A 59,618-nucleotide genomic window follows, 5' to 3' on the forward strand; every position below is an offset into this window, starting at 1 on the left:
TAACATCCCCAAAAAACACCCCCGAAGTTGTGCTGTAAACAGCCCCAAAACACCCCCAAAGTCATGCTGAAAACACCCCCAAAACATCACCAAAATTACCCCCATAAAAACCCCAAAGTCGTGCTGAAAACACCCCCAAAACACCCCAAAAGCAGCCTGAAAACACGCCCAAAATCACGGCCAGAACACCCCCAAAGTGATGCTGAAACCATCCCCAAAACAGCCTGAAAACATCCCCAAAACACCCCCAAAACATGCCCAGAAATACCCCAAAAACACCCCCAAAACCACACTGAAAACACCCCAGAAACAGCCCCAGAACAGCCTGAAAATAGCCCCAAAACCACCCCAAACTGCCCTGAAAATACCTCCAAAACAACCCCAAAATCATGCTAAAAACAGCCAAAAACCATCCGTAAAACACCCGGAAAAGAGCCCAAAAACCCACCCCAAACACACTGAAAATAACCCCCAAACCATCCCCAAAACACCCTGAAAACAGCCCAAAACAGCCCCAAAAACAGCCACAAAATACCCCCAAAGTCATGCTGAAAACACCTGCAAAAACATCCCCAAAAACACCCCCAAAGTGATGCTGAAAACACTCCCAAAACATCCCAAAAATACCCCCAAACACCCCAAAGTGATGCTGAAAACACCCCAAAAACACCCCCAAAGTCGTGCTGAAAACACCCCAAAAACATCCTGAAATCATCCCCAAAATTATCCCGCAAAATACCCCGAAGTGATGCTGAAAACACCCCCAAAACACCCCAAAAGCAGCCTGAAAACACCCCAAAACATCCCAAGTCATGCTGAAAACATCCATAAAAACACCCCCAAAGTGATGCTGAAAATACCCCCAAAACACCCCCAAAACACCCCCAAAACACCCTCAAAACATCCCCAAACACACCCCAAAATACCCCCAAAGTGATGCTGAAAACGCCCCCCAAAATCACTCCCAAAACATCCTGAAAACATCTCCGAAAACACCCTCAAAACACCCCCAAAGTCATGCTGAAAACACACCCAAAAGAGCCTGAAAGCATCCCCAAAAACATCCCCAAAACATCCCTAGTCATGCTGAAAACACCCCCAAAACACTCCAAACCAGACTGAAAACAGCCCCAAAATCACGCCTAAAACACCCCCAAAGTCATGCTGAAAACACCCCCAAAACATCCCCAAAATCACGCCCAAAACACCCCAAAAGTCATGCTGTAAACACCCCCAAAATCACCCCTAAAACATCCTGAAAACATCCCCAAACACACCCCAAAATACCCCCAAAGTCACACTGAAAACACCCCAAAAACACTCCCAAAACACCCCAAAAACATCCTGAAAACACCCCCAAAACAGCCTGAAAACATCCCCAAAAACACCCCTGAAAACAACAACAAAAAAACCAAAACCACCCCCAAAATCATGCTAAAAACACCCCCAAAACATCCCCAAAAACACCCCCAAAGTTGTGCTGTAAACAGCCCCAAAACACCCCCAAAGTCATGCTGAAACACCCCCAAAACATCACCAAAATCACCCCCATAAAAACCCAAAGTGATGCTGAAAACACCCCCAAAACACCCCAAAAGCAGCCTGAAAACACGCCCAAAATCACGGCCAGAACACCCCCAAAGTGATGCTGAAACCATCCCCAAAACAGCCTGAAAACATCCCCAAAAGCACCCCCAAAACACGCCCAGAAACACCCCAAAAACCCCCCCAAAACCACACTGAAAACACCCCAGAAACAGCCCCAAAACAGCCTGAAAATAGCCCCAAAACCACCCCAAACTGCCCTGAAAATACCTCCAAAACAACCCCAAAATCATGCTAAAAACACCCAAAAACCACCCCAAAACACCCGGAAAAGAGCCCAAAAACCCACCCCAAACACACTGAAAATAACCCCAAACCACCCCAAACCACCCTGAAAACAGCCCAAAACACCCCCAAAACCAGCCTGAAAACATCCCCAAAAACACCTCCCAAAAATCCCCAAATTCGTGCTAAAAACACCCAAAAAACGCCCTGAAAACAGCCCCAAAAATACCCCAAAACACCCCAAAAAAACCCCAAAACCACCCTGAGAATACCCTCAAACCACCCCCAAAATCAGGCTAAAAACACCCCAAATTCACCCCCAAAACAGCCCCAAAATCATCCTAACAGCACCCTAAAAACAGCTGTGAAAGCACCCCAAAATCATCCCCAAAACAGCTCCAAAATCATCCCCAAACACCCTGAAACCATCCCCAAAAATACCCCAAACACAGCCCCCAAACACCCTGAAACCATCCCCAAACCATCCCAAAATCGTGCTAAAAACACCCAAAACCCAGCCCCAAACCAGCCCCAAAATCATCCTAAAAACACCCAAGAACCATCCCCAAAACTCCCTGAAAACAGCCCAAAACCCCCCAAAACCAGCCTGAAAACATCCCCAAAAACACCTCCCAAAAATCCCCAAATTCGTGCTAAAAACACCAAAAAAACGCCCTGAAAACAGCCCCAAAAATACCCCAAAACACCCTAAAATAACCCCAAAACCACCCTGAGAATACCCTCAAAACCACCCCCAAAATCACAGTAAAAACACCCAAAAACCATCCCAAAACCAGCCCCAAAATCATGCTAAAAACACCCAAAAACCAGCCTGAAAACATCCCCAAAATCATCCCCAAAACAGCCCCAAAATCATGCTAGAAACACCCCAAAAACCAGCCAGAAGCCACCCCAAAATCACCCCCAAAACAGCCCCAAATCATGCTAAAAACATCTGAAACCAGCCTGAAAACATCCCCAAAATCATCCCCAAAACAGCCCAAAAACCACACTAAAAACACCCTGAAACCATCTCCAAAAATACCCCAAATACACCCCCCAAAACCATCCCCAAACCAGCCCCAAAATCATCCTAAAAACACCCCAAAACCAGCCAGAAGGCACCCCAAAATCACCCCCAAAACAGCCTCAAAATCACACTAAAAACACCCTGAGACCATCCCCAAAACAGCCCCAAAATCATCCCCAAAACACCCCTAAAACATGCCCAAAACCACCCCCAAAATCGTGCTAAAAACACCCAAAAACCATCCCCAAAACAGCCCCAAAATCATGCTAACAACACCCAAAAACCAGCCTGAAAACATCTTCATAATCATCCCCAAAATAGCCCAAAATCATCCTAAAAACACCCAAAAACCAGCCTGAAACCATCCCCAAAACCATCCCCAAAACCACCCCCAAAATCATGCTAAAAACACCCAAAACCCATCCCCAAAACAACCCCAAAATCATCCCCAAAACAGCCCCAAAATCATCCCCAAAACACCCAAAAAACCATCCCCAAAACAGCCCCAAAATCGTGCTAAAACACCCAAAACCCAGCCTGAAAGCACCCCCAAACATACCCAAAACCACCCAAAAACCATCCACAAAACAGCCCCAAAATCATCCTAAAAACAACCCTGAAACCATCCCAAACCAGCCCCAAAATTGTGCCAAAAACACCCTGAAACCATCCCCAAAACAGCCCCAAAATCATGCTAACAACACCCAAAAACCAGCCTGAAAACATCTCCATAATCATCCCCAAAACAGCCCAAAAATCATCCTAAAAACACCCAAAAACCAGCCTGAAACCATCCCCAACATACCCCAAAAACACCCAAAAACCATCCCCAAACCAGCCCCAAAATCGTGCTAAAAATACCCCAAAACCAGCCTGAAAACACCCCAAAATCACCCCCAAAACAGCCCCAAAATCGTGCTAAAAACACCCAAAAAACAGCCTGAAAACACCCCAAACATACCCCAAAACCACCCAAAAACCATCCCCAAAACAGCCCCAAAATCATCCTAAAAACACCCTGAAACCATCCCCAAAAATACCCTAAATACACCCCCCAAAACACCCCTAGAAGCATCCCCAAAACAGCCCCAAAAATCATCCTAAAACCACCCAAAAACCATCCCCAAAACAACCCCAAAATCACCGCCAAAACAGCCCCAAAATCACTGCCAAAACAGCCCCAAAATCATCCTAAAAACACCCAAAACCAGCCTGAAAACACCCCAAAACAAACCCAAAATCATGCCCCAAAATCATGCTAACAACACCCAAAACCCAGCTTGAAAGCACCCCAAAATCATCCTAAAAACCACCCTAAAACCATCCACAAAACAGCCCCAAAATCATCCTAAAAACACCCAAAAACCAGCCTGAAACCATCCCCAACATACCCCAAAAACACCCAAAAACCATCCCCAAAACCACCCTCAAAATCATGCTAAAAACACCCAAAACCCAGCCTGAAAGCACCTCAAAATCATCCCCAAAACAGCTCCAAAATCATCCCCAAAACATCCTGAAACCAGCCTGAAAGCACCCCAAAATCACCCCAGAACAGCCCCAAAATCATCCTAACAACACCCTGAGACCATCCCCAAAAATACCCTAAATACACCCCCCAAAACACCCCTAGAAGCATCCCCAAAACAGCCCCAAAATCATGCTAAAAACACCCAAAACCCAGCCTGAAAACACCCCAAAACAAACCCCAAAATCATGCCCCCAAAATCATGCTAACAACACCCAAAACCCAGCCTGAAAGCACCCCAAAATCATCCTAAAAACAGCCCCAAATCATCCTAACAACACCCTGAAACCATCCCCAAAAATACCCTAAATACATCCCCCAAAATACCCTGAACCATGCCCAAACCAGCCCCAAATCGTGCTAAAAACACCCAAAACCAGCCTGAAAGCACCCCCAAACATACCCCAAAACAGCCCCAAAATCATCCTAAAAACACCCTGAAACCATCCTAAAACCACCCTCCAAATACACCCTGAAAACAGCCCAAAAACAACTCAAAAAAACCCCCAAAAATACCCCAAAACCACCCCAAAACAGTCGTGAAAGCATCCCTGAAACACCATAAACACCCCCGGAATACCCCTGAAAATACCCCTAAAAACACTCCAAAACACCCCAAAATACCCCAAAAATGCCCCTAAACCACCCCAAAACACCATAAACACCCCCTAAATACCCCTGAAAATAACCCCCAAAACACCCCAAAAATGCCCCTAAACTGCCCCTAAACCACCCCAAAAACACCATAAACATCCCTTAGATACCCCTGAAAATACCCCCAAAACCACCCCCAAAACCCCCCAAAAATGCCCCAAAACCACCCCAAAAACAGCCCCAAAACACCATAAACAGCCCCTAAATACCCCTGAAAACACCCCCAAAAACACCCCAAAACACCCCAAAAATGCCCCAAAAACCACCCCAAAACCAGCCCCAAAACACCATAAACATCCCCTAAATACCCCTGAAAACACCACCAAAACACCCCAAAACACCCCAAAAATGCCCCAAAACCACCCCAAAAACAGCCCCAAAACACCATAAACATCCCCTAAATACCCTTGAAAATACCCCCCAAAACCCCCCAAAATGCCCCTAAACCACCCCAAAATCACCCCCAAAACCCCCCAAAAATGCCCCAAAAATGCCCCGAAACCACCCCAAAACACCAAAAACACCCCAAAACACCCCAAAAACACCCCAATATGCCCCAAAAACAGCCCCAAAACACCCCCAAAATGCCCCTAAACCACCCCAAAACCAGCCCCAAAACCCATAAACATCCCCTAAATACCCCTGAAAACACCCCCAAAAACTCCCCAAAAATACCCCAAAAATGCCCCTAAACCGCCCCAAAACCGGCCCCAAAACACCATAAACACCCCTGAAATACCCCTGAAAATACCCCCAAAACCACCCCCAAAATGCCCCTAAACTGCCCCGAAACTGCCCCAAAACACCATAAACATCCCCTAAATACCCCTGAAAATAACCCCAAAACCACCCCCGAAAACAATTCCAAAGTACCCCAAAACCACCCCCAAAACCCCCCCAAAAATGCCCCAAAAATGCCCCTAAACCACCCCAAAAACACCAAAAACACCCAAAACACCCCAAAAACACCCCAAAATGCCCCTAAACCACCCCAAAAACAGCCCCAAAACACCATAAACATCCCCTAAATACCCCTGAAAATAACCCCAAAAATACCCCAAAACACACCGAAAATGGCCCTAAACCACCCCAAAACCAGCCCAAAACACCATAAACACCCCCTAAATACCCCTGAAAATAACCCCCAAAACCACCCCAAAAATACCCCAAAAATGCCCCTAAACCACCCCAAAACCAGCCCCAAAACACCATAAACATCCCTAAATACCCCTGAAAATAACCCCAAAAACACCCCCAAAACACCCCAAAAACGCCCCTAAACCACCCCAAAACCGGCCCCAAAACACCATAAACATCCCCTAAATACCCCTGAAAATAACCCCAAAACCACCTCCAAAACCCCCCAAAAACCCCCCAAAAATGCCCCGAAACCACCCCAAAACCCCCCAAAAATGCCCCTAAACCACCCCAAAACCAGCCCCAAAACACCATAAACACCCCCGAAATACCCCTGAAAATACCCCAAAACCCCCCAAAATGCCCCAAAACCAGCCCCAAAACACCCCAAAAATGCCCCAAAAATGCCCCAAAACCACCCCCAAAACACCATAAACACCCCCTAAATACCCCTGAAAATACCCCCAAAACCACCCCAAAACACCAAAAACACCCCAAAACACCCCCAAAATGCCCCCTAAACCACCCCAAAACTCAGCCCCAAAACACCATAAACACCCCCGAAATACCCCTGAAACCCACTCCAAAACACCCCAAAAATGCCCCTAAACCACCCCAAAACCAGCCCCAAAAACAACCCGGAAAAAAACCCAAAATTTGGATTTTGGGGGGGATTTTGGGGTAATTTGGGGGGATTTTGGGGTATTTTTGGGGCAGATTTTGAGGGGGTTTTTTGGCATTTTTGAGGTGGATTTTGGGATATTTCAGGGGGGATTTTGGGGGGATTTTGGGGGATTTTTGTGAGGATTTTTGGGGTATTTTTGTGAGGATTTTGGGTGATTTTGGGGTATTTTTGGGGTATTTTGGTGACTCACTGCAGTAGCCCAGGTTCTCAGGGTAAGGTGACCTTGGGGGGGGGATTTTGGGGGGGATTTTGGGATATTTTTGTGAGGATTTTGGGACATTTCTGGGGGATAATTTTGGGTATTTTTAGGGGATATTTTGGGGAATTTTAAGGGGGATTTTGGGGCATTTCTGGGGGATATTTTGGGGTATTTTTGTGGGGATTTTGTGAGAATTTTGAGGTGATTTTAGGGTATTTTTGCAAGAATTCTGAGATTATTTTGGGGGATTTTTGTGAGGACTTTGGGGGATTTTTGTGAGAATTTTGGGGATTTTTGTGAGGATTTAGATATGATTTTGGGGTATTGTGGTGAGGATTTTGAGGTGATTTTGGGGTGATTTTGGGGTGATTTGGGGATTTTTTTGTGAGAATTCTGAGATGATTTGGGGGTATTTTTGTGAGGATTTTGAGGTGATTTTGGGGTGATTTTGGGGTGACGTTGGGGTATTTTTGGGTATTTTTTGTGAGGATTTTGGGGTATTTTTGGGGGTACTTTGGTGACTCACTGCAGTAGCTCAGGTTCTCAGGGTAGGTCACCTCAGGGGGATTTTGGGGGGATTTTGGGGTATTTTTGTGAGGATTTTGGGGTGATTTTGGGGTGATTTTTGGGGGGGATTTTAGGGTATTTTTGTGAGGACTTTTGGGTGATTTTGGGGTGATATTGGGGTATTTTTAGGGTACTTTTGTGACTCACTGTGGTAGCTCAGGTTCTCAGGGTAGGTCACCTCAGGGGGATTTTGGGGTGGATTTTGGGGTATTTTTGGGGTATTTTTGGGGTATTTTGGTGACTCACTGCGGTAGCTCAGGTTCTCGGGGTAGGTGACCTCAGGGGGATTTTGGGGTATTTTTGTGAGGATTTTGGGGTGATTTTAGGGTATTTTTGTGAGGATTTTGGGGTGATTTTTGGGGGTGATGTTGAGGTGATATTGGGGTGATTTTGGGGTATTTTTGGGGTGATTTTGGTGACTCACTGCGGTAGCTCAGGTTCTCAGGGTAGGTCACCTCAGGGGGATTTTGGGATGATTTTGGGGTGGATTTTGGGGTGATTTTGGGGTGGATTTGGGGGTGATTTTGGGGTGATTTTGGTGACTCACTGCGGTAGCTCAGGTTCTCAGGGTAGGTCACCTCAGGGGGATTTTGGGGTGATTTTGGGGTGGATTTTGGGGTGATTTTGGGGTGATTTTGGGGTGATTTTTGTGACTCACTGCGGTAGCTCAGGTTCTCAGGGTAGGTCACCTCAGGGGGATTTTGGGGGTGATTTTGGGGGTGATTTTGGGGTATTTTTGGGGTATTTTTGGGGTGATTTTGGTGACTCACTGCGGTAGCTCAGGTTCTCAGGGTAGGTCACCTCTCCATGTGCCACATCCCCATTGGCTCTGTGGGCTGCAGACACCCCCGTGAACCCCCCAAATCTGGGGGGGGGTGGGGCTGAAACCCCCCCAAACCCCCCCAAATTCCCCCCAAACCCCCCCTGACCCCCCCAGTACCTGCAAGCAGCCCCCTCGGGCTGTTTTGGGGGTGTTTTTGAGGCCGTTTTGGGGGCGCCCCCGCGGCGCTGCCGGCACCATTTGTTGACGTCGTGGAAGGAGAAGAGCTTGAGGAAGAGCACGGTGTGGATGGCCAGGGCGAAGGCAGCGCCCACTGCGGGATGGGGGCGGTCACGGGGGGTCCCCAGGGGCTGAACCCCGGTTTTGGGGTGCCCCGGGACCCCCCAAGGCTCACCCGGGGTGACCGAGGGCAGCAGCAGCACCACGGCGGCCGGGAAGCAGAGGATGCTGAGCAGGTTCAGGGCGTGCAGCGCCGAGCCCGCCCGCTCCGACAGAGAGCCCTGGGACGGGGGGATTGGGGTCACAGGGAGCCCCAAAATACCCCAGATACCCCGGAAAGCTGCGGCAGAGTGCCCCGGAAATACCTGCCCCAAATAACCCCAGATACCCCGGAAATTGGCGGCAGAGTGCCCCTGAAATACCTGCCCCAAATACCCCAGATACCCCGGAAAGCTGCGGCAGAGTGCCCCTGAAATACCTGCCAAAATCCACCCCAAAATCCACCCCAAAATACCCCAGATACCCCGGAAATCGGCAGCAGAGTGCCCCTGAAATACCTGCCCCAAATCCACCCCAAAATACCCCAGATACCCCGGAAAGCTGCGGCAGAATACCCCGGAAATACCTGCCAAAATCCTCCCAGATACCCCGAAAAGCTGCAGCAGAGTGCCCCTGAAATACCTGCCCCAAATCCACACAAAATCCACCCCAAATCCACACAAATACCCCTGAAATCTACTGCAAAGTACTCCTGAAATGCCTGGCCCAAATCCTCCCAAAATACCCCCAAATACCCCTAAAATCTGCTGCAGAGTACCCCTGAAATACCTGCACCAAATACCCCCAGATACCCCGAAAATCTGCAGCAGAGTGCCCCTGAAATACCTGCAAAATCCACCCCAAATACCCCTAAAATACCCCTAAAATCTACTGCAGAGTACCCCTGAAATACCTGCCCCAAATCCTCCCCAAATCCACCCCAAATCCTCCCAAATACCCCCAAAATCTACTGCAAAGTGCCCCTGAAACACCTGCCCCAAATCCTCCCAAATACCCGAAAATCTACTGCAGAGTACCCCTGAAATACCTGCCCCAAATACCCCCCAAAATACCCCAGATACCCCGAAAATCTGCTGCAAAATACCCCTGAAATACCTGCCCCAGATACCCCCAGATACCTCGAAAATGTGCGGCAGAGTGCCCCTGAAATGCCTGCCCAAATTCACCCCAAAATACCCCAGATACCCCGAAAAGCTGCTGCAGAGTACCCCTGAAATACCTGCCCCAAATACCCCCAGATACCCCAAAAATCTGCGGCAGAGTGCCCCGGAAATGCCTGCACCAAATACCCCCAAAAATACCCTGAAAATCTACAGCAAAGTACCCCTGAAATACCTGCCAAAATCCACCCCAAAATCCACCCCAAAATCCACCCCAAAATACCCCAGATACCCCGGAAATCTGCGGCAGAGTGCCCCTGAAATACCTGCCCCAAATCCACCCCAAAATACCCCCAGATACCCCGAAAATCTGCTGCACAGTGCCCCGGACATACCTGCCCCAAATACCCCAGATACCCCGAAAATCGGCGGCAGAGTGCCCCTGAAATACCTGCCAAAATCCACCCCAAAATACTCCGAAAATCTACAGCAAAGTACCCCTGAAATTCCTCCCAAAGGCCACCCCAAATCCTCCCAAATACCCCTGAAATCTACTGCAGAGTACCCCTGAAATGCCTGCCCCAAATCCTCCCAAATACCCCGAAAAGCTGCGGCAGAGTACCCCTGAAATACCTGCCCAAATCCACCCCAAAATACCCCCAAATACCCTGAAAATCTACTGCAGAGTGCCCCGGAAATACCTGCCAAAATCCACCCCAAATCCACCCCAAAATACCCCAAATACCCCAAAAATCTACTGCAAAGTACCCCTGAAATACCTGCCAAAATCCACTCCAAAATCCTCCCAAATACCCCGGAAATCTGCTGCAGAGTCCCCCTGAAATGCCTGCCCTAAATACCCCAGGTACCCCGAAAATCTATTGCAAAGTACCCCTGAAATACCTGCCCCAAATACCCCCAAATACCCCGAAAAGCTGCGGCAGAGTGCCCCTGAAATACCTGCCCCAAATCCACATAAATACCCCTAAAATCTGCTGCAGAGTACCCCTGAAATACCTGCCCCAAATCCACCCAAATCCACACAAATACCCCTAAAATCTACTGCAAAATACCCCTGAAATACCTGCCCCAAATACCCCCAGATACCCCAAAAATCTGCGGCAGAGTGCCCCTGAAATACCTGCCCAAATCAACCCCAAAATACCCCTAAAATCTACTGCAGAGTGCCCCTGAAATACCTGCCCCAAATACCCCCAGATACCCCTGAAATCTGCTGCAGAGTACCCCTGAAATACCTGCCCCCAAATCCACCCCAAAATACCCCAGATACCCCGGAAAGCTGCAGCAGAGTGCCCCTGAAATACCTGCCCCAAATACCCCAAATACCCCGAAAAGCTGCGGCAGAGTGCCCCTGAAATGCCTGCCCCAAATACCCCCAGATACCCCCAGATACCCCGGAAATCGGCGGCAGAGTGCCCCTGAAATACCTGCCCCAAATACCCCCCAAAATACCCCCAGATACCCCGGAAATCGGCGGCAGAGTAACCCTGAAATACCTGCACCAAATACCCCCAAAATACCCTGAAAATCTACAGCAAAGTACCCCTGAAATACCTGCCAAAATCCACCCCAAAATACCCCCAGATACCCCGAAAATCTATGGCAGAGTGCCCCTGAAATACCTGCCCCAAATCCACACAAAATCCACACAAATACCCCAAAAATCTACTGCAGAGTGCCCCTGAAATACCTGCCAAAATCCACCCCAAAATACCCCCAAATACCCCGAAAATCTACTGCCAAGTACCCCTGAAATACCTGCCCCAAATCCACACAAAATCCACCCCAAATCCACACAAATACCCCTAAAATCTACTGCAAAGTACTCCTGAAATACCTGCCCCAAATCCTCCCAGATACCCCTGAAATCTGCTGCAGAGTACCCCTGAAATACCTGCCCAAATCCACCCCAAAATACCCCTAAATCTACTGCAGAGTGCCCCTGAAATACCTGCCCCAAATACCCCCAGATACCCCCAGATACCCCGAAAATCTGCGGCAGAGTACCCCTGAAATACCTGTGAAAATCCACCCCAAAATACCCCCAGATACCCCGAAAATCTACGGCAGAGTACCCCTGAAATACCTGCCCCAAATAGCCCCCAAAATACCCTGAAAATCTACAGCAAAGTACCCCCTGAAATACCTGCCAAAATCCACCCCAAAATCCACACAAATGCCCCAAAAATCTGCTGCAGAGTACCCCTGAAATACCTGCCCCAAATCCACCCCAAATCCATCCCAAATCCTCCCAGATACCCCTAAAATCTACTGCAAAATACCCCTGAAATACCTGCCCCAAATCCTCCCCAAATCCACCCCAAATCCTCCAAATTCCCCTAAAATCTACTGCAACGTACCCCTGAAATACCTGCCCCAAATCCACCCAAATCCACACAAAATCCTTCCCAAAATCCACCCCAAATACCCCTGAAATACTCTCTGAAATACTCCTAAAATCCCTCCCAAAATCCACCCAAAAAACCCCTAAATAACCATAAAATCATCTCTGAAATAGCCCTAAAATATCTCACAAAGTACCCCTGAAATGCCTGCCAAAATCCACACAAAATCCACCCCAAATCCTCCCAGATACCCCTAAAATCTACTGCAAAGCACCCCTGAAATACCTGCCCCAAATCCACCTCAAATCCTCCCAGATACCCCTAAAATCTACTGCAGAGTGCCCCTGAAATACCTGCCCCAAATACCCCCCAAAATACCCCCAGATACCCCAAAAAGCTGCGGCAGAGTGCCCCTGAAATACCTGCCAAAATCCACCCCAAAATACCCCAAAATACCCCGAAAATCTACTGCAGAGTACCCCTGAAATGCCTGCCCCAGATACCCCCAGATACCCCGAAAAGCTGCTGCAGAATACCCCGGAAATACCTGCCCCAAATCCACCCCAAATCCTCCCAAATGCCCCTAAAATCTACTGCAAAGTACCCCTGAAATACCTGCCCCAAATACCCCCAGATACCCTGAAAAGCTGCTGCAGAGTACCCCGGAAATACCTGCCAAAATCCACCCCAAAATACCCCCAAATACCCTGAAAATCTACTGCAAAGTGCCCCGGAAATACCTGCCCCAAATACCCCCAGATAACCCCGAAAATCTACTGCAGAGTACCCCTGAAATACCTGCCAAAATCCACCCCAAATCCACATAAATACCCCTAAAATCTACTGCAGAGTCCCCCTGAAATGCCTGCCCTAAATACCCCCAGATACCCTGAAAATCTATTGCAAAGTACCCCTGAAATACCTGCCCCAAATCCACACAAATACCCCTAAAATCTGCTGCAGAGTACCCCAGAAATACCTGCCAAAATCCACCCCAAAATACCCCCAGATACCCCGGAAATCTGTGGCAGAGTGCCCCGGAAATACCTGCCCCAAAATACCCCAGATACCCCGGAAATCTACTGCAGAGTACCCCAGAAATACCTGCCCCAAAATACCCCAGATACCCCAGAAAGCTGGGGCAGAGTGCCCCTGAAATACCTGCCCCAAATACCCCCCAAAATACCCCAAAAATCTACTGCAGAGTACCCCTGAAATACCTGCACAAATCCACCCCAAAATACCCCAAAATACCCCGAAAAGCTGCGGCAGAGTAACCCTGAAATACCTGCCCAAAATACCCCCCAAATACCCCCAGATACCCCGGAAATATGCGGCAGAGTGCCCCTGAAATACCGGCCAAAATCCACCCCAAAATACCCCAAAAATCTACTGCAGAGTACCCCGGAAATACCTGCCCCAAAATACCCCAGATACCCCGGAAAGCTGCGGCAGAGTAACCCTGAAATACCTGCACCAAATCCACCCCAAAATACCCCAGATACCCCGGAAATCGGCGGCAGAGTGCCCCTGAAATACCTGCCCCAAATACCCCCCAAATCCACACAAATACCCCTAAAATCTACTGCAAAATACCCCTGAAATGCCTGCCCCAAATACCCCCAGATACCCCCAGATACCCCAAAAATCTGCAGCAGAGTGCCCCTGAAATACCTGCCTCAGATACCCCCAGATACCCCGAAAAGCTGCGGCAGAGTGCCCCTGAAATACCTGCCCCAAATACCCCCAGATACCCCCAAAATCTGCTGCAGTGCCCCTGAAATACTTGCCCCAAACCCTCCCAGATACCCCCAGATACCCCAAAAATCTACTGCAAAGTACCCCGGAAATGCCTGCCCCAAATACCCCCAGATACCCCAGATACCCCTAAAATCTACTGCAGAGTACCCCTGAAATACTTGCCCCAAATCCTCCCAAAATCCACACAAAATACCCCCAAATACCCCTGAAAGCTACTGCAAAGTACCCCTGAAATACCTGCCAAAATCCACTCCAAAATCCTCCCAAATACCCCGGAAATCTGCTGCAGAGTCCCCCTGAAATGCCTGCCCTAAATACCCCAGGTACCCCGAAAATCTATTGCAAAGTACCCCTGAAATACCTGCCCCAAATACCCCCAGATACCCCTAAAATCTGCGGCAGAGTGCCCCTGAAATACCTGCCCCAAATCCACCCCAAATCCACACAAAATCCTCCCAAATACCCCGAAAATCTACTGCAAAGCACCCCTGAAATACCTGCCCCAAATCCACCCCAAAATACCCCGAAAATCGACTGCAGAGTACCCCTGAAATACCTGCCCCAAATCCTCCCAAAATACCCCCAAATACCCCTAAAATCTACTGCAAAGTACCTCTGAAATACCTGCCCCAAATCCACCCTAAATCCTCCCAAATCCCCTCAAAAGCCCCCAAAACTGCCCCCAAAATGCTCCCTAAATCCCCCAAATCCCCCAAAATCCTACAACGCCTCCTAAAATCCCCCCAAAATCCCATAAACATCCCCAAATCCCCCCAAAATCCTACAACCCTTCCTAAAATCAGCCCCAAATCCCCCCTAAATCCCCCCTACAATGCCCCCAACCCCCCCCAAACCCCAAAAATGCCCCAAAACCCCAAAATCCCCCTCAAAATCCCCCAAAATCCTCCCAGAATGCCCCCTAAAATCACCCCCAAATCCTAAAACCCCTCCTAAAATCAACCCCCAAAATCCTCAAATCACCCCTAAATCCCCCCAAAATCCTAAAATCCCTCCTAAAATCACCCCCAAATCGCTCCCTAAATGCCCCCAAATCCCCCCAAAATCCTAAAATCCCCCCTAAAATCACCCCCCAAAATCCTAAAATCACCCCCAAAATCTTAAAATCCCTCCAAAAATTACCCCCAAAACTCCCCCAAAACGCCCCCTAAATGCTCCTAAATCCCCCCAATATCCTAAAACCCCTCCTAAAATCACCCCCCAAAATCAGCCCCAAATCCCCCCAAAATCCTAAAATCCCTCCTAAAATCACCCCCAAATCCCCTCAAACGCCCCCAAAATGCTCCCTAAATCCCCCCAAATCCTAAAATCCCTGCTAAAATCACCCCAAATCCCCGAAAATCCTAAAATGCCCCCTAAAATCACCCCCAAATCCCTCCTAAATCTCCCCAGAATCCCCCCTAAAATCAGCCCTAAATCCCCTCAAAACCCCCCAAAACTGCCCCCAAAACTCTCCCTAAATCCCTCCCAAATCCCCCAAAATCCTAAAATCCCCCCTAAAATCACCCCCCAAAATCCTAAAATCACCCCCAAAACTGCCCCCAAATCCTAAAACCCCTCCTAAAATCACCCCTGAACCCCCCAAAATTCCATAAACACCCCCAAATCCTCCCAGAATCCCCCCTAAAATCACCCCCAAATCCCCCCAAAATCCTAAAACCCCTCCTAAAATCAGCCCCAAATCCCCCCTAAATCCCCCCTACAATGCCCCCAAACCCCCCCAAACCCCAAAAATGCCCCAAAACCCCAAAATCCTCCCAGAATGCCCCCTAAAATCACCCCCAAATCCCCTCAAAACCCCCCAAAATCCTCCCTAAAACCCCTCAAATCCCCCCAAAATCCTAAAACCCCTCCTAAAATCAGCCCCAAATCCCCCCTAAATCCCCCCTACAATCCCTCCAAACCCCCCCAAACCCCAAAAATGCCCCAAAACTGCCCCCAAAATGCTCCCTAAATCCCCCAAACCCCACAAAATCCCCCCAAAATGCCATAAACACCCCCCAAATGCCCCCAAAATCCTAAAACCCCTCCAAAAATCACCCCCCAAAACGCTCCCTAAATCCCCCTACAATCCCCTAAAATCCTAAAACCCCTCCTAAAATCAGCCCCCAAACACCCCCTAAATCCCCCCTACAATCCCCTAAAATCCCCCCAAAATGCCCCAAACCCCCCCAAAACCCCAAAAATGCCCCCAAAATGCCCCAAAAATGCCCCAAAATGCCCCAAAATGCCCCAAATCCGGGCCTCACCTGTGCCAGGCGCCGCTCCAGCCCCAGCTCCAGCACAGCGAAGGCGTTGGCGGCTGCCAGGGGGAATTCACGGCTTTGGGGTTTTGGGGTTTTTTGGGGTTTTTTTGGGTGTTTTGGGGGTTTTTGGGGTTTGGAGTTATTTGGGGTTTGGGGTTGTTTGTTTGGAGTCTGGGGTTTTTGGGGGTCGTTTGGGGTTTTTGGAGTCGTTTGGGGTTTTTGGGGCCTTGGGGTTTTGGTTTGATTGGGGTTTGGGGACTTTGGTTTTTGGGGTTTTTTAGGGGTTTGAGGCTTTTGGGGTTTGGGGATTTTTGGGGTTTTTGGGGATTTTGGGGTTCAGGGCTGTTTGGGGTTTGATTGGGGTTTGGGGTTTTTTGGAGTTTTTGGGGTTGTTTGGGGTTGTTTGGGGTTTGGGGTTTTGGGCTTTTTTTGGGGTTTGGGGTTGTTTGGGGCTTGATTGGGGTTTGGGGTTTTTTGGGGATTTTGGGGTTTTTTGTTTGTTTGTTTTTGGGGTTTTTGGGGATTTTGGGGTTTGGGTTATTTGGGGTTTGGGGTTGTTTGTTTGGAGTCTGGGGTTTTCTGGGGTTTGAGGTTTTTTTGGGTTGTTTGGGGTTTTTTTGGGTTTTGGGGTTTTTGGGCTTTTTTTGGGGTTTGAGGCTTTTGGGGCTTTTGGGGTTTTGGGGTTTTTGGGGTTTGGGGTTTCGGTTTGATTGGGGTTTGGGGATTTTGGGGGTTTGAGGGTTTTTGGGGCCTTTGGGGTTTTTGGGGCCTTGGGGTTTTGGTTTGATTGGGGTTTGGGGATTTTGGTTTTTGGGGTTTTTTAGGGGTTGGAGGTTTTGGTTTTTGGGGTTTTCTGGGGTTTGAGGTGTTTTGGGGTTGTTTGGGGTTTTTTGGGTTTTGGGTTTTTGGGCTTGTTTTGGGGTTTAAGGATTTTTGGGGTTTGAGGCTTTTGGGGTTTGGGGTTATTTGAGGTTTGGGGTTGTTTGTTTGGAGTTTGGGGTTTTTGGGGTCATTTGGGGTTTTGGGGGGTTTGGGGTTTTTGGGGTTTGGGGTTTTGGTTTGATTGGGGTTTGGGATTTTGGGGTTTTTTGGGGTTTGGAGTTATTTGGGGTTTGGGGTTGTTTGTTTGGAGTCTGGGGTTTTTGGAGTTGTTTGGGGTTTTTGGGGTCGTATGGGGTTTTTTGGGGTTTGGGGTTTTTGGGGTCATTTGGGGTTTTTGGGGGGTTTGGGGATTTTGGGGTTTCCTGGGGTGTTTTGGGGTTTGGGGATTTTTGGGTTTGGGGTTTTCTGGGGTTTGGGGTTTCTTTGGGGTTGTTTGGGATTTTTTGGGTTTGGGGTTTTTGGGCCTTTTTTGGGTTTGTTTGGGGTTTGAGGCTTTCTGGAGTTTGAGACTTTTGGAGTTTGGGGTTGGGGATTTTTGGGGTTTTTGGGGTTTTTTGGGGTTTGGGGTTTCGGTTTGATTGGGGTTTGGGGACTTTGGTTTTTGGGGTTTTTAGGGGTTTGGGGATTTTTGGGTTTGGGGTTTCTGGGGTTTGGGGTTTCTTTGGGGTTGTTTGGGATTTTTTGGGTTTTGGGTTTTTGGGCTTGTTTTGGGTTTGTTTGGGGTTTGAGGCTTTTTGGGTTTTGGAGTCTGGGGTTGGGGATTTTTGGGGTTTTTGGGGATTTTGGGGATTTTGGGGTTCGGGGTTGTTTGGGGTTTGATTGGGGTTTGGGGTTTTTGGAGTTTTTTGGGGCATTTTGGGGTTTTTTGTTTGTTTGTTTTTGGGGTTTTTGGGGTTTGGGGTTGTTTGTTTGGAGTTTGGGGTCTTGGGTTTGTTTTTTTTTTGGAGTTTGGGGGTTTTGGGGTTTGGGGTTTGTTGAGGGTTTGGGTTTGTTTCTGGTTGGGGATTTTTGGGATTTTTGGGGTTTGGGGTTGTTTCTGGTTGGGGATTTTTGGGGTTTTTTTGGGGTTTGGGTTTCTTTGGGGTTTGATTGGGGTTTGGGGTTTTTTGGGATTTTCTGGGGGGTTTTGGGGGTCTTTTGTGTGGTTTTTTTGGGGTTTTTTTGGGTTTTTTGGGGGTTTGGGGTTGGGGATTTTGGGGTTGTTTGGGGTTTTTTGGAGTTTTTGGGGTTTTTGTGTGGTTTTTTTGGGGTTTTCGGTTGTTTCTGGTTGGGGATTTTTGGGTTTTTTAGGTTTTTTTGGGGTTGTTTCTGGTTGGGGATTTTTGGGTTTTTTAGGTTTTTTTGGGGTTGTTTCTGGTTGGGGATTTTTGGGGTTTTTTGGGGTTTGGGGTTGGGGATTTGTGGAGTTTTTGGGGTTCAGGGTTGTTTGGGGTTTTTCGGAGTTTTTGGGGTTTTTTATGTGTTTTTTTTTTTTGTTTTTTGGGGTTTGGGGTTGTTTCCGGTTGGGGATTTTTGGGGTTTTTGGGGTTTGGTTTCTTTGGGAGGGTTTTTTGGGTTCCTGGGTTTTTGGGGGGTTGGGGGTTTTTTTGTGTCGTTTTTGGGGTTTTTGGGGTTAGGGTTTCTTTGGGAGGGTTTTTTTGTGTAGTTTTGGGGTTTTTTTGGGGTTAGGGTTTCTTTGGGAGGATTTTTTGGTTTCCTGGGTTTTTTGGGGTTTTTTTGTGTCGTTTTTGGGGGTTTTTTTGGGGTTTGGTTTCTTTGGGAGGGTTTTTTTTGGGTTTCCTGGGTTTTGGGGTTCGGTTTCTTTGGGAGGGCTTTTGGTTTTGGGTTTTTGGGGTTTGGGTTCTTTGGGAGGGTTTTTGGTTTCCTGGGTTTTTGGGGTTAGGGTTTTTTTGGGAGGGTTTTTTGGTTTCCTGGGTTTTTTGGGGTTTTTTTGTGTCATTTTGGGGTTTTTTTGAGGTTTGGGTTTCTTTGGGAGGGTTTTTGGTTTCCTGGGTTTTTTTGGGGTTTGGTTTCTTTGGGAGGGTTTTTTTTGGGGTTCCTGGGTTTTGGGGTTTGGGTTTCTTTGGGAGGGTTTTTTTGTGTTGTTTTTGGGTTTTTGGGGTTTGGGTTTTTTTGGGAAGGTTTTTTGGGTTCCTGGTTTTTGGGGTTAGGGTTTCTTTGGGAGGGTTTTTTTTGGGGTTCCTGGTTTTTTTGGGGTTTTTTTTTATCGTTTTTGGGTTTTTTTGGGGTTTGGGTTTCTTTGGTAGGTTTTTTTGGGTTCCTGGGTTTTTTTGGGGTTTGGGTTTCTTTGGGAGGGTTTTTTTTGGGTTCCTGGGTTTTTTTGGGGTTAGGGTTTCTTTGGGAGGGTTTTTTGGGGTTCCTGGTTTTTGGGGTTAGGGTTTTTTTAGGAGGGTTTATTTGGGTTTTGGGGTTTTTTGGGGTTTGGTTTCTTTGGGAGGGTTTTTTTGGGGGTTTCCTGGTTTTTTGGGGTTTGGGTTTCTTTGGGAGGGTTTTTTTTGGGGTTCCTGGTTTTTGGGGTTTGGGTTTCTTTGGGAGGGTTTTTTGGTTTCCTGGGTTTTTTGGGGTTTTTTTGTGTCGTTTTTGGGGTTTTTTGGGGTTTGGGTTTTTTTGGGAGGGTTTTTTTTTGGGGTTCCTGGGTGTTTTTGGGGTTAGGGTTTCTTTGGGAGGGTTTTTTTGGTTTCCGGGTTTTTGGGGTTTGGGTTTGTTTCCGGTTGGGGATTTTGGGGTTTTTTGGGGTTTGGGTTTCTTTGGGAGGGTTTTTGGTTTCTGGTTTTTGGGGTTTGGGTTTCTTTGGGAGGGTTTTTTGGTTCCTGGGTTTTTTGGGGTTTTTTGTGACATTTTTGGGTTTTTTGGGGTTTGGGTTTCTTTGGGAGGGTTTTTTTTGTGTCGTTTTTGGGTTTTTTTGGGGTTTGGGTTTCTTTGGGAGGGTTTTTTGGTTTCCTGGGTTTTTTGGGGTTTTTTTGTGTCGTTTTTGGGGGTTTTTGGGGTTAGGGTTTCTTTGAAAGGGTTTTTTTTGGTGTCATTTTTGGGGTCAGGGTTTCTTTGGTAGGTTTTTTTTGGGGTTCTGGGTTTTTTTGGGGTTTGGGTTTCTTTGGGAGGGTTTTTTTTGGGGTTCCTGTTTTTTGGGGTTTGGGTTTCTTTGGTAGGTTTTTTTGGGGTTCCTGGGTTTTTTTGGGGTTTGGGTTTTTTTGGGAGGGTTTTTTTTGGGGTTCCTGGTTTTTGGGGTTAGGGTTTCTTTGGGAGGGTTTTTTGGGGTTCCTGGGTTTTTGGGGTTAGGGTTTTTTTAGGAGAGTTTTTTTTGGGGTTCCTGGGTGTTTTTGGGGTGCAGTACCGATGACCAGGCAGGGGGCAGGCCAGCTGTAGGGGTCCTTGAGGAACAGGGACACCACCTGAATGGGATCCACCAGGATGCCGTACCTGGGGGGGGACCGCGTGAAAACACCCCAAAACCACCCCAAAATAACCTCAAAAATCACCCCAAAAATACCCCAAAATAACCCCAAAATAAACCCAAAAATATCCCCAAAAATACCCCCGGGACACCCCAAAAATATCCCTAAAAATATCCCTAAGACACCCCAAAAATAACCCCAAAAACACCCCAAAAATAACCCCAAAAATAACCCCAAACCACCCCAAAAATAACCCCAAAATAACCCCAAAAATATCCCTAAAAATATCCCTGAGACACCCCAAAAACACCCCAAAAATAACTCAAAAATAACCCCCAAAACACCCCAAAATAACCCCAAAACACCCCAAAATAACCCCAAAAATAACCCCAAAAATAACCCCAGGACACCCTAAAAATAACCCCAAAATAACCCCAAAAATAACCCCATAAACACCCCAAAATAACCCCAAAATAACCCCAAAACACCCCAAAATAACCCCAAAAATAACCCCAGGACACCCTAAAAATAACCCCAAAATAACCCCAAAAATAACCCCATAAACACCCCAAAAATAACCCCAAAACAAGCCGAAAAATAACCCCAAAAATAACCCCAAAAACACCCCAAAATAACCCCAAAATAAACCCAAAAATAACCCCAAAAACACCCCAAAAATAACCCCAAAACCACCCCAAAATAACCCCAAAATAAACCCAAAAATAACCCCAAAAACACCCCAAAAATAACCCCAAAACACCCCGGGACACCCCCAAAAATAACCTCAAAATAACCCCAAAAATCACCCCAAAATAACCCTGGGACACCCCCAAAATACCCCCAAAAACACCCAAAAATCACCCCAAAATATCCCAGGGACACCCCAAAAATATCCCTAAAAATATCCCTGAGACACCCCAAAAATAACCCCAAAAATACCCCCAAAATAACCCCAAAAACACCCCAAAAATAACCCCAAAACAACCCCAAAAATAACCCCAAAAACACCCCAAAATAACCCCAAAATAACCCCAAAAATAACCCCAAAACCACCCCAAAATAAACCCAAAAATAACCCCCAAAACACCCCAAAATAACCCCAAATCACCCCGGGACACCCCCAAAAATAACCTCAAAATAACCCCAAAAATCACCCCAAAATAACCCTGGGTCACCCCCAAAAATAACCCCAAAAACACCCCAAAAATAACCCCAAAATATCCCAGGGACACCCCAAAAATATCCCTAAAAATATCCCTGAGACACCCCAAAAACAACCCCAAAAATACCCCCAAAATAACCCCAAAACCACCCCAAAATAACCCCAAAAATACCCCCGGGACACCCCAAAAAATAACCCCAAAACACCCCAAAAAATACCCCAAAAACACCCCCAAAACACCCCAAAAATATCCCCAAAACCACCCCTGGAACACCCCAAAAACATCCCTAAAAATATCCCTGAGACACCCCAAAAATAACCCAAAACATTCCAAAAATAACCCAAAAAACACCCCAAAAATAACCCCTAAAATACCCCCGGGACACACCAAAAACACCCCCAAAAACACCCCCAAAACACCCCAAAAATAACCCCAAAATAACCCCAAAATAACCCCAAAAATAACCCCAAAATAACCCCAAAATAACCCCAAAAATACCCCCGGGACACCCCAAAAACAACCCCAAAAACACCCCAAAAATAACCCCAAAATATCCCAGGGACAGCCCAAAAATATCCCTAAAAATATCCCTGAGACACCCCAAAAACACCCCAAAAATAACCCCAAAACACCCCAAAAATAACCCCAAAATAACCCCAAAATACCCCCGGGACACCCCAAAAACACCCCCAAAAACACCCCAAAATAACCCCAAAAATACCCCAAAAATAACCCCAAAAATCACCCCAAAATAACCCAGGGACACCCCAAAAATCACCCCAAAAATACCCCAAAATAACCCCAAAAACACCCCAAAAATAACTCCAAAACCACCCCAAAAATAACCCCAAAATAACCCCAAACCACCCCAACAATATTCCTGAGACACCCCCAAAAATAACCCCAAAAATACCCCTGAGACACCCCAAAAATAACCCCAAAAATACCATCGGGACACCCCAAAAACACCCCCGGGACACCCCAAAAACACCCCAAAAATAACCCCAAAAACACCCCAAAAATACCCCTTCGGACACCCCAAAAACAACCCTAAAAAAACCCCAAAAACAACCCCAAAATAACCCCGGGAAACCCCAAAACCACCCCAAAAACACCCCCGGGACACCCCAAAAACAACCCCAAAAATACCCTGGGACAACCCAAAAATAATCCCAAAAATACCATCGGGAAACCCCAAGAACACCCCAAAAATACCCCTGGGACACCCCAAAAACACCCCCAAAAACACCCCAAAAATACCCTGGGACACCCCAAAAATACCCCTTGGACACCCCAAAAACAACCCCAAAACACCCCAAAAACACCCCCAAAAACAACCCCAAAACCACCCCAAAAATACCCCAAAATAACCCCGGGACACCCCAAAAACAACCCCAAAAACACCCCCAGGACACCCCAAAGTCCCCGTGTTGGGGACAGCGCCACCCCCTTGGGGACAGTGCCACCCCCCCTTGGTGACAATGCTACCCCAACGCCCTTGGGGACAGTGCCACCCCCTTGGGGACAGTGCCACCCCAAAATCCTGAGCTGGGGACAGTGCCACCCCCAAACCCTCCCTTGGGGACAGTGCCACCCCATTGGGGACAGTGCCACCCCAAAATCCTGCCCTGGGGACAGTGCCACCCCCAAACACTCCTTGGGGACAGTGCCACCCCCCCTTGGGGACAGTGCCACCCCATTGGGGACAGTGCCACCCCCAAACACTCCTTGGGGACAGTGCCACCCCCCCTTGGGGACAGTGCCACCCCATTGGGGACAGTGCCACCCCCAAACACTCCTTGGGGACAGTGCCACCCCCCCTTGGTGACAATGCTACCCCAACGCCCTTGGGGACAGTGCCACCCCCCCTTGGGGACAGTGCCACCCCCAGATCCTCTGCTACTGGGGACAGTGCCACACCCCCAAAAGCCATGTTGGGGACAGTGCCACCCCCTAATCCTGCCCTGGGGACAGTGCCACCGCCTTGGGGACAGTGCCACCCCCTAATCCTGCCCTGGGGACAGTGCCACCCGGCCTTGGGGACAGTGCCACCCCCTAATCCTGCCCTGGGGACAGTGCCACCCGGCCTTGGGGACAGTGCCACCCCCTAATCCTGCCCTTGGGGACAGGGCCACCCGGCCTTGGGGACAGTGCCACCGCCTTGGGGACAGTGCCACCCCCCCTTGGGGACAGTGTCACCCCCTAATCCTGCCCTGGGGACAGTGACACCCCGCCTTGGGGACAGTGACACCGCCCTGGGGACAGTGCCACCACCCTGGGGACAGTGCCACTCTCAAAGCCCCCATTGGGGACAGTGCCACCCCCTAATCCTGCCCTGGGGACAGTGCCACCTCCAGCCCCATGTTGGGGACAGTGCCACCCTCAAACCCTTCGTGTTGGGGACAGTGCCACCCCCCCCCCCGTTGGTGACAGTGCCACCCCCATTGGTGACAGTGCCACCCCCCCATTGGTGACAGTGCCACCCCCCGTTGGGGACAGTGCCACCCCCCCCCTTGGGGACAATGCCACCCCCCCTTGGTGACAGTGCCACCCCGTCCCTGTCCCCCTCTCACTCTAATCATCTCCATCTTTTTCCACAATTTTACCAATTTCCCACTCTGCGGTTGCTAGCACCTGAGGGGACAATGGGGGGACATTGGGGACATTGGAGACACTGAGGGGACATGGGGGACATTGGGGACACTGAGGGGACATGGGGGACACTGGGGACACTGAGGGGACATTGGGGACACTGGGGACACTGAGGGGACACTGAGGGACACTGAGGGGACACTGAGGCCCACTGAGGGGACATTGGAGACATTGAAGGGGCACTGAGGGGACACTGGGGACATTGGGGACACTGACTGGGCATGAGGGGACATTGAGGGGCCACTGATGGGGCCACTGAGGGCATTGGGATTGGGACACTGGAGGGACATTGGGGGACATTGGGGACATTGGGGACACTGGGGTGACATTGGGGGACACTGAGGGGGGATTGGGGACATTGGGGACACTGAGGGGGACACTGAGGGGACATGGGGGACATTGGGACACTGAGGGGACGGAACTGGGGGACACTGAGGGGGGATTGGGGACATTGGGGACACTGAGGGGACACTGGGGGGACATTGGGGACACTGAGGGGACACTGAGGGGACATTGGAGACATAGGGGACACTGAGGGGATTGAGGACATTGGGGACACTGAGGGGACACTGGGGGGACATTGGGGACATTCAGGGGATTGGGGACACTGAGGGGACATTGGGGACATTGAGGGGGCACTGAGGGGACATTGGGGCCACTGAGGGGACACTGAGGGGACACTGAGGGGACACTGGGGCCACTGAGGGGACACTGGGGACACTGAGGGGACACTGAGGACACTGAGGGGACACTGGGGACACAGCTGTCACCAACCCCCCCAGTGCCACCCCAGGCCGGTGCCACCCTGGGGCTGTTGTGTCACCGGGTGTTGGCACTGGGTGGTGGCACCGGGTGAGTCACCGGTGACAAAGGCCACCCCTGGGGACAAGGAGCTTGGTGACACTGCAGGGACAGCGATGGGGACATCAGTGCCACCCCAGGGCCACCCCAATGTCCCTCAATGTCACCTCAGTGTCACCATGAGAGCTCTGTACCCCCTTGGGGACAGCAATGGGGACCTCAATGTCACCCCAATGTCCCTCAGTGTCACCCCAATGTCCCTCAATGTCCCTCAGTGTCACCATGAGGGCTCTGTACCTCCCTTGGGGACAGCAATGGGGACCTCAGTGTCACCTCAGTGTCACCATGGGGACTCTGGACACCCCCTGGGGACAGGGACAGGGACGCTGATGTCCCCCAGTGCCACCCCAGTGTCCCCAATGTCCCTTCAGTGTCACCCCAGTGTCACCCCAGTGTCACCCCAGTGTCACCCCAGTGTCCCCAATGTCCCTTCAGTGTCCCCGATGTCCCCCAGTGCCACCCCAACCCTGTCCCTGTCCCCTGTCCCCAAACCCCCCCCACCCCCGACTATCGCGACAAACAGGACAGGCTTAGCCCCGCCCACCCGCGTGACGTCACATCGACCACGCCCATTCATCCGGAAGGGGGCGCGATCTGGGCGGGGCTATCGCGACAGGAGGGAAATATCGGGCGACACGGGGGGGGGGGAATATCGCGATACGAGGGAAATATCGCGAGACGAGGGGAATATCGTGCGACAGGAGGGAAATATCGCGAGCCGGGGGGACTGTCGCGACTCACCAGCATCACGACGCACCAGTTGAGCACCCCCCGGTAGTTGCTGTAGCCGCTGGCCGAGCTCAGCAGCGACTCCTGCACCTTGTGACACCTGGGGACACATTGGGGACACGGTGGGGACACATTGGGGACACATTGGGGACACACGGGGACACCCCCAAACCGTGCCAGGGGCGGGGGGACATCCCCGGGGGGTGACAGAGGAGGGGACATGGAGGGGACACGGGGGGACACGGAGGGGACATGGAGGGGACACAGAGGGGACACAGGAGGGGACACCCCCAAACCATCCCAGGGCTGGGGAGGGGACACCCAGAGGGGACTCCAAGGGTTGGGGACATCCCTGGGGGTGACAGAGGGGACACAGGAGGGGACACAGGAAGGGACACAGGAGGGGACACAGGAAGGGACATGGAGGGGACACCCCCAAACCATCCCAGGGCTGGGGGGACACACAGGGTGGGGACTCCAAGGGTTGGGGACATCCCTGGGGGTGACAGGGGTGACAAAGGTGACAGAGGAGGGTACAAAGGTGGCAGAAGAATGGCAGAGAGGACACAGGAGGGGACAGGGGTGACACAAGAATGGCAGAGGTGACACAGGAGGGGACACAGGAGGGGACAGGCAGGGACAGGACCCCCCTGGGGAGGTTTTGGGGGGCTCTGGGTGGGGAGGGGACACCCAGAGGGGACCCCAAGGGTTGGGGACACCCCTGGGGAGGGTGACAGGGGTGACACAGGAGTGACAGAGGTGACACAGGAGGGGACACACAGGGACAGGGGTGACACAAGAATGGCAGAGGTGACACAGGAGGGTGACAGAGGTGACACAGGAGGGGACACAGGAGTGACAGGGGTGACACAGGAGGGGACAGGCAGGGACAGGACCCCCCTGGGGAGGTTTTGGGGGGCTCTGGGTGGGGAGGGGACACCCAGAGGGGACCCCAAGGGTTGGGGACATCCCTGGGGAGGGTGACAGGGGTGACACAGGAAGTGACAGGGCAGGGGCAGTGCCAGCACTGGGTCCAGAGTCCCCCTCCCCCCCTTGATAAGATATGGGGTGATCAAGGCTAATTAGCGCTAATTAGGGGCTGATTGGGGGGGACAGGGGTCAGGGACAACCCGGGGGGGCAGGGGTGGCACCAGGGTCACTCTGGGGGGGTTGGGGTGGCCCTGAGAGGGTTTGGGGTGGCCCTGGGGGGGTTTGGGATGGTCCTGATCAGGTTTGGGGTGGTCCTGATCGGGTTTGGGGTGGCCCTGAGCAGGTTTGGGGTGGCTCTGAGTGAGTTTGGGGTGGCCCTGGGGGATTCAGGGTCACCCTGGGGGGGTTCAGGGTGGCCCTGAGTGACTTTGGAGTGGCCCTGGGGAAGTTTGGGGTGGCCCTGAGCGGGTTTGGGGTGGCCATGAGCAGGTTTGGGGTCACCCTGGGGGAGTCTGGGGGGGCCCTGAGTGGGTTCAGGGTGGCCCTGGGGGATTTGGGGTGGCCCTGAGAGGGTTTGGGGTGGCTGTGAGCAGGTTTGGGATGGTCCTGATCAGGTTTGGGGTCACCCTGGGGGAGTTTGGGGTGACCCTGGGGGAGTTTGGGGTGGCCCTGGGGGAGTTTGGGGGGGCCCTGAGCAGGTTTGGGGTGGCCCTGAGGAGGTTTGGGATGGTCCTGAGCAGGTTTGGAGTCACCCTGAGAGGGTTTGGGGGGGGCCTTGATGGCTTTGAGGTGGCCCTGAGTGAGTTTGGGGCAGCCCTGGAGGGGTTTGGGGTCACCCTGGGGGGGTTCGGGGTGGCCCTGAGTGACTTTGGAGTGGCCCTGGGGAAGTTTGGGGGGGAGACCTGAGTGGGTTTGGGGTCACCCTGAGGGGGTTTGGGGTCACCCTGGGGGGGTCCAGGGTGGCCATGGGGGAGTTTGGGATGGTCCTGATCAGGTTTGGGGTGGCCCTGAGTGGGTTTGGGGTCACCCTCGGGGGGTTCAGAGTGGCCATGGGGGGGTTTGGGGTGGCCCTGAGAGGGTTTGGGGTCACCCTGAGGGGAGTTGGGGTGGCCCTGAGTGAGTTTGGGGGGACCCTGAGTGGGTCTGAGGCAGCTCTGGAGGGGTTTGGGGTCACCCTGGGGGGGTTCAGGGTGGCCCTGAGAAGGTTTAGGGTGGCCCTGAGGGGATTTGGGGGGACCCTGGGGAGGTTTGGGGTGGCCCTGGGAGAGTTTGGGGTGGCCTTGGAGGGGTTTGGGGTCACCCTGGGGGGGTTTGGGGTGGCCCTGAGTGGGTCTGGGGCGGCCCTGGAGGGGTTTGGGGGTCACCCTGGGGGAGTTTGGGGCGGCCCTGGGGGAGTTTGGGGTTCCTGGATTGAGCCACTCGGGGTGATCCCTTTGGGGACCCCAAACCAGGGACAGGGGACAAAGGGGACCCCAATTATGGGTAGGGGACAAGGGGGGGGCCCTTCTGGGGACCCCAGTTAGGGGCAGGGAACCCTAAAAAACAACAGGAGAAGATCCCAAAGCAGGGACAAGGGGACACCCCAAAAACAGGGACAGGGGACAGTGGGACCCCCCTCAAGTGACACAGGGACCCTAAAGAGGGACAGGGGACAGTGGGACCCCAAACAAGGGACACAGGGACCCTAAAGAGGGACAGGGGACAGTGGGACCCCAAACAAGGGACAGGGGACAGTGGGACCCCCCTCAAGTGACACAGGGACCCCAAACAGGGACAGGGGACAGTGGGACCCCCTTGGGCACCCCAAACCAGGGACAGGGGACAGTGGGACCCCCCCCAAGTGACACAGGGACCCCAAACCATGGATAGGGGACAGTGGAACCCCCTTGGGCACCCTAAATCAGGGACAGGGGACAGTGGGACCCCCTTGGGCACCCCAAACCAGGGACAGGGGACAGTGGGACCCCCCAAGTGACAGAGGGACCCCAAATCAGGGACAGGGGACAGTGGGACCCCCTTGGGCACCCCAAACCCACGGACAGGGGACAGTGGGGACCCCCTTGGGCACCCCAAACCCAGGGACAGGGGACAGTGGGACCCCCTTGGGCACCCCAAACAGGGACAGGGGACAGTGGGACCCCAAACCAGAGACAGGGGACAGTGGGACCCCCTTGGGCACCCCAAAGAAGGGAGAGGGGACAGTGGGACCCCAAACCAGAGACAGGGGACAGTGGGACCCCCCAAAGGGGCTCCCCCAAATCCCAAGGTGCACTCAGGACCCCGGTAGGGGGACACGGGGGGAGTGACAGGGACACGGAGGGGACACGGTGGTGACACGGAGGGGACACGGTGGTGACACGGTGGTGACACGGATGGGACACACGCGGGGGTGGCACAGCACGGCCGCGGCCGCCCCGCACCGGTGCCGGCGGCGGTGGCGGTGTCGCAACCGGGAGCGGCGGGGCAGGGTTGGGACATCGCCCTGGGGACACCGAGGGGGCACCGGGACAGGGGGCACCGGGGACAGGGACACGGGGACAGGGGGCACCGGCACCCCGGGGACAGCAGGGGGGCATGGAGACAGGGAAAGGGGGGGACAGGGGGCACCGGGACCCCTGGGGACACACCCAGGAAAAGGGGGGGACAGGGGGACACTGGGGGGACAGGGACACCCAGGAAAAGGAGGGGACACCAGGACCCTTGGGGACAGCGAGACCCCTGTGGGGCAGGAACGTGCAGGGACAAGGGGACACAGGGAGCCGGTGAGGACCCTCAGAGGAACAGGACCGGGGGTCCTGGGGGGTCCCCAGTGTCCCCAGAGGGGTCCTCACACATGGGGAGGGGTCCCCAGTGTCCCTGGCGGGGGGGTCCTGGGGGGTCCCGGTCCCAGCTGAGGGAGGGTCCCAAAAGGCCCAGGTCCAAAGTTGGGGGAGTCCCAAATGTCCCCAAAGCGAGGGGAGGGTCCCGAGTGTCCCCAAAGCAAAGGGGGGGGTCCCCAAATTACCGGTCCCACCCTGAGGGAGGGTCCCTGAGGGTCCCAAGCCCAGCTGAGGGGGGTCCCGAGTGTCCCCACAACGAGGGGGAGTCTCAAATTATCCGTCCCACCCCGAGGGGGGGTCCCCGAGGGTCCCTGAGGGTCTCTGGGCCACCTGAGGGGGTCCCTGAGGATCCCAGGGCCACCTGAGGGGGGTCCATGAGGGTTCCGAGTGTCCCCTCAAAACCTGAGGGGGATCCTGAGGATCCCAGGGCCACCTGAGAGGGGTCCAAGAGGGTCCCAGGGCCACCTGAGAGGGGTCCATGAGGGTCCCTGAGAGTCCCAAGCCCACCTGAGGGGGGGTTCCCGAAGGATCTCGGAGGGTCCCAGGGCCACCTGAAGGGGGAGCGGCATCCTCACGGCCCCCTCACGGCTCCCGCTGCCGCCCTGAGGGCAGGCTCCCGTTTCCCGCTCTGGGCCCCGTTACCTGAGGTCTCCGGCGAGGTCATCGGCGCCGTCTCCGTGTGCGGAAGGGGGTTCGGGTTTGGCGGGTCCCCCCCGGCGCCTGCGGGCCCCGCCATTGCCCCCGGCGGGGCTCGGGGCTCCGGCGCTGTCGCCGCCCGGGGCCGCGGCCCCCGCGCTGCCCCCGCGCTCGCCCATCTGGGCCCGGCCCGGCCGCGCCCGCCCTTTGTAACCTGGCAACGCCCCGCCCACGCGCAGCCGCCAATGGCAGGGCGGGCACCGCGGGGATTGGCGGGGGCGCGACCAATGGGAAGGGAGTGCGGGGAAAGGGGAACCAATGAGGAGGGGAGGCGGGAGGTAGGGGTGGCCAATGGGAAGGGGGAATGGGAAAGGGGCGGGGCAAGAAAAATGGGGGATTTGGGGGAGAATTTGGGGGGAAGTTGGAGGCGATTTGGAGCAGTTTGGGGAATTTGGGGGCATTTGTGGTAATTTGGGGGAATTTCGGTAAAATTTGGAAGGAATTGGGGAAATCTGGGTGGGTTTGGGGGATTTAGGGGGATTTGAGGGGAGTTTGAGGGGATTTGGAAAGGATTTGGGGGGAATTTGGCAAAATTTGAGGACATTTGGGTGAATTTGGGTGGGTTTGGGGGGATTTGATGGGAATTTGGGGGAGTTTATGGGGGAATTGGGGGAGAATTTGGGGGGATTTGGGGGAAATTAGGGGGGTTTGAGGGGGATTTTGGGGGAATTTGTGGGGAATTTTGGGGGGCTTGAGGGGGATTTGGCAAAATTTGGGACATTTTAGGGGAATTTGGGGGATTTCGGAGGAATTTGGGGGGGTTGTGGCGATTTAAGGGGAATTTGAGGGAATTTAGGCAATTTGGAGGGATTTAGAGGAATTTGGGGGATTTTGGGCGGATTTAGGGGAGATTTGAGGGGAGTTTGGGGGGATTTGGAAAGGATTTGGGGAAGTTTGGGGGATTTGAGTGGATTTGGGGGAATTCAGGGAGAATTTGCGGGAGGGTTTGGGGAGATTTGAGGGGGATTTGGGGAATTTTTGGGGGGTTTTGAGGGTCCTTGATGGGGGTTGGGGGGGTTTTGAAGGGTTTTGGGGGATCTTTGAGGGGTTTTGGGGAATCTTTGGGTGAGTTTTAGGGAATTTTGGGGGGCAGGGAGGGGTCAACAGGAGCCCCCCACCCCCCCAAGCTGAGCCAGCGCTGTGCCTGCAACTCGACTTTATTGGGTTGTTCCGGGCTGCTCATTTGCATGTGATTTGCATATGATTTACATGTGATTTGCATAACAGATGGTGCCTCTCGGAGTGGGGGATGTGGGGTCCTGCCCCACCCCCACCCCACAGAGTTTCTCATGGAGTGACCCCAGTGACCAATGAGTGACCACTGAGTGACCAGTGAGTGACCAGGGAGTGACCAATGAGTGACCCCAGTGACCAGGAAGTGACCAGTGAGTGACCAATGAGTGACCAGGGACTGACCCCACTGACCCAGAGTGACCAATGAGTGACCAATGAGTGACCCCAGTGACCACTGAGTGACCACAGAGTGACCAGGGAGTGACCCCACTGACACAGAGTGACCAATGAGTGACCACAGAGTGACTCCAGTGACCACTGAGTGACCACTGAGTGACCACTGAGTGACCAGGGAGCGACCACTGAGTGACCACTGGGTGACCCCAGTGACCAATGAGTGACCACTGAGTGACCAGGGAGCGACCACTGAGTGACCAATGAGTGACCACTGAGTGACCCCAGTGACCACTGAGTGACCCCTGAGTGACCACAGAGTGACCACAGAGTGCCCAGGGAGTGACCCCAGTGACCACTGAGTGACCATGAGTGACCAATGAGGGACCCCAGTGACCCCAGTGACCAGGGAGTGACCAGTGAGTGACCCCAGTGACCCCTGAGTGACCACTGAGTGACCACTGAGTGACCAGTGAGTGACCCCAGTGACCCCTGAGTGACCAATGAGTGACCAAGGACTGACTAGGGAGTGACCAATGAGTGACCCCAGTGACCACAGAGTGACCACAGAGTGACCAATGAGTGACCAGGGACTGACCCCACTGACCCAGAGTGACCACTGAGTGACCACTGAGTGACCCCAGTGACCACTGAGTGACCAGGGAGTGACCACTGAGTGACCAGGGAGTGACCCCACTGACACAGAGTGACCAGTGAGTGACCCCAGTGACCCCTCAGTAACCCTGAGTCACCACTGAGTGACCCCTCAATGACCCCAGTGACCAATGAGTGACCCTGAGTGACCAGAGTGACCAATGAGTGACCACTGAGTGACCCCAGTGACCCCTGAGTGACCACTGAGTGACCACTGAGTGACCACTGAGTGACCATGAGTGACCCCAGTGACCCCTGAGTGACCAATGAGTGACCAGGGACTGACTAGGGAGTGACCAATGAGTGACCCCAGTGACCACAGAGTGACCACAGAGTGACCAATGAGTGACCAGGGACTGACCCCACTGACCCAGAGTGACCACTGAGTGACCACTGAGTGACCACTGAGTGACCCCAGTGACCCCAGTGACCAGTGAGTGACCACAGAGTGACCAGGGAGTGACCCCACTGACACAGAATGACCAGTGAGTGACCCCAGTGACCCCTCAGTAACCCTGAGTCACCCCTCAATGACCCCAGTGACCACTGAGTGACCAATGAGTGACCACAGAGTGACCACTGGGTGACCAATGAGTGACAAATGAGTGACCCTGAGTGACCCCAGTGACCCCAGTGAGTGACCAGTGAGTGACCGGTGAATGACCCCAGTGACCCCAGTGAGTGCCCAATGGGTGCCCGGCGGTCACTGGAGGGCGCGGAAGGTCAGCAGGGGCGATTTCTCGGGCATGAGGATGAAGCGGAACACGGTCGGGACGTCCCTGACCCTGAGTGACCAGTGAATGACCCCAGTGACCCCAGTGAGTGACCAATGGGTGCCCAGCGGTCACTGGAGGGCGCGGAAGGTCAGCAGGGGCGATTTCTCGGGCATGAGGATGAAGCGGAACACGGTCGGGACGTCCCTGACCCTGAGTGACCAGTGAATGACCCCAGTGACCCCAGTGAGTGACCAATGGGTGCCCGGCGGTCACTGGAGGGCACGGAAGGTCAGCAGGGGCGATTTCTCGGGCATGAGGATGAAGCGGAACACGGTCGGGACGTCCTCGCTGGACACGGCCTCGATGCTGAAGTTGCTCAGGACCTGCGGGGGTCAGCCAGGGAGGGTTTGGGTCAAAATGAGGAGATTTTGGGTCAAACCAAGGTTTTGGGTCAAAATAAGGAGATTTTGGGTCAAACCAAGGTTTTGGGTCATTCCAAGATGGTTTTGGGTCAAGACAAGGTTTCGGGTCAAGACAAGGAGGTTTTGGGTCAATCCCAGCTTTTGGGTCAGACCAATGAGGTTTTGGGTCAAACTGAGCTAGTTTTGGGTCAAATCGAGAGAGTTTGGGGTCAAGCTAAGAAGGTTTTGGGTCAAGTCAAGGTTTTGGGTCAAACCAAGGTTTTGGGTCAAGTCAAGAGGGATTTGGGTCAAGCTGAGATGGTTTTGGGTCAAGACAAGGAGGTTTTGGGTCAAAATGAGCTGGTTTTGGGTCAAAATGAGCTGGTTTTCGGTCAAGCCAAGGTTTTGGGCCAGCCAAGGTGGTTTTGGGTCAAAATGAGCGGATTTTGGGTCATGTCAAGGTTTCGGGTCAAGGCGAGGTTTTGGGTCAAATTGAGATAGTCTTGGGTCAGTCAAGTTGGTTTTGGGTCAAAATGAGATGGTTTGGGGTCAAGCCAAGGTTTTGGTTCAAGCCAAGGAGGTTTTGTGTCAAGCTGAGGAGGTTTTGGGTGAAATCAAGATGATTTTGGGTCAAATCAAGGTTTTGGGTCAAGCCTAGAGGGTTTTGGATCAAACTGAGCTGGTTTGGGGTCAAGCCAAGGAGGTTTTGGGTCAAGGAAAGACCTTGCTGGGTCAAGCCAAGACTTTGGGTCAAGCCAAGGTATCGTTGGATCAAATCAACTGGCTCATCTAAGACCTCGTTGGGTCAAACCAACCCCTCCTTGAATCCCCCCAAGCCATTGGATCAAACCAAGACCTCGTTGGGTCAAGCCAAGCCATGGTTGGGTCAAGACTTTGGGTCAAGGCAAGGTATCCTTGGGTCCAGCCAAGACTTTGGGTCAAGCCAAGACCTTGTTGGCTCATCCAAGACCTCATTGGGTCAAACCAACCCCTCCTTGAATCCCCCCAAGCTGTTGGGTCAAACCAAGACCTTGGGTCAAGTTAAGACTTCATTGGGTCAAGCCAAGACCTTTGGCTCATCAAGACCTCATTGGGTCCATCCAAGACCTTGGGTCAAGCCAAGACTTCATTGGGTCAAGCCAAGACCTTGGGTCAAGCCAAGAGTTCATTGGGTCAAGCCAAGAGTTCATTGGGTCAAGCCAAGACCTCATTGGGTCAAGCCAAGACATCATTGGGTCAATCCAAGACTTTGGCTCATCCAAGACCTCATTGGGTCAAACCAACCCCCCTCAAATCCCCCCAAGCTGTTGGGTCACACCAAGACCTCGTTGGGTCAAACCAGGACCTCATTGGCCGAACCCGACCCACCCATGGGTCCCAGTCCCCCCAGCCCCGGGCACGGGGGCGCTGTGGGTGCCCCACTCACGTGCGCCAGGAACAGCATCATCTCGGCCTCGGCCAGGCGCCGGCCGATGCACTGGCGCGCGCCGAAGCCAAAGGCCAAGGCCTTGAAGGTGGTGTCGTCCTTGCCGAGCCAGCGCCGCGGGTCGTAGCGCTCGGGGTGCGGGAAGACGTCGGGGCAGCGCCCCATGGCGTAGAGCGCCACCTGGCACAGCGTCTGCCGGACAGGCCGGGGTCGGCGGCAGGGCAGGGCTTGGGGCCAGGCCAAGGCATGGGTGGGTCCAGCCAAGGCATGGGTGGGTCAAGCCAAGACTTTGGGTTTAACCAAGAGGTTGTTGGGTCAAGCCAAGGCATAGTTGAGTCAAGCCAAGGCATGGTTGGGTCAAGCCAAGATTTTGGGTTTAACCAAGAGGTTGTTGGGTCAAGCCAAGGCATAGCTGAGTCAAGCCAAGCCATGGTTGGGTCAAGCCAAGACTTTGGGTTGAACCAAGACGTTGTTGGGTCAAGCCAACCCATGGTTGTATCAAGCCAAGACCTCATTGGGTCAAACGAAGCCATGGTTGGGTCAAACGAAGCCATGGTTGGGTCAAGCCAAGCCATGGTTGAGTCAAGCCAAGACTTTGGGTTGAACCAAGAGGTTGTTGGGTCAAGCCAAAACCTCATTGGGTCAAGCCAAGCCATGGTTGAGTCAAGCCAAGACTCTTAGTCAAGCCAAGACCTCATTGGGTTGAACCAAGAGGTTGTTGGGTCAAGCCAAGTCTTTGGGTCAAGCCAAGACCTTCAGCCGATCTAAGACCTCGTTGGGTCAAGCCAACACCTCATTGGCTCAATCCATGACCTCGTAAGGTCAAGCCAAGCCATGGTTGGGTCAACCCAAGGCTTTGGGTCAAGTCATGACTTTGGATCAAGCCAAGACATTGGGTCAATCCAAGAACTTGTTGGGTCAAGCCAAGACCCCACTGGACCAAATCAAGGCCTCATTGGGCCAAGTCAAGCCATGGTTGAGTCAAGTCAAGTCTTTGGGTCAAGCCAAGGCCTCACTGGGCCAAGCCAAGACTTCATTGGGTCAACCAAAGGCTTTGGGTCAAGCCAAGAACTTGTTGGGTCAAGCCAACACCTCACTGGCCAAGCCAACACCTCATTGGGTCAAGCCAAGACCTTCTTGGGTCAAGCCAAGACCTTTGGCTCATCCAAGACCTCATTGGGTCAAACCAACCCCTCCTTGAATCCCCCCAAGCTGTTGGGTCAAACCAAGACCTCGTTGGTCAAGCCAAGACCTCATTGGGTCAAGCCAAGACCTCATTGGTCAAGCCAAGACCTCATTGGGTCAAGCCAAGACCTCATTGGTCAAGCCAAGAGTTGACTGGGTCAAGCCAAGACCTCATTGGTCAAGCCAAGGCATGGCTGGGCCAAGTCAAGCTGTGGTTGGGTCAAGTCATGACTTTGGGCCAAGCCAAGACTTTGGGTCACCCCCAGGACCCCCAGGACCCCCCAGGACCCCCCAAGAGCCCGCAGAGCCCCGCTCACCCCCGCCGGCACGCGGTAGTTGTGGAGCACCACGTCGGTGGCCGGGTAGCGCTGCACGGTGATGCCCACGGGGTACAGCCTGCACCAGTATAAACCAGTATGGACCAGTATGGACCGGTATAAACCAGTATGGACCAGTATGGACCAGTATGGACCAGTATGGACCGGTATAAACCAGTATGGACCAGTATGGACCGGTATAAACCAGCAAGGACCAGTACAGACTGGTATGGACCAGTATGGACCGATATAAACCAGTACAGACCGGTACAGACCAGAATGGACCAGTAGGAACCAGTGTGGACCAGTATGGACCGGTACAGACCAGTATGGACCAGTATGGCAGCTCCACCCGCCTAGTGCCCCCCAACCCCACTGGGACCCCCCAGTACCTCCCAGCCCTCCCAGTCTATCCCAGTCTGTCCCAGTTTGGTCCCAGTCCCCTCCCAATCCCTCCCAGTCCATCCCAGTTTGGTCCCAGTCCCCTTCCAATCCCTCCCAGTCCATCCCAGTTTCCTCCCAGTTCCATCCCAGTCCCTCCAGTTTGGTCCCAGTTTGGTCCCAGTCCCCCTAGTCCTTCCCAGTGCATCCCAGTGCATCCCAGTCCCTCCAGTTTGGTCCCAGTATATCCCAGTCCCTCCAGTTTGGTCCCAGTCCCTCCCAGTTTGGTCCCAGTCCCCCCCCAGTCCCTCCCAGTTTGGTCCCAGTCCCCCCCCAGTCCCTCCAGTTTGGTCCCAGTCCTCCCAGTTTGGTCCCAGTCCCCCCCCAGTCCCTCCCAGTTTGGTCCCAGTCCCCCCCCCCAGTCCCTCCCAGTTTGGTCCCAGTCCCTCTGAGTCCATCCAGTATATCCCAGTCCCTCCCAGTCCCTCCCAGTTTGGTCGCAGTCCATCCCAGTCCCCCCTAGTCCCATCCCAGTCCCATCCCAGTCCCTCCAGTCCCTCTCAGTCCCCCCCAGTCCCCCCCAGTCCCTCCCAGTCCCCCCCAGTCCCTCCCAGTCCCTCCCAGTCCCATCCCAGTCCCTCCCAGTTTGGCCCAGTCCCTCCCAGTCCCTCCCAGTCCCATCCCAGTCCCTCCCAGTCGATCCCAGTCCCATCCCAGTCCATTCCCAGTTCCCTCCCAGTCCCTCCCAGTTTGATCCCAGTCCCATCCCAGTCCCCTCCCAGTCGATCCAGTCCCATCCCAGTCCCATCCCAGTCCCATCCCAGTCCCTCCCAGTCCATCCCAGTCCCTCCCAGTCCCTCCCAGTTCCCCCCAGTCCCTCCCAGTCCCTCCCAGTCCCTCCCAGTTTGGCCCCAGTCCCTCCCAGTCCCTCCCAGTCCCATCCCAGTCCCTCCAGTCGATCCCAGTCCCATCCCAGTCCATTCCCAGTTCCCTCCCAGTCCCTCCCAGTTTGGTCCAGTCCCTCCCAGTCCCTCCCAGTCTCCCCAGTCCCTCCCAGTCCCCCCCAGTCCCATCCCAGTCCCATCCCAGTCCCTCCCAGTCCCATCCCAGTCCCTCCCAGTCCCTCCCAGTCCCCCCAGTCCCTCCCAGTTCCCCCCAGTCCCTCCCAGTCCTCCCAGTCCCTCCCAGTTGGCCCAGTCCCTCCCAGTCCCTCCCAGTCCTCCAGTCCACCCGTCCCTCCCAGTCGATCCCAGTCCCATCCCAGTCCATTCCCAGTTCCCTCCCAGTCCCTCCCAGTTTGGTCCCAGTCCCTCCCAGTCCCTCCCAGTCCCCCCCAGTCCATCCCAGTTCCCTCCCAGTCCCATCCCAGTCCCTCCCAGTCCCTCCCAGTCCCCCCAGTCCCGCGGTGCCCCTCGCCCACCTCAGGGTCTCTTTGATGGCCGCTCTCAGCAGCGGGAGGGCCCCGAGCAGCTCGGGCAGGGCTCGCGTGCCCCCCCCCGCGCCCCCCCCGGAGCTGGGGGGGACCCCGGGACTGGGGGGGGGGACCCCCGGAACTGGGGGGGACCCCGGAACTGGGGGGACCCCGGAACTGGGGGGACCCCCCCGGCCGCGCGCAGCTCCTCCCGCAGCGCCCGCTGCACGCCCGGGTTCCGGCCCAGCTCAAACAGCGTGAACAGCAGCGGGATCGCCGTCTGAAGGGGGGGGGGAGGGATGAGAGACCCCCCAAAACACCCCGGGATCCCCCAGAACAGCCCGGGACCCCCAAAACAGCCCCGGGACCCCCAGAACAGACCCAGCTCAAATATCCAAAAATCCCCCCAAAACCCCCCCAAAACATCCCCAGCTCGAGCAGCGTGAACAGCAGCGGGATCGCCGTCTAATGGGGGGGACAGGGATGAGAGACCCCCAAAAAACACCCCCGGGACCCCCAAAACAGCCCCGGGACCCCCCAGAACAGACCCGGCTCCAAAATCCCTGATAAACCCCCCCAAAACATCCCCAGCTGGAGCAGCGTGAACAGCAGCGGGATCGCCGTCTAATGGGGGGGGGCAGGGATGAGAGACCCCCAAAAACACCCCCGGGACCCCCAAAACACCCCCGGGACCCCCCAAAACACCAAAACACCCCCAGCTCAAACAGCGTGAACAGCAGCGGGATCGCTGTCTAATGGGGGGGGCAGGGATGAGAGACCCCCCCGGGACCCCCAAAAACACCCCCGGGACCCCCCCAAAACACCCCCGGGACCCCCAAAACACCCCCGGGACCCCCCGGCTCCAAAATCCCAAAAATCCCCCCCAAAACATCCCCAAAACACCCCCAGCTCGAACAGCAGCGGGATCGCCGTCTAATGGGGGGGCAGGGATGAGAGACCCCCCAAAAACACCCCCGGGACCCCCCAAAAACACCCCCGGACCCCCAGAACAGCCCCGGGACCCCCAGAACAGCCCCAGGACCCCCAAAACAGCCCCGGGACCCCCAGAACACCCCCGGGACCGCCAGAACAGCCCCGGGACCCCCAAAAACACCCCCGGGATCCCCAAAAAACACCCCCGGGACCCCCAGAACAGCCCCGGGACCCCCAAGCTCCAAAATCCCTGATAAACCCCCCAAAACACCCCCAAAACATCTGAGAGACCCCCAAAAACACCGCCGGGACCCCCAAAACACCCCCGGGACCCCCAAAACAGCCCCAGGACCCCCAGAACAGCCCCGGGACCCCCTGCTCCAAAATCCCCCCGCAGATTCCCCCCATGTGCCCCCTAAACCCATTCTGGGTGCCTCCCCCCACCCCAAATCCCCCCAGACTCCCCCGGTGCCCCCCCCCGATGCCTCACGGTGTCCCCCCCACCCCAAATTCCCCTTAAATCCCCCCAAACCCCCCAAAAATCCCCCCCAAATCCCCTTCGGGTGCCCCTTTGGAGCCCCCCTGGGAGTCTCACGGTGTCCCCCCACCCCAAAGCCCCCAAAATCCCCCAAAAATCCCCCAAAAATCCGCCCCAAACCCCTCCAAACCTCCCCCTCCACCCCAAATCCCCCCAGATTTCCCCCAAATCCCCTTCGGGTGCCCCCCCCGTTTCTCCCAGTGCCCCCCGGGGTCTCACGGTGCCCGCGCCGCCCCAAATCCCCCCAAAATCCCCCAAATGTCCTCCCCAAAGCCCCCTCTAAACTCCCTCTGGTGCCCCAAATCCCCCAAAATCCCCCAAATTTCCCCCAAATCCCCCCAAATTTCCCGCAAATCCCTTCAGGTGCCCCCTCGTTTCTCCCGGTGCCCCCAATCCCGGGGGTCTCACGGTGTCTGCGCCGCCCCAAACACCCCAAACCCCCATCTAAACTCCTTCTGGGTGCCCCAAATTTCCTCCAAATCCCCCCAAATTTCCCCCAAATTCCCCCCTCAAATTTCCCCCAAATCCCCCCCAAATTTCCCCCAAATCCCCTTCGGGTGCCCCCTCGTTTCTTCCGGTGCCCCCTCCCGGGGGTCTCCCGGTGTCCGCGCGCCCCAAATCTCCCAAAAATCCCCCCCAAACTCCCTCTGGGTGCCCCAAATCCCCCCAAAATCTCCCCCAAATCCCCCCCAAATCCCCTTCGGTGCCCCCCCACCCCAAATCCCCCAAATCCCCCAAAAATCGCCCAAATCTCCTCCCCAAACCCCTCTAAACTCCCTCTGGGTGCCCAAATCCCCCCAAATCCCCCCCAAATCCCCTTCGCGTGCCCCCCCGGTGCCCCCAATCCCGGGGGTCTCACGGTGTCTGCGCCGCCAGAAATCCCCCCCAAAATCCCCCAAAACCCCCTCTAATCCTCCTCTCTCTGCCCCAAACCCCCCAAAATCCCCCCAAAATCCCCCCCAAATCCCCTTCGGGTGTTCCCACGGTGTCCCCCCCGCCCCAAATTAATCCCAAAAAGGCTCCAAATCTCCTCCCCAAACCCCCTCTAAACTCCCTCTGGGTGCCCCAAATCCCCCCCAAATCCCCCCCAAATTCCCCCAAATCCCTTCGCTTGTCCCCCCGGTGCCCCCAATCCCGGGGGTCTCCCGGTGTCTGCGCCGCCAGAAATCCCCCCCAAAACCCCCCTCTAATCCTCCTCTCTCTGCCCCAAACCCCCCAAAATCCTCCCCAAAATCCCCCCCAAATCCCTTTCGGGTGTTCCCACGTTGTCCCCCCCGCCCCAAATTAACCCCAAAAAGGCTCCAAATCTCCCCCCCAAACCCCCTCTAAACTCCCTCTGGGTGCCCCAAATTTCCCCCCCAAATCTCCCCCAAATTCCCCCCAAATCCCCTTCGGGTGCTCCCCCGGTTCCCCGGTGCCCCCCGCGGGGGGGTCTCACATTGTCCGCCCCGCCCAAATCCCCAAAAATCCCCCTAAACCCCCTCTAAACTCCCTCTGGGTGCCCCAAATTTCCCCAAAATCTCCCCCAAATTCCCCCCAAATCCCCTTCGGGTGCTCCCCTGGTTCCGGTGCCCCCCCCGGTGCCGGTGCCCCCCCCAATCCCGGGGGTCTCCCGGTGTCCCCCCCACCCCAAATCCCCCCTAAATCCTCCCCCAAAGCCCCAAAACCCCCAAAAATTCCCCCCAAACCCCCTCTAATCCTCCTCTCTCTGCCCCAAACCCCCCAAAATCCCCCCCAGATTTCCCCAAATCCCCTTCGGGTGCCCCCCCCCCGTTTCTCCCGCTTCCCCCGGTGCCCTCACGGTGTCCACGCCGCCCCAAACTCCCTCTGGGTGCCCCAAATTCCCCCCAAATTTCCCCCAAATCCCCTTCGGGTGCCCCCCCGTTTCCCCCGGTGTCCCCCCCCGGTTCCCCCGGTGCCCTCACGGTGTCACGCCGCCCGCGGTGAACTCGGTGACGTTGGCTTTGATGGAGGGCAGGGGGAGCTGCCCCTGCAGCAGCAGCTCCGCCAGGACCCCCCCGCCGGCGACCCCTCCCCGGCAAAACTCCCGGTACAGCCGCTGGATGCTCCGGTCAGCTGCGGTTAACGGGGGGGAGCGGTAAATGGGGGGCACCGGGACCCCCGGGATTGGGGGAGCACCGGGACCCCCGGGATTGGGGCACAGGGACCCCCGGGATTGGGGGGGACACAGGGACCCCCACCCCGGTACAGCCGCTGGATGCTCCGGTCAGCTGCGGGATCGATGGGGGGCACGGTAAATGGGGGTACAGGGACCCCCGGGATTGGGCATAACGGGACCCCCGGGACTGGGACACCGGGACCCCCGGGACTGGGGATAACGGGGACCCCCACCCCGGTACAGCCGCTGGATGCTCCGGTCAGCTGCGGTAAATGGGGGGGACACGGTAAATGGGGGTACAGGGACCCCCGGGATTGGGGCATAACGGGATCCTCCCCGGTACAGCCGCTGGATGCTCCGGTCAGCTGCGGGATTGATGGGGGGAGCGGTAAAGGGGGGTACAGGGACCCCCGGGATTGGGGGGGACACAGGGACCCCCGGGATTGGGGGATAACGGGATCCCCCCCCCCCGGTACAGCCGCTGGATGCTCCGTCAGCTGCGGGATTAACGGGGGGCACGGTAAATGGGGGTACCGGGACCCCCGGGATTGGGGCATAACGGGATCCCCGGGACTGGGACACAGGACCCCCGGGATTGGGGCACAGGGACCCCCGGGATTGGGGCATAACGGGGATCCCCCCCCGGTACAGCCGCTGGATGCTCCAGTCAGCTGCAGTTAATGGGGGGCACGGTAAATGGGGGGGGAACCGGGACCCCCGGGACTGGGGCACCGGGACCCCCGGGATTGGGGGGGACACAGGGACCCCCGGATTGGGGCACCGGGACCCCCGGGACTGGGGCACAGGGACCCCCGGGATTGGGGCATAACGGGGATCCCCCCCGGTACAGCCGCTGGATGCTCCGGTCAGCTGCGGATCGATGGGGGGAGCGGTAAATGGGGCACCGGGACCCCGGGATTGGGGGATAACGGGGATCCCCGGGATTGGGGCATAACGGGGATCCCCCCCCGGTACAGCCGCTGGATGCTCCGGTCAGCTGCGGTTAACGGGGGGGAGCGGTAAATGGGGTACAGGGACCCTCGGGATTGGGGGGGACACAGGACCCCCGGGATTGGGGCACAGGGACCCCCGGGATTGGGGGGGACACAGGGACCCCCGGGACTGGGGGATAACGGGACCCCCACCCCGGTACAGCCGCTGGATGCTCCGGTCAGCTGCGGTTAACGGGGGGCAGAACGGTAAATGGGGGGTACCGGGACCCCCGGGATTGGGGGGACACAAGGGACCCCCCCCCGGTACAGCCGCTGGATGCTCCAGTCAGCTGCGGGATTGATGGGGGGGAGCGGTAAATGGGGGTACAGAGACCCCCGGGATTGGGGGGAGGCACCGGGACCCCCGGGTTTGGGGGGGACACAGGGACCCCCGGGACTGGGGGATAACGGGGATCCCCCCCCGGTACAGCCGCTGGATGCTCCGGTCAGCTGCGGGATCGATGGGGGGGCACGGTAAATGGGGGTACAGGACCCCCGGGATTGGGGGATAACGGGGATCCCCCCCTGTCAGCTGCGGTTAATGGGGGGAGCGGTAAATGGGGGCACAGGGATCCCCGGGACTGGGGCATAACGGGGACCCCCGGGACTGGGGGATAACGGGGATCCCCCCCCGGTCAGCTGCGATTAATGGGGGGGCACGATAAATGGGGGGGCACCGGGACCCCCGGGACTGGGGGATAACGGGGATCCCCCCCCGGTCAGCTGCGGTTAATGGGGGGGGGCACGGTAAATGGGGGGCACCGGGACCCCCGGGATTGGGGGGAGCACCGGGACCCCCATTCTGAGCCCCCCCCCCACCCTTGGAGTGTCCCAGTTCTGGGGGGGGGCACCGGGACCCCCGAGATTGGGGGGCACCCGGACCCCCACCCTGACCCCCAAACCCGGGGGTCCCGGTGCCCCCCCCCCCCTCCCCCCAAAATTGAGACACCCAAGGATGGGGGGGGAGTTCGGGGGTGGGCTCGGGGTGGGGGTCCCGGGGTGCCGCTTCCCCCCCCCAGAATTGGGACCCCCAAAGGTGAGGGGGGCTCAGGGTGGGGGTCGCACAGGGTGGGGGTCTCATGAAGGGGGGGGTCCCTGGGGTTTGTGGGGTGACCGGGGGGGGTCCTACAAGGTCCTGTAGGGTGGGTGGGGGTCTCATGGGGGGGGGGGGTCCTATGGGGCGGTCCTAGAGGGGTTGGGGTCTCATTTGGGGGGGGGGGGTCCCACGGGTTGGGGGTCCCATGGGGGGTTCCCATGGATTGGGGGGTCCCATGGGGGTGGTTCCCATGGATTGGGGGCTGCACCCCCCCTCACCGTGCCCAAAGATGGCGTCCCTATAGGGTGGGGGTCCCATAGGATGGTTCCCATGGATTGGGGGATCCCATGGGGAGGGTCCCGGGTGTGCCCCCCTCTCACCATGCCCAAAGATGGTGTCCCTATAGGGTGGGGGTCCCATGGGGGGGTTCCCATGGATTGGGGGGTCCCATTGGGGGGGTTCCCCCATTCCGGGGGTCCCATAGGGGGTGCAGCCCCCCCCCACCACCGTGCCCGAAGGTGGCGTCCCTATAGGATGGGGGTCCTATGGGGGGGTTCCCATGGATTGGGGGTCCCATAGGGTTGTCCCCCCCCCTCACCGTGCCCGAAGATGGCATCCCTAGGGTGGGGGTCTCATGGGTGGTCCCATGGATTGGGGGGGTTCCCATGGATTGGGGGGCTCCCATGGATTGGGGGATCCCATAGGGGGGTTCCCTCATTCCGGGGGTCCCATAGGGTGCAGCCCCCCCCCTCACTGTGCCCGAAGATGGTGTCCCTATAGGGTGGGGGTCTCATAGGGGGGGGTTCCCATGGATTGGGGGGGTTCCCATGGATTGGGGGGTCCCATGGGGAGGGTCCCGGGTGTGTCCCCCCCCTCTCACCGTGCCCGAAGATGGCGTCCCTATAGGGTGGGGGTATCATAGGATGGTTCCCATGGATTGGGGGATCCCATAGGGGGGTTCCCCCATTCCGGGGTCCCATGGGGGTGCAGCCCCCCTCACCATGCCCGAAGATGGCGTCCCTATAGGGTGGGGGTCCCATGGGGGGGTTCCCATGGATTGGGGGGTCCCATGGGGTGTCCCCCCCCTCACCGTGCCCGAAGATGGCGTCCCTATAGGGCGGGGGTCCCATAGGGGGGTTCCCATGGATTGGGGGTTCCCATGGGGGGTTCCCATGGATTTGGGGTCCCATAGGGGCTGCACCCCGCCCTCACCGTGCCCGAAGATGGTGTCCCTATAGGGTGAGGGTCCCATAGGGGGGTTCCCATGGATTTGGGGTCCCATGGGGTGCAGCCCCCCCTCACCGTGCCCGAAGATGGCGTCCCTATAGGGTGGGGGTATCATAGGGGGGGTTCCCATGGATTGGGGGGGTTCCCATGGATTGGGGGGGCTCCCATGGGGGTATCATAGGGGGGTTCCCATGGATTGGGGGGGTTCCCATGGATTGGGGGGGCTCCCATGGATTGGGGGATCCCATAGGGGGGTTCCCTCATTCCGGGGGTCCCATAGGGTGCAGCCCCCCCCCCCTCACTGTGCCCGAAAATGGTGTCCTATAGGGTGGGGGTCTCATAGGGGGGTTCCCATGGATTTGGGGTCCCACAAGGGCTGCACCCCCCCCTCACCGTGCCGAAGATGGTTGTCCCTATAGGGTGGGGGTCTCATAGGGTGGTTCCCATGGATTGGGGGGTGCCATGGGGGGGTTCCCATGGATTGGGGGTGCAGGCCCCCCTCTCACCGTGCCCGAAGATGGCGTCCCAGGCGCGCAGGTGGCGCTGCCAGAGCGGGGCGTGCAGGCGCAGCAGCGGCGCGGGCAGGAAGAGCAGGGGCAGGGTCGTGCTCAGCATCTCCTCCAGCGCCCCCAGGAACTCCTGCGCCCCCCGAGCCGGGGCCGAGCCCCCCAGCAGCCCCAGGCGCTCCCCGTACAGCGCGAAGCTGCTGGCTGGGGGTGGGCATGGGGGGAAATCAGCACCCCCAAATTCGGGGAGGGGGCTGGGGGTGATACCGCCCCCCCCCCCCATTTCCCACCCATTGTCAGACCCGGGGGGGTGTCCCCCACCCAGCTCCATGGGGGTCTTGGGGGAAAGTGGGGAAAAATTAGGGGAAAATGGGGGAAAAATGGGGGAAAAAATGGGGGTAAATTGGTGGGAAAAAATGGGGAAAATTGGGAAAAAATCAGAAAAAATTAGGGAAAATTGTGGGGAAAAATGGGAAAAAATTGGGGAAAAAATCAGAAAAAATCGGGGGAAATTGTGGGAAAAAATGGGGGAAAATTGTGGAAAATTGGGAAAAAATCAGAAAAAAATTGGGGAAATTTGTGGGAAAATTGTGGGAAAATTGGGGAAAAATTTGGGGTGGAGGATCCTGTTATAGACACCCCCCCCCCATCCCCTGGCGGTCCCATGGCCCCCCAAACCGGGGCTCCCATTGTCACCTCCCACCATCCTGGGGGTCCCAACACCCCCAAGCCGGGGGTCCCAGTGTCCTCCCCCATCCCCTGGGGGTCCCAGTGTCCCCCCTCCCCATCCCCTGGGTGCCCCACTGGCCCCAATTTGGGGGTCCTGGGGGTCGCACCGCCCCCCCAAGCCGGGGGTCCCATTGTCACCCCCCATCCCCTGGGGTTCCCATTGCCCCCAAGCCGGGGGTCCCAGTGTCTCCCTCCCCATTGTTTGGGGGTCCCGGGGGTCCCACCACCCCCCAAGCCGGGGGTCCCAGTGTCCCCCCCCAGCATCCCCTGGGTGTCCTGGGGGTCCCTTTGTCCCCAAGCCGGGGGTCCCAGTGTCCCCCCCCATCCCCTGGGTGTCCCGGGGGTCCCTTTGTCCCCAAGCCGGGGGTCCCACGCCCCGTCCCCATCGTTTGGGGGTCCCGGGGTCCTCTCTCACCCTCGAGGGTGAAGCGGAAGAGCAAGCGGGTGGGGGTCGATGGTCAGCGCCCCCCCGGGGGTCCCGCGCACGCGGCCCCGCAGGGACTCAGCGAAATCCCGAGCGACCGAGTCCAGGAGGGGCAGGAACTTCCGGACCCCCGAGGGCGACAGCACCGCCCGGTTCAGGGCCAGGCGGTCCGAGCGCCACGCGGGGCCGTTCCTGGGCAGGGGACATTGAGGGGACAGTGGGGACATTGGGGACATTGGGGACAGCACCGCCCGGTTCAGGGCCAGGCGGTCCGAGCGCCACGCGGGGCCGTTCCTGGGCAGGGGGACATTGAGGGGACAGTGGGGACATTGGGGACATTGGGGACAGCACCGCCCGGTTCAGGGCCAGGCGGTCCGAGCGCCACGCGGGGCCGTTCCTGGGCAGGGGACATTGAGGGGACATTGGGGACACTGAGGGGATTGGGGACAATGGGGACACTGAGGGGATTGGGGACAATGGGGACATTGGGGACAGCACCGCCCGGTTCAGGGCCAGGCGGTCCGAGCGCCACGCGGGGCCGTTCCTGGGTATGGGGACATTGAGGGGACATTGGGGGGACAGTGGGGACATTGGGGACATTGGGGACATTGAGGGGACATTGGGGACACTGGGGACACTGGGGACATTGGGGACAATGGGGACATTGGGGACAGCACCGCCCGGTTCAGGGCCAGGCGGTCCGAGCGCCACGCGGGGCCATTCCTGGGTATGGGGACATTGAGGGGGACACTGGGGACACATTGGGACAATGGGGACATTGGGGGGATTAGGGAGACGGGGGACATTGGGGGGACATTGGGGGGACACTGGGGACATTGCTCCAGCTGTGCCCTCCAGCTCCTCCCAGTGCCATCCCCAGTGTTCCCAGTGCCGTTCCCAGTGCTCCCAGTGCCTCATCCCCGTGTCCCCCAGTTCCGCCCAGTGCTCCCAGTGCTCCCAGTGCCATTCCCAGTGCCCCCAGTGCCATCCCAGTGCCCATCCCAGTGCCCATCCAGTGCGCCCAGTGCTCCCAGTGCCATTCCCAGTGCCCCCAGTGCCCATCCCAGTGCTCCCCAGTGCCCATCCCAGTGCCATTCCCAGTGCTCCCAGTGCCATTCCCAGTGCCCATCCAGTGCCCATCCCAGTGCTCCCAGTGCCATCCCCAGTGTCTCACAGCAGGAAGAGGCCACAGCAGTGGGCACGGAGGCTCTGGTGGGCGCTCCAGGCCGTGATGCCCATCCCAGTGCTCCCAGTACCCATCCCAGTGCCCCCAGTGCCCATCCCAGTGCCCATCCCAGTGGCCCCAATACCATTCCCAGTGCTCCCAGTGCCCATCCCAGTGCCCATCCCAGTGCCCATCCCAGTGCCCCCCAGTGCCATTCCCAGTGCCCATCCCAGTGCCATTCCCAGTGCCCATCCCAGTGCTCCCAGTGCCCATCCAGTGTCTCACAGCAGGAAGAGGCCGCAGCGGTGGGCACAGAGGCTCTGGTGCCTCCAGGCCGCGATGCCCATCCCAGTGCCCATCCCAGTGCCCCAGTGCCCATCCCAGTGCCCATCCCAGTGCCCCCAATACCATTCCCAGTGCCCCCAGTGCCCATCCCAGTGCTCCCAGTGTTCCCAGTGCCATCCCAGTGTCTCACAGCAGGAAGAGGCCGCAGCGGTGGGCGCGCAGGCTCCGGTGGGCGCTCCAGGCCGCGATGCCCATCCCAGTCCCCATCCCAGTGCTCCCAGTGCCCCCAGTGCCCATCCCAGTGCCCATCCCAGTGCCCCCAGTGCCCCCAGTGCCCATCCCAGTGCCCATCCCAGAGCTCCCAGTGCCCCCAGTGCCCATCCAGTGCCCATCCAGTGCCCATCCAGTGCCCATCCCAGTGCTCCCAATGCCCATCCCAGTGCTCCCAGTGCCCATCCAGTGCCCATCCCAGTGCCCATCCCAGTGCCCATCCCCAGTGCTCCCAGTGCCCATCCCAGTGCCCATCCCAGTGCTCCCAGTGTTCCCAGTGCCCATCCCAGTGCCTCCCAGTGCCCATCCCAGTGCCCCCAGTGCCATCCCAGTGTCTCACAGCAGGAAGAGCCCGCAGCGGTGGGCGCGCAGGCTCCGGTGGGCGCTCCAGGCCGCGATGCCCATCCCAGTGCCCATCCCAGTGCCATTCCCAGTGCCCATCCCAGTGCCCCCAATACCATTCCCAGTGCTCCCAGTGCCATTCCCAGTGCTCCCAGTGCCCATCCCAGTGTCTCACAGCAGGAAGAGGCCGCAGCGGTGGGCGCGCAGGCTCCGGTGGGCGCTCCAGGCCGCGATTCCCATCCTGCGCGGGAAGGGCCCCTCCGCCCGCAGCAGCTGCGCCGCGTCCCGGGGCAGGAGCACGTTCACACAGTCCAGGGAGCCCACGCGGTCCCTGCACCCCAAAAACGCACCCCAAAACCGGGATCAGGGGGTTCACACAGTCCAGGGAGCCCACGCGGTCCCTGCACCCCGAAAATGCACCCCAAAACCGGGATCAGGGGGTTCACACAGTCCAGGGAGCCCACGCGGTCCCTGCACCCCGAAAACGCACCCCAAAAACGGGATCAGGGGGTTCACACAGTCCAGGGAACCCACACGGTCCCTGCGCCCCAAAAAACACACCCCAAAAACGGGGGGGAAACAGGGTCAGGGGGTTCACACAGTCCAGGGAGCCACGCCGCCGGTCCCTGCGCCCCGAAAATGCACCCCAAAACGGGGGGGAAACAGGGTCAGGGGGTTCAAACAAGTCCAGGGAGCCCCACGCGGTCCCTGCGCCCCAAAAACGGGGAGCCCTCTTACTGGACCCCAAAATTTAGACCCCCTAATGCAGTGGACCCTTGCGATCTCTACGCCCCGAAAACGGCACCCCAAAAACGGGGGGACACGAGGTCAGGGGGTTCACACAGCCCAGGGAGCCCACGCGGTCCCTGCGCCCCAAAAACGGCACCTCAAAAACGGGGATCCCCCTCAATGGGACCCCAAAACCGGGACCCCCAGATGTAGAAACCCCTTCTCGTTCCTGCACCCCAAAAACGGGGACCCCTCTTACTGAGACCCCAAAATCTGGACCCCCTAATGCAGAGAACCCTTGCGATCTCTACGCCCCCGAAAACGGCACCCCAAAAATGCACCCCAAAAACGGGGGGGACACGGGGTCAGGGCGTTCACACAATCCAGGGAGCCACGAGGTCCCCTGCGCCCCAAAAACGGCACCTCAAAAACGGGGATCCTCCTCAATGGGACCCCAAAACCGGGACCCCAAATGTAGAGACCCCTTCTGGTCCCGGCACCCCAAAAACGGCACCCCAAAATCGGGATCGGGGGGTTCACACAGTCCAGGGAGCCCACGCGGTCTCTGCACCCCAAAAACGGGGATCCCCCTCAATGGGACCCCCAAAAACCGAGACCGCATCAGTGGGACCCCAAAACCGGGGGGGACACGGGGTCAGGGAGCCCATCCAGCCCCTGCACCCCAAAACCGGGGTCCCCCCAGCCTCGGGGGTCCCAGGACGATTTGGGGTCCGCTTTCCCCCATCCCGGGGTCCCCAATCCCCAGGACACTTTGGGGGTCTCTTGTCCCCCCTCCCCAGTGTTCCCCCAGCCCCGGGGTCCCCAGGAGGATTTTGGGGGGGTCCCCAGGAGGATTTTGGGGGGTCCGCACCTGTGGACGGGTCCCAGGCGATGGAAGCCCCCCGGGGGTCCCCTGTCCCCCCAGCCCTGGGACACTTTTGGGGTCCCCCTTTCCCCCCCTTCTGTCCCCCAGCCCCGGGGTCCCAGGAGGATTTGGGGGGGTCCCCAGGAAGATTTGGGGGGGTCCCCAGGAGGATTTGGGGGATCCCCAGGAGGATTTTGGGGGGGGGTCCCCAGGAGGATTTGGGGGTTCCCCAGGAGGATTTTGGGGGTCCGCACCTGTAGACGGGTCCGAATCCCCTGGGGGGTCCCCTGGAATCCCCCGGGGGTCCCCTGTCCCCCCAGCCCTGGGATCATTTGGGGTCCCCTTTCCCCCCTCCCCGGTGTCCCCCCAGCCCCGGGGTCCCCAGGAGGATTTTGGGGGGTCCCCAGGAGGATTTTTTGGGGTGTCCGCACCTGTAGACGGGCCCGAGGCGCTGGAATCCCCGCTCCATGCGCCGGTGGAAGTCCTGGAAGCCGCCCCGGCCCCAGAGGCTCAGCAGCGTCACCCAGCGGCTGCGCCCGGCCCGCGGCATCTCCCCGAAGGGACGGGGGCCCCCCGAGAGTGGGGGGGGAGACCCCCGAGAGTGGGGAGGAGACCCCCGGGACTGGGGAGGAGACCCCCGAGAGTGGGGGGGGAGACCCCCGGGACTGGGGAGGAGACCCCTGAGGCTGGGGGGGAGACCCCCGAGAGTGGGGAGGAGACCCCCGAGGATGGGGAGACCCCCGAGCTCAGCGCCCGCCGCGCCCCCCGGCCCCACAGCCAGCCCGGGGCTCCCATGGCTGCGGGGACCCCCAAACTGCTCCCTTTTTATCGCTGTGGGACCCCCAAACTGCTCCCCTTTTATCGCTCCGGGACCCCCAAACTGCCGGGACCCCCCAAACTGCTCCCCTTTATCGCTGTGGGACCCCCCAACTGCCCGGACCCCCAAACTGCCGGGACCCCCAAACTGCTCCCCTTTTATCGCTGTGGGACCCCCAAACTGCCGGGACCCCCAAACTGCCCCCCTTTTATCGCTGTGGGACCCCCAAACTGCCCGGACCCCCAAACTGCCCCCCTTTTATCGCTGTGGGACCCCCAAACTGCCGGGACCCCCAAACTGTCCCCCCTTTTATCGCTGTGGGACCCCCAAACTGCCGGGACCCCCAAACTGCCCCCTTTTATCGCTCCGGGACCCCCAAACTGTCCCCCCCTTTATCGCTCTGGGACCCCTAAACTGCCCCCCCTTTATCTCTCTGGGACCCCCAAACTGCCGGGACCCCCCAAACTGTCCCCCCCTTTATCGCTGTGGGACCCCGAAACTGCCGGGACCCCCAAACGGCCCGGACCCCCAAACTGCTCCCCTTTTATCGCTCCGGGACCCCCAAACTGCCCGAACCCCCAAACTGCTCCCCTTTTATCGCTCCGGGACCCCCAAACTGCTCCCCTTTTATCGGTGCCGCCCCCCTTCTATCGCTCCGGGACCCCCGCACTGCCCCCCTTTTATCGGTGCCCCCCCCCTTCTATCGCTGCGGGACCCCCAAACTGCCCGGACCCCCAAACCGCCCCCCTTTTATCGCTCCGGGACCCCCAAACTGCCGGGACCCCCAAACTGCTCCCCTTTTATCTCTGTGGAACCCCCAAACTGCCGGGACCCCCAAACCGCCCCCCTTTTATCGCTCCGGGACCCCCAAACCGCCCCCCCTTCTATCGCTGCCGCCCCCCTTTCATGGCTGCGGGACCCCCGCCCCTTTTATGGGGCCCGGCCAAGGCCGCCCTGGCGCGGGGGGAGGGGCCAGAGGGGGGGGAGGGGGGGATGGGGGTGGGGGAGGGGTCGGGGGGGATCCCCGGGGGGGACATCGGGACTGGGGAGCCCCCGAGCTGTGGGGCAGCCCCGAAATGGGGAGCACCCCCCAAAATGGGGGCTGGGGAGGGCTCCGAGGGCCCCCGGTTTTGGGGGTCCGGCCCCCGGTTTTGGGGTCGAATCCCTCAGTTTTGGGGGTTCGGCCGCCCCGGTTTTGGGGGTCGGTGTGAGGCGGTTTTGGGGGTCGCGCCCCCGGTTTTTTGGGGTCTGTCCCCCCTGGTTTTGGGGGTCGCGCCCCCTGGTTTTGAGGGTCGGTCCCCCCGGTTTTGGGGGTCCGGCCCCCGCTTTTGAGGGTCGGGGGTTCCCTTTGTTTTGGGGGGTCGGATCCCTACGGTTTTGGGGGTCGTGCCCTACGGTTTTGGGGGTCGGGCCCCTCCGGTTTTTGGGGTCGGTTCTCCGGTTCTGGGGGTCGGTTCCCGGTTTCGGGGGTCTGTGTGGGGCGGTTTGGGGGTCGAGTCTCTTGGTTTTGGGGGTCTGTCCCCCCCCGTTTTGAGGGTCGGGATCCCCCCGGTTTTGGGGGTCTGTGTTGGGCAGTTTTGGGGGTCGGTTCCCCGATTTTGGGGGTCGCGCCCCTCGGTTTTTGGGATCGATCCCCCCGGTTTTGAGGTCGGGCTCCCCGCCCCCTTTTCGTGGTCGATCCCCCCCGGTTTTGGGGGTCCGGTTCCCCCGGTTTTGGGGGGGGTCTCCGGTTTTGGGGCTCCTCGCGCCCCTCGGGTTTTGGGGGTCGGTGTGGGCCCCCCCCCCCCCTCCCGCGCCCGGTGCTGACGCCGGAGCTAAAAATAACCCGGGTGGGGGCAGCGGGGGTCAGGGCCCGGCGCTGCTGGGGGGGGGGCGGCCCTGGAGAGGGGGACGGGGGGGGGGAGGGGACACCCGGGGGGGGGACAACGGGGGGGCGACACCGGGGGTGATACCGGGGGGACGGGGGGGGAACACAGGACACTGGGGGGGCAAACACGGGAGGGGACACCGGGGGGGGACAATGGAGGTGATACCGGGGACACGGAGGGGGGGACATTGCGGGGACAGGGGGACATGGAGGGGACACCGGGGGGACACCAGGGGGGGAAATGGAGGGGACACCGGGAGGCCGGGGGGGACATGGAGGGGACACTGGGGGGACACCGGGGGGGAACACCGGGGAGACCCCGGGAGGGGACATTGGCGGGGACAGCTGGGAGGGAAACCGGGGGGACACAGAGGGGACACCGGGGGACACCGGATACTGGGGGGGGACACCGGGAGAGGGGAGGGGACACCGGGACAGGGGAGGGGACATGGAGCTGGGAAAACACGGGGGGGGACACGGTGGGGACACCGGGGGGGGGTGGGGGGGGACAACGGGGGGGACACCCGGGGGGGACATCGGGAGACACGGGAGGGGACATGGGGGGGACACCGGGGTGGACATGGGGGGGGACATTGGGGGGACAAGGGAGGGGGGACATCGGGGGGACACGGGGGAGGACAAAGGGGGGACAAGGGTGGGCAACGGGGGGGACACCGGGGGGACACTGGGATGGGGACACCGGGGGACAGCGAGGGGGACGGGTAGGACACGGGGGGGACACCGGGGGTGGCATCGGGGAGGGAAACACGGTGGGGGACATCGGGGGGACACCGGGGGTGGAAACACGGGGGGGGGGGATACAGGAGGAGACACCGGGGGACATCGGGGGGACACCGGGGAGGGGGACACTGGGGGGACACGGGAGAGGACAAAGGGGGGACAAGGGTGGGCGATGGGGGGACACCAAGGGGACAACGCGGGGGGACACCGGGAGGCGAGGGGGGGACACGGGAGGGGACATGGTGGGGGGGGGTCACTGGGGGAGGACAAAGGGGGGACACCGGGGGGACACCGGGAGGGGAGGGGGGGGACATGGCGGGGCCACCGGGGGCCACCGGGTACCGGAGGGAGATCCCGGGGGGAGCCCCATGGACGGGGAGGGCTGGGGGGCGAGGGGATCCGGGGGTCCCGCGGCTCAAGGGTCTCACGGGGTGGGGGGAGGGGGCGTCCATGGGTTGGGGGTCCCGGCGGTCCCGGGGGTCCCGGGATCGGGGGTCCCGAGATTTGGGGTCCCCCGGGTGGGGGATCCTGGGGATCTCTCAGGTTTGGGGGTCCCGTGGGTCGGGGATCCCGTGGGTCGGGGGTCCCGGGGGTCCCGGGGATCCCGGGGGTCCCGTGGGTTGGGGGATCCCGCTCATTTGAGGGTCCTGCATTTTGGGGTCCACAGCGTGGGGGTCCCGGGGATGTCTCGGTTCGGGGGTCCCGGCGGTCCCGGGGTGTCCGCGGTTCGGGGGTCCAGGGCGGTCCCGGCATTGGGGATTCCACGGTTCGGGGGTCCCGGTGGTCCCGGGGTGTCCGCGGTTCGGGGGTCCCATGGGGGGGGTCTCGCCTATGGGAGGGTCCCGGGGGTGTCCCGGGGGTCCCGGGGGTCCCGGGGCTGGTCCCATGGGGCTCCTCTGGAGGGGTCCCGGGTGTCGTGGGAGTCCCGGGGTTCCCGGGGGTGGTCCCGGGGGTCGCGAGGATCCCGTGGGTGGTCCCGGACCAGTCCCGGTGTTCCCAGGGGGGTCCCTGGGATGGTCCCGTGGGGGGGTCCCGGGGGGGATTCCCAGTGGTCCCGGTAGTCCCGGGGGGTCCCTGTGATCCCGGAGGGACCCCGGTGGTCCCGCGGGGGGGGGTCCCGGTTTGGGGTCCCATGGGGAGGTCCCGGTGGACCCGGGTTGGGGTCCCGGGGGTGGTACCAGGGAAGTCCCGGTGATCCCGCGGGTGGGGGTCCCGGTTTGGGGTCCCATGTGGGGGTCCTGGGGGGGCTCCCGGTGGTCCCGTGGGGGGGGTGGTCCCACTGGTCCCGGTGGTCCCAGGATGGGGGTCCCGGGGGGGGAGGGTCCCGTTGGGGTCCCGTGAGGGTCCCGGTGGTCCCGGTTTGGGGTCCCGGGGGGGTTCCCGTGGGGGTCCCGGGTTGGGGTCGTGGGGAGGGGGTCCCGTGAGGGTCCCGGGGGGGGTTCCCGTGGGGGTCCCGGGTTGGGGTCCCGGGTTGGGGTCCCGGGTTGGGGGTCCCGGGGGTCCCGGGGGGGGATTTCCGGTGGTCCCGGGCTGGGGTCCCGGTTTGGGGTCCCGGGGGGCGGAGCGGAGGCGGAGCCGGGGGCGGGTTCGTCCCTTTATTGGCCGCGGGGCCGGGGGGGCCGCGGGGGCCGCTTGTGCTTGTCCTGAAATCCCTCGGATTGCCCCCAAAATCCCCGGGGGGCGGGGCCGGGCCCAGGTGAGTCCCAGGGGGGCGTGGCTTGGCCCAGGTGAGTCCCCAAGTGGGCGTGGCCTGGCCCAGGTGCATCCCGGGGGGCGGGGCCTGGCCCAGGTGAGTCCCGGGGGGCGGGGCTTGCCCAGGTGGGCGTGGTTTGTTCCAGGTGTGTCCGGGGGCGAGGCCTGGCCCAGGTGAGTCACGGGGGGGCGGGGCTTGCCCAGGTGTGTCCCCCCAGGGGGCGGGGCCTGGTCCAGGGTGAGTCCCCGCCCACGAGCACAGAAGGGGGCGGAGCTCCCGGACCTGCAGTACCTGAATGGGGGAGGGGCCCACTCCGGCCCAGGTGAGGGGGGGACACACCTGGGGACACACCTGGGGACACCTGGGATGGGGACACACCTGGGGACACCCGGGTGGGCTGAGGGGGGTGGCACCTGGGGTACCTGTGGGGATGCACCTGTGCAGGTGTGTGCAGGTGTGCACAGGTGTGTGAGGGGTGTGTTCAGGTGTGTACAGGCGTGTGCAGGTGTGTGCGGGTGTTTACAGGGGTGTACAGGTGTGTTCAGGTGTGTCTCAGGTGTCTCAGGTGTCCCCAGGTGTGTCAGGTTTAAGTCAGGTGTGTTCAGGTGTGTCTCAGGTGTGCACAGGTGTGTGAGGGGTGTGCAGGTGTGTCTGTCAGATGTGTACAGGTGTGCCCAGGTGTGTCAGGCACCTGTGACACCTGTGGCACCTGCAGGGACACTGGGCTGAGCACGTGTCAGGTGTGTGCAGGTGTGTGCAGGTGTGTGCAGGTGTGCAGTACAGGTGTGTGCAGTGCAGGTGTGCAGTACAGGTGTGTGCAGGTGTGCGCAGGTGTGCAGTACAGGTGTGTCAGGTGTGTCTCAGGTGTGTGCAGGTGTGTACAGGTGTGCAGTGCAAGGTGTGTGCAGGTGTGCAGTACAGGTGTGTCGGGTGCGTCAGGTGTGTGCAGGTGTGTCAGGTGTGTGCAGGTGTGTGCAGGTGTGTCAGGTGCGTCAGGTGTGTGCAGGTGTGCAGTACAGGTGTGTGCAGGTGTGTGCAGTACAGGTGTAACGTGTGTCAATGCACAGGTGTGCCCTGCACAGGTGTCCCCGTGCTGCAGGCAGGGCGGGGCGGGCGTGGGGCACACCTGAGTCAGGTGTGGGTGTGCAGGTGTGTCACAGGTGAGCACGCAGCCACCCACGGCGTGCGCAGGTGTGTACAGGTTTGTACAGGTGCGTGCAGGTGTGTGCAGGAGTGTACAGGTGTGCTCAGGTGTGTGCAGGTGTGCTCAGGTGTGTGCAGGTGTGTGCAGGTGTGCTCAGATGTGTGCAGGTGTGTTCAGGTGCGTAGAGGTGCGTGCAGGTTTATGCAGTGAGTACAGGTGTGTGCAGGTGTGCTCAGGTGTGCTCAGGTGTGTGCAGGTGTGTTCAGGTGCATGCAGGTGCGTGCAGGTGTGCTCAGGTGCGTGCAGATGAGCTGAGCTTACAGTATGTACTGTGTACAGGTGTGTGCAGCAAGTCCAGGTCTGTACAGGTGTGTTCATAGCGTGTGCAGGTGTGCTCAGGTGTGCTGAGCTTGCAGTACATGCTATGTACAGGTGTGCTCAGGTGTGCTCAGGTGTGTGCAGGTGAGCTGAGCTTGCAGTACATGCTGTGCACAGGTGTGCTCATGTGTGCTTAGGTGTGTCCAGGTGTGTGCAGGTGTGCACAGCGTGCGACGTTCATGGCGTGCCCGTAGCGTGTTCAGGTGTGTGTGTGGCGTGTACCTGTCCCTGTGTGTGCCTGTTTGTACAGGTGTGTGCAGGTGCGTACAAGGGCGTGCAGTGTGTGCAGGTGTGTGCAGGTGTGTGCAGGTGTGTGCAGGTGTGCGAATGTCTGTGCAGCTCTGTACCTGTGTGTGCAGGTGTGAGCGGGGTGTACAGGTGTGTACAGCTACACACAGGTGCACACAGGTGTGTACAGGTGTGTCAATGTTTGTGCAGCTCTGTACCTGTGTGTGCAGGTGTGCGCAGGTGCGTGTAGGTGTGTACAGATGTGTACAGGTGTGTCAATGTTTTGTGCAGCTGTGTACCTGTGTGTACAGGTGTGTGCAGATGTGTAAAGGTGTTTACAGGTGTGTAAATGTCTGTGCAGATGTGTACAGGTGTGTGCAGGTGTGTACAGGTGTGTCAATGACTGTGCAGCCGTGTGTTTGTGTGTACAGGTGTGCACAGCGGTGTGCAGGTGTGCACAGGTGTGTGAGGTGTGTACAGGTGTGTGAATGTCTGTGCAGCAGCGTCCCTGTGTGTGCAGGTGCGTGCAGGTGTGCACAGGTGTGTGAGGTGTGTACAGGTGTGTGAATGTCTGTGCAGCAGCGTCCCTGTGTGTGCAGGGGCACACAAGCGTGTGTACAGGTGTGTGCAGGTATGCACAGATGTGTACAGGTTCACAGGTGTGTACAGGTGTGTACAGGTGTGTGTAAGTGTGTCCAGGTAAGCACAGATGTGTCCAGGTGTGTCCAGGTGTGTCTAAAGATGCACACAGGTGAGCACAGGTGTGTGTATAGATGTTATAAGTGTGTACAGGTGTTTCCAGGTGCACACAGGTGTGTACAGATGTGTATGTAGATGTGTCCAGGTGTGTTCAGGTGTGTCTGGGTGTGTCCAGGTGTTCCCAGTTGTGCCCAGGTGCTCAAGGTGCACACAGGTGTCTACAGGTGTGTATGTAGGTGTGTCCAGGTGTGTCCAGGTGTGTTCATGTGTGTGTCCAGGTGTGTCCAGGTGTGTCCAGGTGCTCGTGTCCAGGTGTGTCCAGGTGTGTCCAGGTGCTCACAGGTACTCACAGGTACCCACCCCCACCTCTCCTACGCCCCCTCCCCATGCCTGCCCCTTCCCACCCCCATGTCCATGGGCGTGTCCTGGGCGTATCCTGGGCGTGTCCAGGTGTCCGTGAGTGTGTCCAGCTGTCCTGGGGGTGCATCCTGGCGTGTCCAGGTGTCCAGGGTGTGTCCTGGGCGTGTCCTGGCGTCCTGGGCGTGTCCTGGGCGTGGTCCAGGTGTCCTGGGCGTGTCCTGGGCGTGTCCTGGGCGTGTCCAGGTCTCTGTGGGCGTGTCCTGGGCGTGCTCATTTTTGGGGGCGGGTTCTGGGCATATCCAGGAGTCCATGGGCGTGTCCCGGGCGTGTCCTGAGCATGTTCTGGGCGTGTTCAGGTGTCCATGGGCGTGTCCAGGTATCCGTGGGTGTGTCCTGGGTGTGTCCAGCTGTACATGGGCGTGTCCTGGGTGTGCCCATATCTCGGGGGGCGTGTCTTGGATGTGTCCAGGAGTCCATGGGCGTGTCCTGGGCGTGTCCAGGTGTCCGTGGGCGTGTCCTGGGTGGGATCCTGGGCGTCCCCATTTCTCGGGGGGCGTGTCCTGGGCGTGTCCAGGTGTCCATGGGTGTGTCTTGGGCATGTCCAGGTGTCCATGGGCGTGTCCTGGGCGTGACCTGGGCGTGTCCAGGTGTCCGTGGGCGTGTCCAGGTGTCCATGGGCGTGTCCTGGGTGTGTCTTGGGCATGTCCAGGTGTCCATGGGCGTGTCCTGGGCGTGACCTGGGCGTGTCCAGGTGTCCGTGGGCGTGTCCTGGATGGGTCCTGGGCATCCCCATTTCTCGGGGGGCGTGTCCTGGGCGTGTCCAGGTGTCCATGGGTGTGTCTTGGGCATGTCCAGTGGTCCATGGGCGTGTCCATGGGCGTGTCCTGGGCGTGTCCAGGTGTCCGTGGGCGTGTCCAGGTGTCCATGGGTGGGTCCTGGGCGTGTCCTGGGCGTGGCTATTTCCCGGGGGGGCGTGTCCTGGGCGTGCCCACTTTGGGGACGTGTCCCGGGTGCGTCCTGGGCGTGTCCTGGGCGTGCCCATTTTGGGGGCGTGTCCTGGGCGTGTCCTGGGCGTGCCCATTTTGGGGGCGTGTCCTGGGCGTGTCCTGGGCGTGTCCGAGCCCGGCAGGTGCGGGGGGCGGGGCAGGTGCGGGGGGCGGGGTTTCCTAGCGCTACTCTGACGTCATCCCTGATTTCGGTCGCTCTAAGGGGCTGGCTCGGGGGTCCCTGATTGCTCGAGCCCATGCGGTCGGTAATTAATTAACGGTAATTCATTAACGGTCAGTAATTATTGCTCTAGAGCGGGCGGCGCCCGCGTTTCTACAGTT

The 59,618-nt window shown here is 57.9% G+C and overlaps 3 protein-coding genes across 10 annotated transcripts; all 3 read right to left on the reverse strand.

Annotated features, from left to right (window-relative positions):
• Window positions 1-8,282: 8,282 nt before the first annotated feature.
• Window positions 8,283-30,476, reverse strand: LOC143693241 (diacylglycerol O-acyltransferase 1-like). The gene is made up of 8 exons (XM_077173241.1): window positions 30,252-30,476; window positions 25,873-25,960; window positions 25,633-25,735; window positions 20,395-20,631; window positions 16,185-16,237; window positions 8,806-8,911; window positions 8,576-8,724; window positions 8,283-8,470 (listed from the first exon to the last, which is right to left on the reverse strand). The coding sequence occupies exons 1-8, from the start codon at window positions 30,422-30,424 to the stop codon at window positions 8,321-8,323; spliced, it is 1,059 nt and encodes a 352-aa protein (XP_077029356.1). The 5' UTR covers window positions 30,425-30,476; the 3' UTR covers window positions 8,283-8,320.
• A 2,107-nt stretch (window positions 30,477-32,583) lies between these two features.
• LOC143693239 (cytochrome P450 11B, mitochondrial-like) lies at window positions 32,584-50,913 on the reverse strand. Its single transcript, XM_077173232.1, is given in 11 exon segments — window positions 32,584-33,465; window positions 34,910-35,101; window positions 36,412-36,490; window positions 38,213-38,273; window positions 38,357-38,483; window positions 41,608-41,750; window positions 45,555-45,758; window positions 46,699-46,726; window positions 46,728-46,899; window positions 48,945-49,100; window positions 50,795-50,913. Coding segments are annotated over 11 exon segments (1,395 nt in total). The 3' UTR covers window positions 32,584-33,351.
• A 4,456-nt stretch (window positions 50,914-55,369) lies between these two features.
• Window positions 55,370-59,535, reverse strand: LOC143693240 (uncharacterized). Of its 8 annotated transcripts, none has more exons than XR_013180758.1 (5): window positions 58,924-59,535; window positions 58,493-58,850; window positions 58,243-58,380; window positions 55,599-58,208; window positions 55,370-55,568 (listed from the first exon to the last, which is right to left on the reverse strand). XR_013180758.1 is itself a non-coding variant. In XM_077173240.1 (5 exons), the coding sequence occupies exons 1-4, from the start codon at window positions 59,533-59,535 to the stop codon at window positions 58,277-58,279; spliced, it is 906 nt and encodes a 301-aa protein (XP_077029355.1). In that variant the 3' UTR covers window positions 55,370-58,208; window positions 58,243-58,276. The 8 variants fall into 8 exon arrangements, 7 of the variants coding, with proteins under 7 accessions (XP_077029355.1, XP_077029353.1, XP_077029352.1 ...); XM_077173240.1 differs by having other exon boundaries at window positions 55,370-58,208; window positions 58,924-59,047; window positions 59,216-59,535; XM_077173238.1 differs by having other exon boundaries at window positions 55,370-58,208; window positions 58,493-58,688; window positions 58,751-59,114; window positions 59,189-59,535.
• Between the last annotated feature and the right edge of the window lie 83 nt (window positions 59,536-59,618).

Source organism: Agelaius phoeniceus, unplaced genomic scaffold (genome assembly GCF_051311805.1).
Source record: "Agelaius phoeniceus isolate bAgePho1 unplaced genomic scaffold, bAgePho1.hap1 Scaffold_444, whole genome shotgun sequence".
Lineage (NCBI taxonomy): Eukaryota > Metazoa > Chordata > Aves > Passeriformes > Icteridae > Agelaius > Agelaius phoeniceus.

Bases quoted from the DNA above. Each gene is read 5' to 3' on its own strand.
- LOC143693240 (XM_077173234.1), bottom strand. From the start codon at position 59,535: ATGGGCTCGAGCAATCAGGGACCCCCGAGCCAGCCCCTTAGAGCGACC. The intron at 58,851-58,923 runs GTCACGCCCAGG...GGACACGCCCAG, and splicing joins GGACACCTGGACACGCCCAG to GACACGCCCCCCGAGAAATG. The intron at 58,381-58,492 runs CTGGACCACGCC...ACTCACGGACAC, and splicing joins CCAGGACACGCCCAGGACAC to CTGGACACGCCCAGGATACG.
- LOC143693241 (XM_077173241.1), bottom strand. From the start codon at position 30,424: ATGGGCGAGCGCGGGGGCAGCGCGGGGGCCGCGGCCCCGGGCGGCGAC. The intron at 25,961-30,251 runs GTAACGGGGCCC...ATGTGTCCCCAG, and splicing joins GACCTCGCCGGAGACCTCAG to GTGTCACAAGGTGCAGGAGT. The intron at 20,632-25,632 runs GTGGGGGGGGTT...GGGGTGTCTTAG, and splicing joins GTTTGTCGCGATAGTCGGGG to GGATATTTTTAGGGATATTT.